The following is a 60948-nucleotide window of genomic DNA, read 5'->3' as shown; positions in this document are numbered from 1 at the left end:
CCTCAGTTCCAAGCATTCTTTAGGGGCAGCCTTGTTAATGAGACCTGTGAACTATTAAAATACTCTTCCCATCCACTGCCTACATTGTAAAGCACTGAGGTTCTTGCCTAATACCACTGATAAGAGGCATTAAGTGAACCATGGTTAGGCTGTATTTGTATAACCGTTTAAATGGGGAAAAAATACATCCATTACTTTAAATTATGAAACAAAACATGCAGTAAAGAACTGTAGGGATGCGGGTGGGTAGGGACGCGGGTGGCGCTGTGGGTAAAACCTCACTGCCTAGGACTTGCCGATCATATGGTCGGTGGTTCGAATCCCCGCGGCGGGGTGAGCTCCCATCGTTCGGTCCCAGCTCCTGCCCACCTAGCAGTTCGAAAGCACTCTTAAGTGCAAGTAGATAAATAGGTACCGCTTTATAGTGGGAAGGTAAACGGCGTTTCCGTGTGCTGCGCTGGTGCTGGCTCGCCAGCTGCAGCTTTGTCACGCTGACCACGTGACCCGGAAGTGTCTTCGGACGGCGCCGGCTCACGGCCTCTAGAGCGAGATGAGCACGCAACCCTAGAGTCGGACACGACTGGCCCGTACGGGCAGGGGTACCTTTACCTTTACCTAAAGAACTGCATGCATTTTTTCATGTTGTCAGCCACCTTGAGCATGGTTTGAACTGTGGAAAGGTGGAATACAAATATTTGTATGTTTGTCTGTTTTGGGGAATCTATTCTACCACTTTTTTTCAAAAGCACTCTCTTCATCCATGAGATCCTTCATATACCCTAGAAAGAGAAGAAATAGATACAGTGGTATAAAATATACAACCCTCCCCATAAATTCTCTTATTTATTACAGTTGCCCATGCCAATTTGATTTTAAACCATTGCCCCCAGCAGTACATAAACTCAGCACTGAGATTACCCAACATTCCAATACCCCAAATTAATATTATAGGTTTTATTTATCCCGTTGGCATTAAATACTGCTTATAAGAACCATCAAATGTCTTTTTAAAAGCTATAATAATGATAAGCAGAAATAAAACTGATTCTGTAAGGCTGTTTTAGTAGAACCATATCTTACATTCCCAGTTTTTGCCATGTGAATTTCTCCATGTGGTTTAAGATTGAAAAAAGGCCATTCAGATAATCAATTCTGGCTACCTGTAAACTTTCTAAAATCTTCTGCCCTCCTCCTTTCATTACTACTCTATGAGGATCACTAACGTTGTGATGGATTGTTATCAGTGAGCCATTCACAAGATGGTAAACAGACTGATGTTTTAGAAACTGCCCTAGCTACAGCAGAATCTTTGTTCGATTTGTCACTTCTCCATGATAAGGAAGAAATTGAGCAATGAGATTGAAGTAGGCTAGGAGAAAGATATCTCAGTTTGATCATGGATGGCCACATTCAAAGAAAGACTCAGGACATGCTGTGCTTTTGCCTCCTTCTTTTGTTAGGAGAAATATATGGTAAGGACATGATTTTATTCATAGATTAAATATGGAACACTATTTTGATTGTTCTCAGTAAATCTTTAATATTCTGGTAATCAGTAGACCAAAGCCCAGTCTTTCAGGGTCTCTCTTTGATGTTCTTCTATGAAAGGGAATGTACTAAATATCTTTTTAACAGTTAAGGCTTAATTGGTAATTGATGGGGTTCACTCTCTCTTCCCTAACTGTGACCCCTCCCTCAATTGGGAGGCTGTTTTCAAGTCTAATTGCTTTCCCTGGGACAGGCAAGGAAGTGAAGCCACAGACTGAATCGCTAGGTCTTGCAGACCACTTCTTGAATTAAGCTATAACTAATCAGCGTAAAAAATATTTTTACTTCATATTCTTGCTTAAGGACATAAGACAGTGCCTTTTTGAATCAGGTCAAGGCCCACCACAGCCAGTGTTCTCTGAAAGCACATCAGCAGGTGTTAGGTGATTTACCATAAATTGGTCGGTGGCACACTAAGGACCGCAATCCAGCTTCTGGCCATCCTGAACTGGACAGTGACTTCCTAGTGGTTTTGCTATGGACTTATAGTGCACAATTGCAAACATGGGAAGTAAAGACGGATGCATTGCTTACTGGGAATGAGCTTGTTATAGGATGTGGGGTGTGAGATCAATGCAGCTCAGTGTTGACTGTAGACTAGAGGGAAATGAATGTGATAAGTACTTCATACCTACCTCCCTCTCTCTCTCTCTCTCTCTCTCTCTCTCTCTCTCTCGTGTGTGTGTGTGTGTATGTGTGTGTGTTTTAAATGTTAGTAAATGAATTTCTTTTTTTAAAAAAAATTTGGGGATGACTAACTGACTTGCTTTTACATGGGGATTGATTGCATGATTTCCCCTCTATTTGCTGTTGTTATTGATTTTATTGTTGCTATAATTATATTAGCTGTTTGATATAGATTATTTAGAAAGGCCATTTGACTAGATGCAGCATTTAGGTTACACACAACAACATTTTATTCTAGAATCAATGGAGGCTGAGTATTTTTACTGCCCTATGTAGTACACATATAATTTAGATCTATTGTATATTTTTTGCCCCTGAAAAGCACTTATTGATAAACTGGTTTCACTGATTCCAAAAAAATAAAAGCTCATTGTAGATTGATTCTGTATTACCCAACAATGTGTGCATTTGAAAATAGATGCAGGCAGTCCCAGCAATGTGTGTGTGTGTGTGTGTGTGTGTGTCCACACCTGCACAGTGATATTGTAGGTGGGCATATACCAAGATCACAAGCACCACTTCACTCACCTGGGACATCTCCAGGGAGGAAAATATGTGGGTAACCTAATCAAGGGAATGGTTTTCAAAGGCACATCAAATAACCATGTCCACTTTTGTGGACAGCAGGATCTAGAATCTATATGGACTGAAAGCAGCATATTGAACATAAGCATGAATGATTCTGGATTGAGAAAAACTACATTTTTGTGCTATGAATGGGTTAATGTTTTTGCAGCCATAAAGCTTAAGGTAGACAGATGGATATAGTTAGAAAGCAAAGTGGTTTCTATTTCATGGGAAGATCCTGTTAAGACAAAGTGTACGTTGTTGACCAATCTGCACTTAAAAATAATATTTCTGAACAATATATGCTTTGATTCTCTGTAATCTGCAGGGGGAAGAACACTGAGTTTTTCTGGCTTACCTGATACAGCCAATGTAACAGAAAATTCTCCAGCTGGTATTGTGGTGTATACTTTCAGTGTTGATTTAACCCCAAATGTTTCATTGGCAAGCGGATATCCTAAAATAATAAACTCAAACCCACTCACACAAGCTTTTGAGATCAACTCTAGATCTACAATTCTGTACCAGGTAAATGTTTGCTTAGTCTCAAAATCTTGCCCGTCAGATTCTGGTGGTGGAGGATACTGTTATAACATCAATAACTTTCCCCCCCTTTAATAATAGAATGTTGAATCTAATATCTCAGTGAAACCAGTGCAAAGTAGAGTGTTGTTTAAATATATTTCCCTATAAACATAAAAATGTAAGGCTGTCATCCCACAGCCCTCATTAGAGGATTTGTAATGCCACATCACCATCCTGATTTTGCATGAAGTCGGTGTGGAGGATGTTATGTACTGGGCCAGCAGGGGGATACTGTAGATAGTTATGCAAATAAGGGATAGAAAGTGATGTTCAGTGATTGGATAGTTTTAGAAAAGTGTTACAGTTACGTTGTACTGGAGCTCTATATAAGCAGGCTGACTGAACCCTTCAGTTCAGTTCTGTTCTGGCCTGTGAATAAACAAGAGCTGTTTGAAGAATCACTGTGTCGTCTGATATGTTCACCCACAACTTAACAGAGGAGGAGAGAAAAAGAGAAGGCAGGTTGCACAACACCAGTGGCCCTGGCAGAGGTGGGTTTAGGGCAGTGGAACCAGTTCCCCCACAAGGGGCACCTGCTGCCTTCTTCTCAAAGCCTAGTAAGCGTTGGGTTTTGGGCGGAATGTGTGAGGGCTCTGACAGGGTTCTAGGGTCTTCCTGCCTCCTTCCCAAAGCTTGACACCTTCCTTACCCAGCTTTGGGAAAGGCGTCTCAAGGGCTGTGGGGGTGGGGCGTCAATTTCTGGCCTTACATAGGGCGCCATGTTACCAAGGTCTGCTGCTGATAGGAGCAAGAAGGGAGACACACTGACAGGGTGAAATTGGTGATTTAAAACAATGGCATAAGTTTGTAGAGCAGGGATGACGGGAGCAGAGGGGGAAATGGTGGTTTTAAAAGGTGGCAGAAATTTTAGTAAACCAAGTACTTATTCCATAAAAGAAAACCCTCATGAAAGCGGAAACATTGTGGAGTTGGATAAAAGGCAACATTATTTTTATATGCTCTAATTTTGTACTATAAGGGGGATTTAAACACATAACTGTAGATCTGGGTCAAGTTAGATTCAATCAGTGCCCAATGAAATAAGTGTAAAAAGTTCGTAATGACTTGACTTGAGGCCCAGTGTGGTCTAGCGGTTAGACAGTGTCAATCACTCGGTTGTGAAGCTCACTAGTCACCACCTCTCAGCCTAAGCTATCCCACATAGATGAAGTGAGGGAGGACTATATAAGTTATCTCGAGCTTTTTGGAGGAAAGAAGGGATATAAATGTATCAAATAATCTTCTTCTTTGGCGATCACTCATAGCTGAGTAAGATTGTCTTCCATAAAGATGGTTTTAACAGTGGAGGCCAATTCTGGATCCACATGTCCTTCCACAATGGGGACATAGGTTTCTGGGCGGGAGTTTATCATGGTGAGGGTTTGCCAAGCATGCCTTCCTCTTAGCATGTTTCTCCCTTTTGCCCTGAGTTTGAGTGTCTTCAAAGCCCATGACACCTTTGGTAAAGGCTGTTCTCCAATTGGAGCGCTCGCAGGCCAGTGTTTCCCAGTTGTCGGTGTTTATACTACATTTTTTTTAGATTTGCCTTGAGAGAGTCTTTAAACCTCTTTTGTTGACCACCAGCATTACACTTTCCATTTTTATATCAAATAATAATTAACATGAGCACCATCAATTTCATTAGGAACTAATTGCAACTCACTTATTCTGGGTCTAACCCAATGTTTGCTAATAATTACTCATTTTAATTTTAGGTTGTTACCACTGGAAACCCTGTTCCAGATTATGAAGCTATGCCACATCGATTTGAATTACAGATCCTTGCTTATGACGAAGCTGGGGCAAATGACCTACAAATACTGACAATCCAAGTGCTGGATATACCTGAACCTCCAATGTTTCTAGGCAATCTGAAATATCAAAGTAAGTCATTTGCTTGAAATAAAAAGAGTGTTTACTACACTACTGATAGCTCACGTCCACTGGAAGAAGACTTCACCTACACCTGAAACACGTTACTATTAGACTTGTAATAGTAAAAATCTCCCCTGCCTTCACCCCCATAATGTTTCCACTGATCTGGTGGCCCCCCTCTTCATTCTGTTGAATGGGGCCTTGGACATCTGCCCCAAAGTCCCAGTCTGAAGGCACCACTAGGTTTGCATCTGCCTTGTGATTGGAAGGGAGCACACTCACAGGCAGTGATTCATGCGCATTGCTGACTCAAGGCATTTTGCTGCCTGAGACGATGGACGCCACCTTGAGTTCCTGGAGGATAGATGATATATAAATGAAATAATGAACAATAATGATTTTAAAACACCAGCTCTCCATTCTATGTGCAGAAGCTGATTGGATTGGCAATTGAATGCTATTTCAATGCTGATAGTAACAGGATAGCACACCTGATGGCAGCAGGCCAGGTTTCAGAGGCCATGCGTCTCACACAGCTCCAGGGGCACCGACTTATAAAAAATATTGGGGGGGCCCATACCGGGACGCGTCGTCGTCCAACTTTTGGGATGCACCTCGGCGGGGGCTGTTTCTTCTTCTTCTTCTTCAGAGGCAGAGTCGGGAAGAGCCCCCGGGAAGCTGCCGCTGGTTCGCTCGGGTAGCCGGGAGAACGCAGTTCGAGGTGGCGGTGTTGGAGAGAGACCCTCGCTCAGGGCGCCACGAGACTTGGCGGCCGGCGGCCTATCTGGGGGGTTTTGGAGCGTATTTCGGCGGAGCGATTGGGGAGGAGGGGGCTTGTTGCCGGATTCTTCAGCTGGGCCGGAGATCCGCTGCTGGGGGGTCCCTGGGCCGAGTTGTGAGCACGGCCTGCTGAAGGGAGATCCAGCCGATTGCGCGACGGGGACGGCCGGGGCTCTCCGGCTAGGGCGTGCGGCTGGCTGGCTGGCTGGCTGGCGAGGGAGCAGGTGGGGAGGAGGCGGGGGCCGGCGGCGGCGCTCTGCTGGAGGGGCGCCCGAGATTATTGGGGGGGCAGAGCCCACCCAAACAAATTTTTGAGGGGGCTCGGGCCCCCTCAGGCCCCATGGAGTCGGCGCCTATGCACAGCTCTATCCTCCTAAAGAAGGGGTGGTCAGAGGGGGACCTGCAAGAGGGTTCACAGTGCTGGCCTCCCAGCATTGCCTGCTGGATGTGGTCAGGGCCAGCTCACACATGGAGTGGGCTGAAGCAGCCACCTTGATTGGCAGAATCCTACGGGGCGCCCGTCCCCCGCCATCACTGGGGTCGCACGCCAGTGACTTCTTCCAGTGAGATCTCACAAGTTCTCATGAGATCTCACCAGAAGCCACCTGCAAAACGCTGCAAAATAATTGCCAAAGCTTGGCACTGGTTTGGAGTTAATTGGACAACGTTGGGTTCTTGGGTGCTACCAATGACCCCTGTTTTGAATATTATTTACTTAGGTTTTTTGGGGAGGTGCTTCAAAATGTGGGATTTTCACTGCAAAACTTTGGCACAGGTTTTTTTTTTGGGGGGGGGTTCCAAATGTTGCGGTTTGTGGTTAATGAAGGGCAGCACCTTCCTGTTTTGCCTCAGGCAGTGAAACAGTACGGGCCACCGCTGGAGGTGGTCATTTCATTCTGCCTAATGGTAGTGCTGGTCCTGTTCATGGAAATACACACTGTGCACTTCTCTCTGAAGGCAAGCAAGGCTTCTCCACATTGGGAGTTTTTCACCCGCTTTCATACAGTCCAAAACCATGTGGTTTGAACATTTAGAGCAGGTGAGGTGTCATGCCAACTGTACCCACAGATTAGCTCCGTATGTACGGAACCTGTGTACAGGGGCATCGCGGGGGGGGGGGGGGGTGCAGTCCGCTCCAGGTGTCATGCCTTGGGGGGTGACTAAATCCCCCCGGGCGGATCGGTGTGGCAGCGCTCACACCCTCGGCAAGCAGATTTTCCCGATTGTCGTGAAAATCCACCTGCTGATCACGCAAATACACCCAGCGGGCGGCACTGGCCACCGGGGATGCACCCCCAGTGGGCAGTGTTCACATCCCCAGCAGCCAGTGCCACACACAGGGTGTATTCACATGATCGATGGGCTGCACTGGCACCCCCAGGAGGATCGGTGTGCCCTCATGGGCAGATCGCCCCACCCCTGGGTGCACATCATGTTTGCCACTCCAGGTGCCCAAGCGGCTTCCTCCGCCACTGCCTGTGTACATTTGCATGTATGGTCTTACTCTGAATTAATCATTGGGTAGAGACAGCATACAATATATGCATACAGTACAAACTTAAGGAATGCTCTCCCTGCTTAAATATGGGAAGCCCCATCTGGCACTCCCTTGATGTCTGTCCTGAGTCTTCTGTTTTAATTGCTGTGCTGTTTTAATGGGATTCTTTTAGTGCATATTTTAATTATGGAAGTTTATATTTTAGTGTTTTAAGGGAAATGTTTTATTTTGTATTTTAATTATGGAGATTTATATTTTAGTCTTTGTGTAATTGGTTTTTATGCTTCCAAACTGCTTAGAAGCCTATTTTTTGCATTAAGCAGTAAATAAATTAATTATTTTGCATTGCTAATGACCATGTAAAAAATGAAAGAGAGCGCAAGTAAGATCTCCCTCTTCCTCGTCCTCCTCCTCCACGCATCCAGCCTACATGGTTTTGCCCAGCATGCAGGCATTAAGCCAACAGTTTGATTGGAAGTTAGGTAAGGTCTGAACAGTGAATCAAGCAGATGCATCAGACCACATCCTTTCAGTGAGCACTTCAGGCACACAAGAATAGTCTATTGTGATTTGCTCAGCTGGTTAGAGCATGGAGCTGATAATGCCAAGGCTGCAGGTTTGATTCCCGCTGCATATTCCCGCATTGCAGGGAGTCAGACTAGATGATCCTCGAGGGTCCCTTCCGACTCTACAAACCTAGACTCTAGGACCTAATGTTAGACTCTAATGTTATGTTCTTGTTAGAACCTCCCTCCAGTTCTGCTGATGCTTACTAGAGACTGGTGGCATTTATGTAACATTTGAACACTGGAAAATATCAGAACGAGCACATAGTACAACAGTTTCTATGCATCTGTTTTCTCTCTCAGCTGGAGGTGCAATAAACCAATGCTTACTTCTGAGTAAACATGCATGGGCTTCAGGGCCAGCATAAAAGCACATTGGTGGACCCTCAAGCATGGCACTCCTCAGTGCATTGCTGCCACTCACCAGTGTGCCGCTGCCATTGTACTGTGCTGCTACCTCCACAAATCGCCCCCCTCCATTTCTCAGTAGGCATTGGGCAGCGGCAGCTCATGAAGATGGGAGCCAGTCTGACGCTTGGCATCACCTGCCATCTTTCTCATCAGGCAGTGCATTTTGAGCAATCTATGTAGACCATTGTATTTTAGGCTATCTAAGGTTGCAGCTGGTCACCATAGATCAGAGAGGTGTGTCGGATCAGAGTGCTGCTACCAGCCAGGGATATGTCCAAGGAAGATGGGTGACTACTGGTCCCAGTATGCAGCAGCACCAAGTAGGAGGTCCCAGTGTGGCAGTCGGTGGCTGCAATACTGAACAGGAGCCTTGGTCAGGTGGAAAGGGTAGTGATGATGGGCCCTTCTAAGCCCCAGGTGCCCAACCATGATGGCCCTTGAAATCTGGGCCCTGATAGGATGGTTCTGTTAGTGATCCTTCACATGAAAGAACTCTGCAAGGAGGGTGCAATTTCTGAGTATAGCTTCACATCCAGTGTCCTTTACACTGCATCTTAAAGCTGCATTTCCAGAAACACTTAACAGACTTCTTAAACAAAGCAGCAAGCTTTGTAAGCATTTTAAAATCCCTTTATTGTGTTACATCTGAAAGATACACAGGGTTTATATAGGCATTAAGTCATAATGTGTTCAGGCCTACTTACCGTATCTTTTGCCCTATAGGACGCACTTTTTCCCCTCCAAAAATGAAGGGGAAATCTGGGTGCGTCCTATGGGGCGAATGCAGGCTTTTGCTGAAGCTTGGAGAGCGAGAGGGGTCGGTGCGCACCGACCCCTCTCGCTCTCCAGGCTTCAGGTAGACATCTGCAGCCTAGGAAGCCCTGCGGGAGGTCCGGCAGGGATGTCTAGGCTGCGGATGGCAGCCTGCTTCCTGGAGCGCCGGGCGCCCTGAAAGCAGAGCGCCCGGCACTTCGGGAACACATCCGCAGCCTAGGTAGCCCTGCGGGAGTTCCCCACAGGGCTCCCCACGCTGCGGATAGCAGCCTGCTGCCCGGCGGGCGGGGCGCCCTGAAGCAGAGCGCCCCTCGCGCCGGGCAGACATCGGCCAGCCCCACAAGCTCGGGGGACAGCAAGGAGGCGCAGCGCTGCCATCCCGCTGTTCCTCGACGTGGTTCGGTTTCCCTGACCTGCTTTTGGGGGGGAAATAAAGGGATTTTTTCCCCCTTTATTTCCCCCCCAAAAAACTAGGTGTGTCCTATGGGACGGAGCGTCCTATGGGACGAAAAATACGGTGCCTATATGCTTGCATAATATCTTCATAACCTCTTTAATTTAATGCACATTATACTTTCATCTCCACAGCTGTTATGATCTACCAATTTGAAGGATCACCAAGTGGAAACATATACCAAATTAATGTAACCACTCCTGTTAAGGTAAGTCAATGTGAGTTTCATTTTAGAAAATAATGTTCTAGGAAATACAACACAGCGGAAAGTGAGGCCGCGTGGCTGGTGCAGCAGCAAGTTAAGCTGCAGTCCACGCCCCCTCCAAGCCGCCTGGTTGGGCGCTTGCCCGTGGGCGTGGTGCACCAGCCAGGTGAGTGGGTGGCAGAGATCGGATCCCACCCACAACCCCTCCTCTCTTGAGAGTCTTTTCTTTCTCAACTGAATTTGGTAATCAGAAGTGATCAAAAGCCACACAGCATATCTGAAACTTATTGCACTCAAGCACTGAAGTCTTTGACATTGATTGACTGAGTTACTGTGATGACAAGCTGGGTGGAGGAACAATATTACAAGCGACAGTGTTCACAGTCCAGCTTTGGTGAGTAGGGATAGTTTTCAGTTTGGCGGGGATTAAGATATCACACAGAAAACTAGACTGAGTAAAAAAAAAAAAAGTTCATGTTTTCAGATGTGTCTACATTACCTTATAATTTTTCCTCTTGATAGTAGCTGGAAGATTTCCAGGTGTTGGGACGTAACAACTTCTTCTTTTTAAAAAAGATTGTTAAATTCATCTTATAAGGTGTATTTTATAATGAGAAAAATTATAACAACAGATGAAAATTAAAAGAGGAAAAGCAAACAGTAAAATAGATGCGTAGAACAAGTAAGGAAAATAACTTACGAGCTGGTGTGCTTGGGTATAGTCTATAGTGCATTACTCTGACTGGGGGGAAAATGACCCATAATAATAGGCTTTTAAGGAGATAAACTACTCTGATACACTTAAGTCTATCTGGTTTCCATTTTTGTAAACACCTGCAGAAGAACCTCCAGAAGAAATTTCAGAACTGATTTATGGGGCATGCAATGGAAGGTGAGAGTGGGAATTTCTGTTGCACAAATGGAAATCCTTGCATTGATGAAACAAATTGGTTGGATCCTGCCCATTGTCTTAGTTCAGCCAAGACGTTGTCAGCGTTTTCTGACTTCCCAGAATCCAGACAGAGAGACATTATTGCCCTTAAGAATACCACCAAGGCCTGCTTAAACTATAATAGGGGTGCCATATTTCAAACAGTGACAGAAAAGTTATTAAGCTTTTTTTGGCAAAGTTGTTGAGCTATTTTTATGAAAAATTGGCAAAAACAGCACAGCCGACATGGGCTCCCATACACCCGGATTTTCCCCAGACATTTTTCCGATTTCCGCCCAGACACTGGATTCCGGATACATTCGGGAAATACCGGTCGTATGGCAACCCTAAACTATTAGTCAGTTTGTTTCCACTCCATACCCAAACATTACTTAAGTAACACAACTAAGAATGAGTTTTTGCAGGTCACACAACTATATATTAGGACCACATGCTTCTTTGCTTACCTTTTTACAAAGGATGATGTGTTTTGGTGCTCCTTGGAATTCTTAGCGCATTAGCTTCTTTCCCTACCCATCTCATAAGGGTTTGATGTTATTGTTTCTGTCTTGGAAGAAGGAGTTATCCCACGTGGGATTGTGTGAAGTTGATATTGGTTGTGGGGTTTTTTTTACTATACAGTTCTGAGTATTTATTTTAATAATTTATATATTGCTTAATACAACAGTTTTTATGTGATGTACAGTATGTGTGAAGATAAGATGTTGCGCATGTGAAAAATCATCAGGGTTAAAATAGAATGAAGGTGATGACATAACGCAGTAGGACAAAGGCAGAGATTGGGTATAACCTGGGGAGACTGTCCAGGCTAATCGCTGGAGGAATGACCGCTCCCCGCATAAAACAGGGGGCCACCTTTGCGTGGACGCCGCAGCCCCTGGATCTGGAGCGGCTCCATTCTGCATAGGCTTGGCTTTGCCTTCCCTCAGGTGGGATACCTGGAGGTCTCCGCCTACCCCAGTCAGTTGTCCAATCCCACCTGGGGGAAGCGTTGCCAAGGAGATCAGGCCAGGTGGGGGAGGGATTACCTGCCCACACAATAGAGGGAGGATCTTACCTGGGAATCCTCACTTGGCTCCAGAGCTAATCGCTGGAGGAATTATGGCTCTGCAGCATTTCCTGTAAAGAAAACAGGGAGTGAGTTACCAAATGGAGCACAATTCACTAGCCATTTGCATCTCTCGGATTCATACTGCACAACAAAGCAGTACTGTGATCTCCCAATTTGTGTCATTTATTTCAGTATTCCATGACCCCAGCATCACCACTGTTCTCTGTTTCTGGAACTGGAACCATTTCTTCCTTGAAGGTATTTGATTATGAGAAAGATCCACATAGGTGAGTACGTATTATGTAGGTAGTCCCTAAATGAGCACTCAACTTGGCTTTTTTAATCGATTATTGCTAGCAGAGAAGAGATCTGTCGTATGGAACCCACAATGTGACCTTTTGGGTGTTTTGGTTTTACAGCTATATGTTAAACATTACGGCAACAGACCACCTTGGTCGGAATACCAGTGGGACTCTGATAGTCACTATCATAAACAAGAATGACGAACAACCTTATTTTACCATGTAAGTGAAAAATTCTAGGTGTATCAAAACAGTGTATTTGGCTTTATAAGTGGATGGCAGCTCACACAAACCACTTCACGCATAGCTGGGATGGATGAGTCTAAGCCCTGTCCTGCCTGTGATCACCTCATTACCACCACCACCACCACATTCAACCACCATCAGAAGGAGCTCTACCTATGTACATCTGTACACACATAGAACTCCTTTTGATATCCACTGAAAGTGTGAACGGTTGGAGTGAGGTGGTGGGTGGATGTGACTAGACGCCCTCTGCTCCTTCTGTGAATTCTTTCAATACGGAGGAGGCATCTGGAACTGTCCTCTTTCAGTGTTAATGATCCATGTGTTTTGGATGGTTCCAACACAGTGATCAACAAATTTGAGTTTTCTGCTCAATATTTGGCAGGTTATTTCAGTTCAGCATGTCAGGGTCAAACAGATTCAAGGCTGAATCTTCTAGATATTATTATTATTATTCATTTGTTGTTGTTTTTACTTTAAAGCAGCTGTGAGGCATTCTTATTTTTATCAGAAAAGTGACACCCAGTTCTATGCAGTGGTACCTCCGGTTACATACGCTTCAGGTTACATATGCTTCAGGTTACAGACTCTGCTAACCCAGAAATATTACCTCGGGTTAAGAACTTTGCTTCAGGATGAGAACAGAAATCATGCAGCAGCAGCGCAGCGGCAGCAGGGGGCCCCATTAGCTAACGTGGTGCTTCAGGTTAAAAACAGTTTCAGGTTAAGAACGGACCTCCGGAACGAATTAAGTATGTAACCAGAGGTACCACTGTATTTCTGTTTACATATATTGACAATGATTAGCATGTGGGACACATGCTAGACAGTGATTTTCACCAAACAATTTTTTTTGTCTGGTCACGATGCTAGGACATACCATATGGGATAGTTCTGTGGGTGTGTCATTTAGTGTGCCACAAAAGTTACTTTGTGTTGTAAAACCACTTCATAAATGGAGCTTGGGAGTGGGCTTCTCATGTTAAAGTGTTCCATGGCACCCTGGGGTGCCTTGAATGATGGCCAAAGGTGCCGCAGGCAACACTGGCCTCTGTCCCTCTTTCCTTCGCTGCTTCCTCTGATGCCCTCTTGCGTCTCTGCCTCCCAAAGGCTTGCACAGCCTTTTGTTGCAGCAGCCCTGGGATCCACCTGTCTCTGGAAAGATCAAGGTCAGCTTATTATCATACTTTTTGTCTAAGGCACTCAAGGAAGTGGTCATGAATCTTCACAACAACTCTGTGAGGTAGGTTAGGCTGAGAAATAGTGACTGGCTCAACGTCACCTAATGAAATTCACACTGGTCACACTAAAGAGACAATAATCTAGAGTCTAGATATTTTTAACCCAAGATGCCGGTTCTCTTTTATACAAGGAAGAGCTGCTCAAACATTCACATCTGTGGCTTCATTTTCTACAACAGGAAACAAAGAGCTTTCAATATTCTAGAAGAAAGTCTACCAGGAGACATGGTTGCCAATGTAACAGCTAAGGATCCGGATGATGAGGACGGTGTTAGTAGTCTTCGCTTCAGGATCATTCCTGAAGGGATTCCTTATTTCTCCATAGATACAGGTCAGCATTTCATTTTTCGGATTTCTGAAGGATTTGGAATGTGTCAGGGAACTGACATCGGAGCCAGAGGCGGAGGCAAGGCTCCCAAGTGATGCTGGAGAAGGGCCCAGCAGGGAGAGAGGCAGCTCATCAGCTGGGGAAGGAAATCAGCGTAACACCAGGGATAAAGGGGGGGCAGATGGGGGAATCGTCGAGAGGGCTGCAGGACTCCTCGCCGGAGACCAGCGGGGAGAGAACGGGTCCTCTGCTACCCACACCCTCCCTGCGCAGAAGACTTCCGCGCAGGGAGAGTAGGAGGAGACTTGGCGTCAAACAGCTTTTATGCTGGAAAAGGTTTAAGAAACGCCCACTGACGGATTCTGCTAGCGACTGAAACAGCCACGAAGTGAAGGGCTACCCAGACAGAAAAGGTTTAACCAGGCAACCTAGCCAGGAGTGGCGGCAACTTACGCACGAGCAACCCCTATTATTACAGAATGGCAAGAAACATTGTGGGCTACAGAAAGCAAGTTCACTGAGTAAATGTTGAAGGAACTGAGCTTGCTTGGCCCGGAGAAGAGAAGGCAAGAGGAGGGTCATGATATCACCTTTCAAATATCTGAAGGGCTGTGTTATGCCTATCAGTGTGGTTGCTCGAGAGCGATCAGGCAAGGTCCCTCACTGGTCTTTTCAAAGGCTTTATTATTGGTGCAAAACATTTACAATGCAGAACGCCTCTATTCCTTGTTTTGCTCACTCACTAGCAGAATCTGAGAGTGGGCGGTCCTTAAACCTTCCCCAGCAGAGTAGTCTCTTGACCCCCAGCAGACGCCTCCCCTCTCTGCATGAAAGCCTACTGCGCAGGGAAGGCTTGGGGAAAGGGGGACTTCCCTCCTCCCTGCTTTGCTCAGGCTCTTGGCTCTTTCTTGCATCCTCTGAGCCCTGCAGCTCTTCTCCACTAGAGGCAGGGCTTCCTTCCTCCGATGAGGAATTGCTGCTTCCCATGATTTTTGGAGGCTCTCTGTAATCCAGCTGCCCTTCCCCCTCTCACCTCTGAGCTGATGGCAGTTCCCTGACAGGCTGGCACAGAAGGGGGCAAAGACATGCTCTCTCTGCTGCATCAAGGGGCAGGAAAAGATCTAATGGAAAAGATCATTAGAGGTCATCATAGAGCTCTATGATTTTGTTCTACTTGCTTCTCTACAGTTTGGAGATAACAAAAAAAAACCCCTGTGGTTTATCATTAAGGGAACAAGTCACAGTGAACTTTGGCTTCACATGGTCAGTGCCCTGTTCCTCCTTTGCTGCAATTAGGCTTCTTTTTTAAAAAATTTAAAAAATCCCAACCTTCTATTGGAAGCAATAGAAATTTTTCCCCCCAAGTCAATTTGCCATTCATTGGGTATTTTTCGGTGTGGGGACGGAGATAATCATAGCCGTGGGGTGGAGGGAACTCTCCCTTCCCTGTGTTCGTTGACCTCCTGCACCGAAACCCTAAATGCAATTAATTTAAGGGAAAAAGCTGCTATTTAGTTTCTATTGATCTCTCCCACCGACTGAAGCAAGTGCTGCTGATTCTAGAATGTCTCACAGATCAGAAAAACTGGGAGTGCATAACTCTATATTTAGAGTGAGAGAGTAGAGTGGGGTAATTGGTGTTTGGAAACAAATGTATGTAGGATGTGGAACACCCTTTCAAAATAAAATTCCTAAGTCACAGAAGATATTTGTGCTGCACGCAATTGGAAATGCTTACAGTATATTTTTTTCTCAGTAACTGGTGTGCTTCTGGTGGCTAGAAGAATAGACCGAGACTCGGACCCATTGCGAGAACATCCCAACATTACATTGATCATTCGCGTTGACGATAGGCCTAGCGGTGGACAATATGCTGAAACAGAAATTGTTGTAACTATTGAAGATATTAACGACAAACCACCAGAATGTGACAAATACAATTACAGGTATTTGTATTTTTGCACTTTTATCAAATTCCACAACATTTGAGCAAGTTTTCAGAACAGATTATATCTCCTGAATCTTTTTTAGCACAGGGTTTGAGCTAAAAGTTATGAAGTTGTAGTGGTTATTGTAATTTATTGTTAGAATAAAAACCAAGCCCCACCAAAACATTAGGATTAAATTATTTTCTTAATAAAGGCCACTCTCCAGTACTAGCAACACTATCCACTGAAATATATAAATTCAATAAATGATAGTAGTAATAATAATAAAATGGCAAAATAAAATCCTTATAAGAAAATGTAGTAGGATAGTTGTTATGTATGTATATATTTAAAAATCTTGTCCTAAGTCACTGTCAAAACTTCTTAGCAAATTGTCAAAACTTGTTAGCAAATTTTGCCCTCTTGAGCTCTCCTGCCTTTTTGGCTATCTTCTCTTATGTTTTCCAGCCCCATAATGCTCCTTTCTAAATGCGAGCAGCTCATATTTCATCCCCGGACCTATTTTAGATTTTTCATAATCAGAGCAACTTTCTGCTTTTCCCAAAGAAGCTGTGCTTTGTCATTTTTTAAATAGCCAAGCTCCCCCACCAGAATGTTTATAGACATTCTGTGACATCACAGCCGCTCCGCCAAAGGCTAGAGTGGACTCGCTGGCAAACAACAAAAGATAATGGAATTTTTATCCCATGTACAATATTAATTTGGCCTGGAATAAGGATTATCAGTTATTTGTGCCTTTCTTTAAAAGGATAGAGATAAAAGAAACAGACCGCCCTGGAGAAATAATTTGTGATTTGAAAGATTTCTGTCGTGACTATGATGCTGAGTTACAAAACCAGCTGTTTAACTTCACTGGATTGTCTGGCGTTGGAAGTAGCAAGTTCACACAGGATCCACCTGGCTCTGGAAGGATCAAGGTCAGCTTATTATTGATTTATTCTCAAAATATTTATTTACTAAATTAAGAAAATTTAGATCCCCCAGAGCTTATTGCTCTGTACAAAGAGGAAACTATTTTTTTTTAAAAAAACACCACAAAATGAATGGCAACAGATATGTAATGGAAGTAACAATTGCCAGAACAGCAGAGGCAACCTTAAATTACTAGAAAGTAAAAACGCATTTAGAACTACTGGTTCTCAAAGCAACCTGCATAGAATTATCAACACAGCAATTAAAATGAAAGTATAACTAACATAGGCATCACTAAAACTGGCAAGCCAAGCCCAAACACTGTACAGAAAATAAAGCAACAATACAGTTTCTAGAGTCTCTTTCTAGGTACTCAAATGCCTTTTTTAAAACAGGAAAACCTGTAAGTCAGGTGGACCCTGATGATTGTACAGTTCTAGTACACATAGTTTGGCTTACCGTGTCACGTGCAATAGTTCCTCAACTGGAATTGTTGTTCTTCCAAAACAGGAAGTATGCATATGGGTTTTTTTGCTACAGTTTTTTTGCATAAATGAATTACAGGAAACAGATCTAAATCACAAAAGAAAGCTCTGCTAGTGGAGGAAAATTTCTGTGTTACTCTTCAATAAAATCTTTGTGGGCAGCATGTTTAGTCGTTTAGTCGTGTCCGACTCTTTGTGACCCCATGGACCAGAGCACGCCAGGCACTCCTGTCTTCCACTGCCTCCCACAGTTTGGTCAGACTCATGTTTGTAGCTTCGAGAACACTGTCCAACCATCTTGTCCTCTGTCGTCCCCTTCTTCTTGTGCCCTCCATCTTTCCCAACATCAGGGTCTTTTCTAGGGAGTCTTCTCTTCTCATGAGGTGGCCAAAGTATTGGAGCCTCAGCTTCAGGATCTGTCCTTCCAGTGAGCACTCAGGGCTGATTTCCTTAAGAATGGATAGGTTTGATCTTCTTGCAGTCCATGGGACTCTCAAGAGTCTCCTCCAGCACCATAATTCAAAAGCATCAATTCTTCGGCGATCAGCCTTCTTGATGGTCCAGCTCTCACTTCCATACATCACTACTGGGAAAACCATGGCTTTAACTATACAGACCTTTGTCGGCAAGGTGATGTATCTGCTTTTTAAGATGCTGTCCAGGTTTGCCATCACCTTTCTCCCAAGGAACAGGCGTCTTTTAATTTTGTGACTGCTGTCACCATCGCGGGCAGCATACAATAACATAATAGAAACTATAAAACTGCTACCGGATAACACTTAGAAGCAGCATTAAAACTGGATACCACTATAATCAACATCCACCTTATGCTACATGCTGGAACATCCAAGCTAACAAATAGGTCTTCACCTGGTGCCAAAATAACATCAAGGTTGAGGTTTGTTGAGCCACCCCAAGGAGGGGTGCCACAACTGAAAAGGCCTTCTTTCTGGTTGCTTCCCAACTAACTTCAGATGGTGGTGAACATGGAAGACGGGTTTGAATATGATCACAAAGTTTAGGCAGGTTTGTGTAGTAGAAGATGGTCCTTAAGGTAGCCAGGTTCCAAGGGCTTTCTAGAGACAGTGGTACCTCGGTTTAAGAACACTCAAGTTTAATAACGGTTTGGTTTACAAACTCCACAAAACCGGAAATAATGTTTTGGTTTGAGAACTTTACCTTGGTCTACGAACGGAATCTGAACAGTAGAAGGGCACTGGCGGCGGGAGGCCTCATTAGGGAAAGCGCACCTTCGTTTAAGAACGGTTTGGGTTTAAGAATGGACTTCCGGAACGGATTAAGTTCATAAACCGAGGTACCACTAGCAATTGCTAGTATTTTGAATTGTGCCTGGAAATGGATTGCCAGCTGCTGTAGCTGTTGGGAGACCTGGCCAAGTACGATTCATATAGCCAATCCCAGTTAGTAACCAGCTGCATGTTGCACTGACTGATGTTTCCAGGAAGTATTTAAGGTTAGTCCCATATACATTGCAATAGTCAAATTTTGAAGTTACCAGGGCCACACTACTTCTGTCCAGGAGGGGTCACAACCTAAGCTGGTGGGAAGAGGTTGCTCAGGATCGATAGAGGCAAACTTTCATGAGTAACTGGTGTTCCTGAAATTGAATAATACTAACCTTTAAGAAGCAATCCTAAGCTGCTGGGAAGGGTAGTTGAGGAGGCTTCCCATACTGCAGATCTCCATCTCCAAGCACCATGGGTGGAGAAGGAGCTTCACCTCTGGCGGCGTCTTGTTTTGATGGCGGAAAACTTCTCACCATGACTCCATTGCCTGTGTTCTGAAAAGGAATGTGTTGGGGTGGATCAGGGAAGCCTTTAAAAACAGTTCCAGGGAGCAATTTTTGAAAAGAATAACCAAGTACAAAAAGTGGAGCAGTTGCTCCCCATCTACTTCCTTGTCTGGTGTACATTCAGCAGGGCTTAGGAGGTAGTGGTCCTTCTGCCATGAATTGTCCTCCCCCTCCCCTTTCCATTGGATTACAGTCAGACCTCAGGTTGAATGTGCTTCTGGTTGAGTGCTTTTGGGTTGCGCTCCACAGCAACCTAGAAGTAACAGAATGCCTTATTCCAGGTTTCGCTGCTCACGCATGCGCAGATGCTCAGAATGACGTCACGCGCATGTGCGGAAGCAGCAAAACATGACCCATGCACGTGCAGACGCGCCATCGCATCTTACGTTCCATTCAGGATGCGAACAGGGCTCCGGAACGGATCCCGTTCACATCCCGAGGTACCACTGTACTCTGTTAAGGAAATAAACCTTTCCTATGCAGCTTATCACTAAACTCACAATACAATAGTAAAATCACAATAAGCCACCAGCAAATAAAATTCTCCCAATTTTTATCCAGCTGATAGGAAATGTGGATCTTGAAAACACAACTGATGGAGCAGAGAAGGAAGAATATACTCTGACCACTGAGGTGCAGAATATTGCTTTCCCATACTATGCTAGCAAGTATCTCCTTTATTCTTCTTATTTTTTATTTTATTTTTTTATTTTTCTACATTCTTCTTCTTCTGAAGGAACCGGTCTCTTTAAAATAGGATTTGCAACTTTAAAACAGGATTTGTTTCATCCTTCATCCTTCCCTTAATTGCTATATTTACAGATATTATCTACATTTATGTCAAAATACAACCGGTCAACGAGTTTAAGCCAGTATTCAGTGATGCTTCGTATGTTTTTAATGTGTCAGAAATAGCAGCAGGTAAGTAACAACACTGCTTTCAGAAATGTACAAGGCTGTAGAATGTAAGTATACTCCAAAATAATGTCCGATTGTATGGGGCCATCAGCCACTCATCCTTTCAAGCAAGTAGTCGTGCTGTGCTTAATGCTGCATTCATTCATTTTAGTTAGTAAGTTACACACACACACACACACACACACACACACACACACACACACACACCAGTCAAGTGCTTGCCCCTCTCTCTGCCAAGCAGTGGCAAGAGCCCATAGGGTCCCAGGCACTCAGACAGGATCTGTGATGCTTTGGAGAATTGAAGGCATGTTGTGGCTTTAAGAAAAAAATGGTTTATTCACCTATTTATGCCTTCAGTCTGCATGAAGGGAGTCCAGATCTTACTGCGTGGTCATTTCAAGAGGGGTTTGTACCCCACAGCTATGCAGCCCTGGAGCCCAAGGCATCTCTGCAGCCAGCCTGGATCTCAGCTCTTCTTCCTGCTTCTTATTCCCAACACACCTTGGCAACCTGTTCACATCTCAGGGTGGTGGTGGTGGTGGGGAGAGTTCTCTTGTATTGCTAATAGCCCTATATTGTTCTTTTGATAGCCATAGCTCAGCCAGGTTGGTTTGTATAAGCCAGCCCAGGAATTCCCTGCTGGCACAGCTCTGCAGCTTGTACTTTAATTCATATCCCAATTGATCAAAATCCTAGCATTTAGCATATAAATAAATAAACAATAGTGGGTGGTATTCAACTAAGTTTTACTCTGAATGGGACCCATTGAAATGAATGAATATGACTAAGTTAGGTCTGCTAATTTCTGTGGGTCTACTTTGAGTAAAATGTGGTTGAAGATTTATCTATTTACCTGTCAAATTTATAAAGCTTTCCATCACCAAACATTCCCTAGGCAGCTTACAGCAGAATATTAAGAATGCAGTTATAATAATAATGAAAACCATCAATAAGAAAAGCAGTTATGGAAACTGCTGAGGCAATCTGCAAAGTCCTTCGCCTTTAATATTGGAAATATATTTCCTTCCAAGATGTGTGCGTTTCAAATGTTGCTTCATTTCAGTTTATTCCAGAATCGGACAAGTGATTGCTACAGACAAAGATGTACCACCCACCGGAATATCATATTTGATTTCAGTTGGAAAAGGCAACCCTAACTTCTCAGAAATTTTCTGGATTGATCCTACAGGGGGCTTCTTGACAATTATAGCTAGATTAGACTACGAAACATGGCAGAGTGCCATTCTCACGGTGCAGGCCTCTGACAACAATGGCGAGTCTGCAACTGTGCCAGTGAGTAAGATGCTGGCTTTTAGGCCAATATGTCTACTTCTAATATGTGCACTTTTCTTCCAAGTGTCTAATAAAAACAATAGGGCTTGCAAGGCATTCCAGGAGTGCAGAGACATGGGGGTTTTCTGAACTGGATGAGTTTCATGTTTCAATTTCCGCTATTCCATTCCAAAACTCAGAGCCATCCTTCATCCAGACCTGACAGCTTCTGGACCCTGAGTCAAATGGGACCTCCTTAGAAAAGGAAGTTGCTTCCACCTAGCGAGGACTCTGAGGCAGCCTCTATAAAGGGCACGCCATCCTTGCACTCAAGGGCTCCAACATATACGCTTTGCCACATGCCTGCCTTCCCCTTATGCCACAGCAGCTCCAAAAACAAACAAAGACAATAGCAAACCTGAAGAGAAATGGTCAGCTGAAGAACGGAGTGGTCACTTGGCAGCCTGACATCTTCACTAAGGTCTGCTGCTGAGGGATGAGACTTGACTTAAGTGCTAGCAGGATTGAGTACCCCACATGAAAAGTAGGCTTTACATAAGGAGAATCCCTCATCAACCTCTGCTTGGCTGGAGCTGGTATAACACCTATCCTTTCTTTGTGGGCAGCTCTCCTGCTATTTCAGCAAATGCCCATGACCCTTGTTCCCCCATCTCCCTTGTAGGCCTGTGACTCCATCCCACCTGCTCCTGTTTGCAGAAATGGGACACTCCTTGTTCACACTGGTTTGCTCATTGGAATGGATAAACAATTATGAAAGAAACCCTCTCTTGACATCTTTTAGACCCACTGAAATTAATGAGCCTAAGTTAGCCATGTCTATTCTGAGTAGGACTAGTGTTGAATACCACGCAATATCCCTAAAAGGTGGGTGGGAGAGGATCAGTTCTTGCCAGTGAGTATAAAAAAGTAACCCAGCTTAATTACAGGAAAGGTGGTTTCATACACACACCCTGCTCCCTTCTTTTAGGTAACAGTGAATGTTCTTGAAGCAAATGATGAGCCACCAATCTGCAGTCCTAATTCCTATTTGCTGAACATCCCAGTAGACCAAACTTCTGGCAACATTGCTGGATTCCATATTACATGTGTGGATCGCGATTCAAGTCCTAGATCATTCCGTTATTCTTTTGATTCAGGTAATTTACTTTTGAATTTCCCTTTGTGATTGTTTGCTAGCAGTCTTTAATAGAATCAAGTGTAGCTCTGGAGCCAAGTGAGGATTCCCAGGTAAGATCCTCCCTCTATTGTGTGGGCAGGTAATCCCTCCCCTACCTGGCCTGGTCTCCTTGGCAATGCTTCCCCCAGGTGGGATTGGACAACTGACTGAGGTAGGCGGAGACCTCCAGGTATCCCACCTGAGGGAAGGCAAACCAAGCCTATGCTGTTGGAGCCGCTCCAGATCTAGGGGCTGCGCGCGTCCACGCAAAGGGCGCCCCCCGTTTTAAGCGTGGAGCGGTCATTACAACCAAACATTTCATGTGTTTTTGATTGTATATGACGTTGGTTCCCAGGGCCAGTCCTACCTTTAGGCAGAATGAAGCAACTGCCTCGGTCAGTGGATGCTGGAGGGTGGGGCAAGGAGTAGTGCAAGAGGTTGGAGGACAGAATTGTGTGGGCTATGCAGCCTCCCTAAACTAGGCGGCTGCTCTCAGGTATAGCTCTCAGGTACAGTGGAGGATGCTGTTCCATCATCAGTATGTGCTCTGGTCCATGATGATGTTTGTAGTCAAGGGAAGATAATGGCCCAGGCAACATGGAAATCATTGGCTCCAGGTGCAGATGAGAAGGTCAGGACACCTTGGATAGGGATCAAGGTGGTGGTTCATGACCACAGTTCCTGATCTTGCAGCTGAGCTAGAAATTACAAATTTTATCAGCATAGCAGCTGGCAGAGCTTTATAGTCCGCTAGCATGATGACTTGGTTGTCTGAAACGTACATCAGCTGTAAGGGACAGAGCAACGTAAGTCAATGGGGAGCAAAACTTGTGCATTGAGATTTCTATGCAGTAACCACCAGGTTAATTGGAAATGTCACAAATCCATCCATGCTAGAGAATCAAAATCAGAAGCTTCCTTCCTGTAATTTGCTACTCGTTTTAATCTGCAATTTTACCTTGGCTTTGTTTTAGGTAATGTGAATAACCACTTCGCTTTCTCACCATATGCTGGCTCCAATGTCTCACGGCTCATCCTAGCATCCCCTTTTGACTTCGAAAGCGGCTTGGATAAAATTTGGAACTACAGGCTGAAAGTCTTCATAACAGACGATAACCTACTGTCAGTGGGAGACAGAGCTACAGTCCGCATTGAAACTGGCACAGTGACTCTAACCATCAACGTCATCCCAAAGCCAACTACAGAGGCCCCGACAACAGTAAGTGCTCTTGCGTGCTGAAGAATGCAAGTCCCTGTCTGTGTGGCATTAAGAGGCATCAGTAAATATGCTTCTTAATAAGTGGAACCTCTGGATTCCCCTAGGGGGGATGTGAAAATCCTGGGCCCACCTCTTCACAGCTTCTCCACAAAGTAGTTTTCCAGTGAAACGATTTGTTGACTAGGAGTGTGTCCTTAACGCTACCATTTTGCATTCGGGTTGGGAACCTTTGTCCGTGTGTGTGTGTGTGTGTGTTTGAATCTGGCCCTCAGGACTCTCCCTCAGTCATGCCTCCACCCTAGCCACGCACCACTCTGAGTATTTTTGCATGTCTGGGGTGTGTCCTTGAACTGTGATAATGTCTCTTTCTATCCTCAATTCAGGGAAACGAGGTGGGGAGGGCTGTGCTTGGGTGGGTGTAAAAATGAAAAAAATATATTTCTCCACCCACTTTTGCCCCTGGCCCCCAGAAGGTTGCCCACAAAGCAATATGGCCTACAGGTTGCAAAAGGCTCCCCCCTCACTTCTTTAGAAGTCTCTCTATCTATGACAATCGCTGAGCTAAAATAAACCATAGTTTCTAAACACATCCACAAAGGCTGCAATCCTATATTCATTTGCTTGGGAATAAGTCCCATTGACCCAAGGGGTTTACTTATAGAAACTAACCCCCTGCAATTCAGGAATCTTTTGCTCAATCCCACGGTCCTGAGATTTAAGAGTCTCATGCTCTACTGACTGAGCTGGACAGAGAGACATGCATACAATTGCACTCCAACAGTCTCAAAAGTACCTGCAGTATATAGTTACTACTGAAAGGCTAACCTTCCATTATGAATGTGTTTCTTTTGACATTTTTAAATTTTGTTTTGCAAGCCTCGTGTTATCATTTTGACTAGCAGAGAAAATGTGTATTCTGCCTTGGCTTGGTACGTGCCATTCATCATTTCCCTTGGCAGCGTGATCCTCCTTGGGCTTCTTGCATATCTCACCTTTTGGCTGGCAAAATACATCCGCGCCCACTGCCCACCAAAGCCTAGAGCTCCAAAACCTAGAGCTGATAAACAGCCACTGTAAGTAATTGACAGAATCAATGCACCTTGTATCATTTCTTTCTACACTAATACAGTGGTGCCTCGCAAGACGAAAATAATCCGTTCCGCGAGTCTCTTCGTCTAGCGGTTTTTTCGTCTTGCGAAGCAACCCTATCAGCGGCTTAGCGGATTAGCGCTATTAGCGGTTTAGCGGATTAGCGGCTATTAAAGGCTTAGCGGCTAAAAGGCTATTAGCGGCTTAGCGGCTTAGAAAAAGGGGGGGAAGCGGAGGAAAATCAGAACACTCGCAAGACGTTTTCATCTTGCGAAGCAAGCCCATAGGGAAATTCGTCTTGCGAAGCAGCTCAAAAACGGAAAACCCTTTCATCTAGCGGGTTTTCCGTCTTGCGAGGCATTCGTCTTGCAGGGCACCACTGTATATTACTGCCTCCACTAAGAATCCATGCAGGTCAACAAGATCACATACCCTCAATTGTTTCCGCTACACTTAAGTTTCAATGTAAAATACGCACTTTACCTAGAATCTCACATGGTACATGGACTATGTTTTACAGCAGCTTGTCTTTTTTTGCACAAAAGAAAACTGAAAGCAAAACGCAAAATACTAATACTGAATATAATAGAGTAGCCTTTGTTCAAGCAGGACAAAGTAAAATTACTTTAAAAACATGCAACGTTTTGCCATTCACGTGAATTGCATTAGACAAAATTTAGTAGCAGAAATTAATAACTGTATTATATGAACACCCAGTTGCTCTTATCTGTCTGCAGCAAGGCAACTGGAGGAAGATGGGTGGGTATGAGATAACAACAGGAATGAACCCTCAGTAGGAGCAGCACCTAACACAGGGGTCTGCAACCTTTAAGACAAAAAGAGCCACTTGGACCCGTTTCCGAAGAAAAAAAAGCTGGGAGCCGCAAAACCCGTCATTATAAAAATAACCTTTTTGTCACTTTTTTATTATTTCTTCGTTTGACCCCTCAGAATTACTCCTCCTCATAGAAATAAATGTTCAATTAACAAGTTTCCTTTTTTGTGTGTGCGTGTGTTCTTCACTCCCCTTCAAAACAGTGACCAGCGTACATGCCCCTTACAATGTAGCGAGTGGGTGGGCGGGAAGGTGACGTCGGGACGGTGCGTGACTAATGCACGCACTGCCCCCATGCGACGTCACAGCCAGTACAGCGCCCGCCACAGTGGGGAGTGTCAGGGCGCACAATGCGCCTCCTCCCCTCGCTAGTATTCGCTCCAGAGCTGCAGCAAATGTGTAAAAGAGCCACATGCGGCTCCGGAGCCGCGGCTTGCAGACCCCTGACCTAACAGAACATCATAGTCCCTGGTATGTTGCTTTCTTCCCCTAGCATAAAAGCACTAAAATGTTATGCCATGCATATTGTGTTTAGGGGCAGACTTCATTCACACTGCCATCAGTACTAAATTGCATTGTTATGATATCTGCCACTTAAACCTGGATCATGAGCAAATGCCCGTCACCCAAAATCTGGAGTCTCCATTGTGTTTGATATGTATTATAGGATTAAATGCTCATTTGTGCATTGTGTTGCCAAATGACTGCTCAAATAGATTAACATTTATCTATTTATTTATTATTTTACGACAGGATGAAACCACCAGGTATGCGTTTCCCCTTTTTTTTCAAATTGTGTGCGTATTTCTCAGATAACTCTTCAGTCCAGATTTGCATGTTCTAAAGTCCTGTTGAGGTCAAATAACAAGGTTAGATCGAAATCTAGACCAGAATGTAATGTTTCAAATATTAGCAGAGCTGGGCAGGGTTTTGTTCTATGGTTTCTAGCCAACAAGGCTGGTACTCTCCACCACATTTGTTTGAAGCTGCAGTGCCTGCTTCCTTCCCCGTATGTATCACTTGCTAGGTCAGTAACTGAAGGGACAAACTGGATTCAGCTGTGCATTTGAATTCAATCTGAGTGTGGAAACCACCCACCACTAATTCATCCATCCATCTGCACTACATTGCTTTCAATGGGGTGCATATTATTTATTTAGTGTGTTTTTTTAAAATTTAAACTATGCCCATAATTACAGGTCTAGTTTAAATCTGGTGTATTGTTAAAAGTTAGCATAAGCAAGACCATATTTTCCTTTTTTTCCAATAGAAAAGAAGAAAGCTAAGAAAGAAGTGGTTTGGGTATGTATGCTATCAAACAGAAACTAAAAAGAAGTGTCGCTAGCATAAGACTCTCCCTTTCTTCTTTCTTCTTTCTTCCCATCCTAATGTTATACAGTGGTGCCTCGCAAGACGAAATTAATTCGTTCCGCAAGTTTTTTCTTCTTGCGAGTTTTTCGTCTTGCGAAGCACGGTTTCCCATAGGAATGCATTGAAAATCAATTAATGTGTTCCTATGGAAACCGCTTGCCAGGCTGGCGGTGTGGAGAAGGGCTTTTCTCCCCACTGCAAGCCTTCAGGACAGGTACGGGAACAGAGGGGAAGGGGCGCAGCGCTTCTCCTCTGTTCCCGGGGCTTGCGGTGGGAGGAGGGTTTTTCCTCCCCACCGCCAACATTCAGAACAGCATTCTGAATGTTGGCGGTGGGAAGTAAAACCCTTCTTCCACCGCAAGTCTTCAGGACAGCCATCCAAAGGTTGGCTCGGGGAGAAGGGCTTTTCTCCCCACCGCCAGCCTTCGGAGGAGCCTTCCGAAGGTTGGCTCGGGGAGAAGGGCTTTTCTCCCCACCGCCAGCCTTCGGAGGAGCCTTCCGAAGGCTGGCGCGGGGAGAAGGGCTTTCCGCCCCACCGCCAGCCTTCGGAGGAGGTCCGAGGACAGTGGGGAAGACGCGCTGTGCTTCCCCGCTGTCCCGGAGATTTCCCTATGGGCTTTCGTCTTGCGAAGGAAGCCCATAGGGAAATTCGTTTTGCGAAGCGCCTCCAAAATGGAAAACCCTTTCGTCTAGCGGGTTTTCCGTCTTGCGAGGCGTTCGTCTTGCGGGGCACCACTGTAGAAGCTTTTCCTTTCTGTTCAGAACCTACATTCAAAATACAAAGCACCCAAGCATTTGAGTCACTGCTTTTCTTGCTGTAATGCACAGAAGCAAAAGCCCAGCCACTCCCTAGTTGCTGTTTCCTTGTAATGCTTTGTTTATGAGGAATAGCCAACATGGCATCCTCCAGACTACAGCTCCCATCATCCTTGACCATCAACCATGCTGGCCAACAGCATATGGAAGGTACCACATTGCTTACCTCTGCTTCACACCATTACTGTCATTCACAAGTGAATCAAGAATGTAACGTGCTTTGAATAAAGTTGCCCTAATTTGCATATAGGCAGTTAAGATACATTTATGAGCCATGAATAAATCATCTTGTCATCAGGTTTTGAAACCTGTAAAAGTACCATTTCTTGCATTCTAAGTTACATTTCCCATAAAATATGGATAAAGCATGGATAATCTTTAAGATTTGTTTGGAAAACCTTGTGCAGAAAAGCCTGAGAACAGCATCTTTAACCAACCAATTTACCTGGCACAATGATTAGATTCCCAGCAACCTACCTTTCATAGGTCTCTGAAATCTGTTTCATTCTATATAGGTCAATATTTCTGCTCTTCTCACCATTTAAAAAATAATAAATGACACTGATTTCTTGATTTCTTTTTCTGGCTAGGAGATGACCAACATAAACCCTGTTTTTGATGGTGAAGCAAAAGACCCAGGTATCACTACTTCTAATGGGAGGGGAAATGAGAAGAAGAAATAAGTTTGAAATGAAAGAGCTTAACTTTAATTGCAAGGAAACACTGACATTTCCAAGGCAAATATCAGTGGCGTACAGTTTAAATAGGAAAGTCAAACTGCAATCTTTGGAAGTGTACTAAAGTAATAACACATATTTGCCGCTATTGAATAATTGGTTTGCCTACCAGTTAATACTGCATGTGTGGAATAACTTTTCCATGTGCAAAACTCACCTTCTGCTTGTCTAAGGAAAGCCGCAGCAAATCCACCCAAATGCACAAGCACATGATGATGGTTTTGTTGCTTTTTTCACATAAGTGACCCAAAGCAATTTAAAACATTTAACCAAGCATAAGAACAAGAATAAAATAAGCACCTAAGTACATGAATATATTCAGTGCAATGCAAGCTGTAACATCTCTCCAGAAGACATATGGATATGCATTGCTCCTCTTTCTTTCTTTCTTTCTTTCTTTCTTTCTTTCTTTCTTTCTTTCTTTCTTTCTTGATGAGGATGAGAGACAATGTGCATCCTTGCTGTCCTTTTCCCAAGGTCAGGCAGGCTGGAGCTTGGATGAGAGATGTTACTTCACCAATGAAGCAGGGAGCTTATGTAAGAGCCAGGCCCTGATCAGAGAAGGTGATTCTGTGCCATTTCCCGTCCTCCCAACTAGCCTTCCAAGCAGCTCTTTCTGGCAGTTTGGTGCCAGCATACAGCTCCTGCCAGGCTCACTATCTCCTCTGGTCCTGGGGGAGATGTCAGAGCAGGGGTCAGCAAACTTTTTCAGCAGGGGGCTGGTCCGCTGTCCCTCAGACCTTGTGGGGGGCCGGACTATATTTTGAAAAATATATATGAACGAATTCCTATGCCCCACAAATAACCCAGAGATGCATTTTAAATAAAAGGACACATTCCACTCATGTAAAAACATGCTGATTCCCAGACCGTCCGCAGGCCGGATTTAGAAGGCGACTGGGCCGGATCTGGCCCCCGGGCCTTAGTTTGCCTACCCATGTGTCACGAGGGTCTGAGAGCTGGCCAGGAACCCAGGCAGATGGTGTGGTGGTCTTTAGTCTTGGGGCAAGGATGTCCAGATCCGACAGCTCCTTGCATTGTAACGGTGTGAAGATCTGTTGGGGTGCTCTGCTTCCCCCCTGTGTACTGTGGTTTAAGGTCTGGGTATGGCTGAACCCTGACAGTGACCTCATCATCACCATCATACAGATGTTAGCTACTTGTTACCTGAAGGTCTCCAAGTGACAAACAACACAGTTTAAAACACCGAGTACATTTACCGGTATACAATACAAACCGAAACCCCTTAATAACAGCTACAGGAAGCTTTGCCAGTACAGTAGTAACAAAACATCATCTCTATGTATTCAAAGATCTTGGGGGAAAGGTAAGTCTTTACCTGGCACCAAAAAGATGGCAGCAAAGGCACCAGGTGAAAATGACTGAGAGGAGTATTCCACAATCAGGCAGTCACTGTGATTCTTTGGCTTCACTGTCAATATAAACTAAATATAATCTTACCCCTTAATCTGTGATGTGAAATAGCTAGATTATTGTTTTTCCCCTCTCCATAGTCACTGGCAAATGGTATGAATATAATTCCAAGTCTGGGGCTCGAAGATGGAAAGATTCCAACATGCCTTCTAAGTTGGAAGCAAAGGACCCAACTGCAGAGGTGATGACTACGAAGAGAGTCCAACGGGATCTAAGCCAACAGGAAACTCAGCCCAGTGGCCCAAAGCTGGGAGGACAAAACAAGGTGGCACAAAAGTCCACAGAAAGGAAGACAGAGACTTCTGACCCAAATAGCAAGCTAAAGTTGCAGAAGCCAAAAGAAGAGCTTTTGGGCAAGGGGTCTTTGTCACCTGCTCCCCCTCAAAAGTCCCCGGTCCCTTCTCCCAAAATATATCCCAAGTACGAGAATCAGTCTATACAAAAATGAAGGCGGTTGTATTTGTAACCCAGAAAAAACCACCTGTAATCTTAATCAAAATAGCAAGAGGTAATGCAGACAAATTGTAATAATTTTCAGTTTCACCCCTACACAAGAGGGAGGATACCAAATGATCTCTTCTGGCTGCCTAGCAATTCTTATTGCGAAGGCCTGTTTAGAGCACAATCCATTCCAGTGACTTAATACAATGGGATGGCGAGCGAGCTGTATAATTTACAAGCAACTTTGGCTATTGTAATCTCAACAAATCAGATCTGAAACAGGGGGGTGGGGCAGGAACTGAACTTGATTTTGAGAAAACAGAGTGAAGTGCATGTACGGTATATTTCATTAGAGTTCTTGTGACAAGATCGTTTGCCTGTGGGAAAGTTGCAATAGAAGGTGGCTGCAGGCTGCTATGGGATTTTTGATATATGTGTAATCAGAAACATACTAGTAGCATAATTTGGGCACAATGGCTTTTGACAAAAGTGGCTCTATTTTGGCTCATCCTATGTATCTTAATTTTTGAAGCAAAACGGCCATGCAAGTTTCTCCAGAAATATATTACAATAAACCAGCTACTGTGGCAAAGGCGGGGAGCCTCTTTTGTAACCCTTGGGTCAGCACCGATACTTGGGTTCCATGCCCCTTGTATTCAATTCTGGCTTGAGCTGTGGCTCACAAATCTCCCATACTATTAGTAATTTCAGGCAAGAGTCCAGAGTCCCTAACTACCCAAAGAAAGTGAGTTAGCACAGTGCTAAAAGGAAGAATAGGGGAGTGGGTGTATCTGATCTTGGAGCAGGGGTGGTGTCACAAGTCAAGGAATTTTGATCTGTGCCTTCTGCAAGAGTTAAGCTCTCCACTTCAAAATCCCATTTCAGCAAGACAATAGTGTCTCAAATGTTCCTGTGGTCCAGTGGAGTGTAAGGTTGATCCTTCAAGATCACTAAGAGACAAGGATGGGTCTTGTTGGAACTGTGAGCTAACCAACCATTGAAAACTTGAGGATTAAGCATATTTTGATTCCAATGTCTATAGAGAAGGCTTCCTTAGTGAGTGACTAACATGACACCAAATTCTTTGAACTGTTTTTCCTTCTAGTGCACTATTGTGTTTTGTGATGCAAGAATGAAGTGAAGAAAACACAACCTTAATTTTTGTGAATACCACATCTTTAGCTTTTACCATTGCTGAAGCATACATTTACATCAGGCATTTTTTTCACAGCCTGTGTGATGTCTTGTTTCCACCAACAGAGGAGACTGATAACTAGATCTTTATGGCAAATACAAGGGTTCATGTTCTGATCTTTTCTGCAAAGGTTAGCTGTTCTTTCCAGGTCATGTTTATGTTAGGAATTTGCACCATAGTCTCAGATAGTTCCGGGAGGATATATTTTATATTAAACATGCCACCTACACTGATTCCTTCATCCATAGAAGTATATTCTCCTATTGTCAGGGTAGAGATTAGTGCATGATTTATTTTATTTGGCAATGCCAACAAATTAAGGAGACAAATGCCATTCTACTGCAATTCATTTCCCCCCTTATCTGAAAATCACACAATAAAGAGTGTGATTGAAAACCGGTGGGTAGCCCTGACATGTCCAAAGTTTACTGTGGCTCTGTGGTTGCGATGGCGACAACGGGTCGGGTAACAATGATGCAAGTTCACCGTTCAGATCTCTACAATGCCATTGTTGCCACTGATTTCATGTAAATAAAATGCATCCAGTTTTGTCATGGGTGACCACCTAATGAAGCAAAAGGTGCTGTTGCTAGAAGAACCTATCGTTGCGCTCATGTTCCCATCCTCATAGCTTTGAAAGGACTAAGGCTACATACACCAAACCTGTATAACGAGGCTGTACACGTCTTAGTAAAAACAAAAAAATTCCTTCCAGTAGCACCTTAAAGACCAACTAAGTTAGTTCTTGGTATGAGCTTTCGTGTGCATGCACACTTCTTCAGATACACTGAAACAGAAGTTGCCAGACCCTTCTATATAGTGAGAAGGTGGGGAGGGGTATTACTCAGAAGGGTGGTGGGAATGGGAGATTGGCAGATAGCTGAGATGAGCCTGTTGACGACTCTTAACGACTGTAATAGGTCTTACAGGAAAAGGCAAGGGGTGAGGTGGTGAGAAATGGCTTAGTCATGTATAATGAGATAAGAATCCAATGTCTTTGTTCAGACCAGGTCTCTCCATGGTTTTAAGTTTGGTAATGAGTTGCAATTCAGCAGCTTCTCTTTCCAGTCTTAGTAGTCACACATTCAAAGTGACTTTAAAAGAATGCACGTATTTTTGCTTGCATTTCAGTTGACAACCCTCCTGATCTTCTGCCATGCAAATGATCACACTGCAACTCAAGACACCGCTACAAAATTAAGCCCTTTTTGAGTTCAGTGGGACTCAAAAGCAAGTGTGTCTAAGACTGCAGCCTTAGCCTGAGTACCTTACTCCAGTTTCCTGGCATTTTCAGGAGGTAAAATTAACACTCTTTGGTTTCCCAAAAGCAATTTGTACTTCATCAAATGTACACTTAACAAGTTAAATGTTTCTCAATAACAAAAGAGCAAATTTGAATTTTTCGTACCCAAAAACATATTTAAGGCACCTTACTAAAGAAATTTGCCAAAATTAAGTTTCTCTCCCCCCCCCCACCACCCGCCCAAAAAAGTGACACACTGTACAGTCAGAAGAGGAAACCAATAACCCTGGGGCAAGCATTGCAATACTCTAACAATGCTGACAAGGAGGTTAAGGGGTAATAGGATAGCCATGTTCAAATATATAAAAGGATGTCACATAGAGGAGGGAGAAAGGTTGTTTTCTGCTGATCCAGAGAAGCGGACACGGAGCAATGGATCCAAACTACAAGAAAGAAGATTCCACCTAAACATTAGGAAGAACTTCCTGACAGTAAGAGCTGTTCGACAGTGGAATTTGCTGCCAAGGAGTGTGGTGGAGTCTCCTTCTTTGGAGGTCTTTAAGCAGAGGCTTGACAACCATATGTCAGGAGTGCTCTGATGGTGTTTCCTGCTTGGCAGGGGGTTGGACTCGATGGCCCTTGTGGTCTCTTCCAACTCTATGATTCTATGATTCTATGACAAGAAATCAGAAGGAAGAATATTCCCAACAAAATTCCTAGAAACTTCCATTTATTTAACTGAAGTCAAAATACAGGCATGTCACAGGTGTTTCCTCAAAACGAAGTAGCAATGTTTATACATCCAAACTTAAGAATTAGGAGCAATCTTCCTAAAGGGAAAACTGTCTGCGTAACTAGTATACTCCAGAACAGAATCTCTCTCATTTTAGCACATGTCAACAGCTTTTCAATTTTAAACATGTTGTCACTGTTTAAACTTTGGTTTTAAATGGGCATGGGTGACTAACAAGTGGTTAGAGCAATCTTTGCCAACCTGGTGCCCTCCAGGAGTTTCGGATTACCACTCCCGCCACCCCAAGCCAGTTGTAGGCTAAAACATCTGGAGAGAACCAGAATGGCAAAGGCCGATTTAGAGCACTTGGCTCAGTATTTTTGTCATCCAAGATTTACTCTCTCTTCTAAATCAAGAATTAAACTATTATACCAAAAGCTGGAATGCAAGTGTGCCAAATATGGAGGGGAAAGGCTTTTAAACCAAGCAACTGAAACCTGTTTAAGCTTGAGAAGTACTGTTTCAGAGCATGAAAATAGGCAACGTTATTTATAGCTCCTTAGATTGTATGTTAAACGGAAATTCAGCACAGGCTTGGAAGAGTACTAGTTACACTGGCAAGCTTTTGTAGAAATCAAATGCCGCTAACAAAATATTACTTCCAGAGAGATTGCCCAAATTTTTATCAAGAGTGTCTGTGAGTTAGACTGAATGAATACTCAATCAAGTATAGGCAACCCTTCCAAAACTTACTGATTTTTCTATCCAGAGTATGTACTTTGAAGTGAATTTCCATTTTTAAAAAACAGCTAAAGTACATTGAACTTCAAGGTTTTTAAACTATTGTCAACAGAATGCAGCTTTTTGTTGTTGTTATAGTTAAATTCCTGATGCAGGTGGATAAAGTCCGGAGTCTGGAGAAGCATTGTTAGGTTTATGCAGAATCGTCTCCTTGTATACAAACCAAGCATTTCCTGCCCACAGAACCATATTTAACAAGCCAAAAACCTGCAAATTAAGACATGTGTGTTATCAGATAGTTACATTACTATTGAATACAACCAGCTAAAAGCCTTCTCCTCTTAACAATTCAAAAACTTTTATCATGCAGCCCAATAGTTACCAGTTTGATTTGTTACCCACCCTCCACCCCAACGTCTCAAAGTGCGTCAAAACCATTCAAAATGCAACATTAAAAACAGTTTAAACCAAATGACAGTCACAAGAATAGGGTCCTAGAGGATACATCTGCAGAGTTAAAGTCTAGGGCAGGAAGTTTCCAAGAGACTGCAATCTCCCCCACTAAAAAAACCTGAAAACTGGGGAGTTCCACAACTTAGGGGTTGCCACTGAGAATCCCGTATCCTCAGTCACCAGCACGCCTGAGGATGCTGAAACTATCAAGAAGGCACCCTCTGATCTTACCACCTGAGAAAGTCTGTAGGGAAGGAGTTGGTCTTTCAGACTGTTGGAGCCGACATTGTTTAAGACCTTAAATACCAATGTGAGTACCTTGAGTTTAGTTTGGAAACAAACTTACAACCAGTGCAGCTGTTATAAAACGAGTTATACAATTTCTAAATGGAACCCTAGCTAGTATTCTGGGCATTGTATTTTGGACCATAGTTTAGAGATGAGGCAGCAATTACTACATTATTATATTCCCATTTGTGTGGGCATATGCAAGGACACTGAGAAATATCAGTTAAACATTAATATTAAATACTACAATACTGGACCCAGCGGGGAACAATCTCTAGCTGCATTTAGACTGGAAGGTTATTAGTTCCCTGATCTCTTGCATTATGCCTAGTTTGGATCCAAGTTTACAGACTCGGGTGGTTATTGACGTTTGATCTGCAGACGCTACTTAGATTCAGCTCGTAACACTAGCACTTGAATGCTCAAAAGCTGACATACATACCACAGACACATTCAGACTTCCCATGCTGGTTACCGAATCAAACAAACAGGAGGTTCCTGGTATTTTGCAAGCAGATATTTCTTCAATAATGCGTGGACCAGTTGATACTTTGATATCAACAAGTGCCTTTGCCCACGCAGCACTGCCGACCAGCCACAGAAAGACGGCACTAAGAGTGAAGACATAATCCTGTAATGAGACAGTCCAAAGTTACCAATTGCTTCAGTCTAAAATGCATTCAGGGGTTGGGAGGGGGTAGTCAATATTTACTATCACGTGACATAAAACCATTTTCATTTTAGCAGCTGTGTTCATTTTACTGCAAAGTATCTAACCATCCAACCACACTCCCAGCAAGCGTGCTACTATTTTCTGGAAGACACTTTCCTTATGTAGCAGTGACTATTTGGCCAAAATACAGACTGCTTGAGAAATCCACAACTCCAGCTTTTTATCTAAAAAGTCACTTGGGTGTAGCACTGATGATGCCTTTACAGTTTGCAAAGAAGAAACCATAGAGCCTAAAAGCAATGCAGAACTGGTAGCTAAACACAGCTCAAAAGATGCTGGTTGTGTCCTCTATTTCAAGAAGTTGAAAATGCAAGTTTACCGTCTTCATCAGCAGCCTTTCTCAACCTTATTCCCTCCAGATGTTTTAATGATGGCTGGGTTGATGGGAGTTGTAGTTAAAAACATCTGAAGGACACCTGATAGAAGACTACTTTTCAGGTTCATGCAGGCATGCTCCATTCACAGAACTTGAGGGAAAATCTCTGCACCAACAAATAGATACTATGCAAAGTAGGAATTGTGGGACACGGGTGGCGCTGTAGGTTAAACCACAGAGCCTAGGACTTGCCGATCAGGTCGGGTGAGCTCCCGTTTCTCAGTCCCTGCTCCTGCCAAACTAGCAGTTCGAAAGCACGTCAAAGTGCAAGTAGATAAATAGGTACTGCTCCAGCGGGAAGGTAAACGCCATTTCCGTGCGCTGCTCTGGTTTGCCAGAAGCGGCTTAGTCATGCTGGCCACATGACCCGGAAGCTGTCTGCGGACAAACGCTGGCTCCCTCGGCCAATAAAGCGAGATGAGTGCGGCAACCCCAGGGTCTGTTACAACTGGACCTAATGGTCAGGGGTCCCTTTACCTTTAAAGTAGGAATTACATCTCCTAAACACACTGACTTGTTCTTCAATTCTTGCATTTATAGCCTGCCCTTCCTTTAAGTAGCCTAGGGTGATGTACACTGTTCTTTGCATGTCCCATTTTATCCCCACAGCACGCTCCTGAGACAGATGTCCCCTCCAGGTGTCCTGTTTATTGCACATTCGTGATGACTTGTGCTCATGATGCTGTTAGTTAGGGTGTTAATAGGCCACACAGCTTTCAATACAGTTTGTGCCTGCAAGGGTTTCGGGGTAGTCATACAACTTAATTAATTAATCAAAACAATAGAACCCCCACATATTTTGAATGATGAGTTTACACATCAAACAAGTAAAAAAAACCCCAGAGTTCTGAGTTACAGAATTAAACTTCTGGTAACTTAAATTCAAGGGTTTTTTTTAGATTTGTCCTTAGTATCAACCTACCATCATTGGTAAAATGCCACCGCTTTGGTACAGGTGCATATAACCAAGGTACAGTACAAGGGCAGCCATGCAATACAAGAAGATCAAGATTCCAAAAGTTACGAAGAACTGTGCAGTGGTGGAGAAGTTGCCCACGAGGTGGGTTTCACCCCAAGTGCCATTGCATCGGGTTGGATCTGGCGAACCAAATATCACTTTGTTCAGCCTAAAAGAGAAGTAGGCAGAAATTATCAAGGGAAGCATGTCTTAGCTATACTACAGTCATCACAGAGCACAGGCAACTGGGCTGTTCAGCTTCACTTTCTGTACAACCGTCAGCTAGCATATCAATTTCCATTCCACTGGTATGTATATTGGGAAATAATGAACTGCATAGTGTTAATCCCCTAGGCCTGCATTCCTATCATCCCCAGCAGTTAAGGCTAGTTTAATGCACACAGCAGAACAGCTTAAGGTAGATTATCATTATTATATATGCATACCCCACCTTGCCCCCCTCCCATAGAGGCTCAAGGCAGCTTACCGATAAAATAAAGACAGCTTAAAACATAGCAGGAGTGGAGTCATTAAAAAACAAATAAAGACCAGTAGAATCATTTGACTTTTTGTGTAAGCTGCTTTTTGCTGCTGTGGGTGCAATGCCTTGACACTGTGATAAGAGTAGCAGCCACGAAGTCAAACAAAGATGGCAGCATAACACGTTTTGACAAACAGGTATTTCATAGTCTACATCTTATGCAAGTCTGCCCAAATGAGAAATGACATTAATGGAAAATTAATGGAAATTTCCATCCCCAAGCCTTTTGTTGATCCAGGTCAGCTACAGATTAAGCAGGAAAGTAACAGGTTAACTATAGAATCTATCTAGAACCGAGCATTGAACTATATGTTACATTAAGCATGTTTTAAAATATATATTCATGTTTGGCTTTTTCCTTCGAGAAAAAGCAGCCACACAGGAAGGAAAGCATAGACAGAGGAGGCTGCAGGTGTATTTCACTAGATAAAGCAAAATGGTCTCTTAGCAGTGAACAAATTTAATAGGACATGAAAGGAAGTAGTAGTCAATCCAATACACTGAGAGTTCTCCCTGGCCAGGATGATACATATCTGAGAAGACACTTTTCTTCTGACAACATTTCTGCTATTACTGGAGAGAATGCGCATTGGACACAACTGTCATGCAAGGTACATCAAACTTTTGTTAGAAAACAAACTTTTTCCACTGATGGCACTATAATAGAGGATTCATTCTCCTTTCAGATTTTTTTTAAAATAATAATCTGTAGAACAGGCACATGTTGTGCCAGGTCACATGAGAAATGTGATTCCCCCTGCCCCAATTTTAGAAAGACAAGATTGTTGTTTGTCCTGTACATTTGTATAGTTCATGTTCTATCATTAATTACTGATGTAGCCTCTGCTAGAAGACCTTATCAGAGCAGTATTAAGTAGTTCATTAAAGCTGGAAAGATTTATCAACTATAAATTGCTGGACTGACCTAGTGCTAATCAGGTAATGGTGACCAACGATCAAGCACTGGCAGGAAACTTTACATACAGAAATATACTAGACACTTGCCATTTAAGAGGCTCACCTGAAAGGATAAGCAAAACTTGCTCTTACTGTTCCATTTACAAGTCCATTACAGGATACTAAAAGCGTCGTTACACCTCTATAGCCTCCACATGTAGCAAATGCAAACATGGAGAAGAACTGTATAAAGAGATAATACACCACATGCATTATTATACGCATTTATGTACATTTGGAAAATTTAACAAAATGTAAGGAACACTTTACATCCATTCTTAATTTGACTCATTAATTCCATCCAAATTTACAGCTTTAGTGGGTGTAGCTACAGTCGAAACACTATGTGCACTTATCTGATGAAAGTCTCAGCCAAATCAATGGTGATTACTTCTGAGCAGTTTATATACAGGACTGCACTGAAAAATGCTGCAAGTTTGTTCCTTTTATCAGAGTTCCTAAGCAATATAAATGTATAGTGCACTGAAGCATACAAGTTTTTTGATATTAGTATTTTATTGAAAAGTTTTCAATTATAAAGAAAATGAAAACAAGGCACAAAAATGTATAGAGAAAAAATGTGTATATGAAAAATACCCTAACCCATACATTTTCTAAGTTTGATATTATCCTAATATATTTGTAAATATTAACAGCCTACATTTTGTATAAACTCATTCCAAATATTGCCCTATTTATCCAAACAAAGTCTATGTCTGTAAGCAAACTTAAGCATGCAAGTTTATCAAAAGGGGGAAAAAGAAATTCAATTTTATATTGGCATAATCTGTTGAGCGTTCATATGGAAGGTGTTTGATAGACAGTTATGAATGTTTCTTTACTCTTTATAGGGCTGCTGGCATCGTTATTAATGGCATGGCACCTAGAATGTTTTGTTACTTGAAATTAAAAATCAATTTAAAAATAGTTATGGGGAAAACGTTTTAAAACCTGCTTCTGTCAGAAGCGGTTCCTTTATCAGCTGCGCGACAAGCAGTTTAGTAACAAGCAAAAGATGTTCAAGTTGCTTTCATTATAAAGGAGTTGGAGGCAGTCAAATTATTATCAGATGCACACCTTACTGCTTAGGAAACTAGGCATTTGTCTTCTACCAGAAAGCTTACTTGTTTTCCCCTATGCCCTAAAGCAAAGGCAAGCCCTACCCTTAAAGCATAACTAGGTAGCTGCCTAAGGCAAGGCTAGGAAACCTGTGGCCCTCCAGATGTTGGATTACAACTCCCATCAGGCCCCCAATCAGCAGGGGGCCAATGGTCATGGTTGATGGAGTTGTGGTCCCCAACTTCTGAAGGGCACCCTGTTGGCTACCCTGGTATAGAGTATCACTCTACAAAGGGAAACAAGTGGGTGAGTCCATCATGGCATAAAATTGTTAAGGCTAGATATAGGAAATTGGTCAGGGTCGGGAGGGGGGGAAGGCAGGCATATTGGGGTGTTATAGCAGGGCCAACCTTAAGGGTTTGCAAGACCTTACACTAACCTAGTGAAACAAGCACTAGGGTCTTTAATAACGTTTTTTACAAGCTGCCTGACAAACTACAAAAACGAATTCCCATCAAATTCGCGTCTTTTTCAGGCTATTGCCATGTGTCCTATACAAAAATGAGACCACTGCTTTATTTGAGGCATCATTGCCGTGTACAACAAATATAGCTTGTGTGTATGCATACACACAGAGACAAATAGAAAAGAAATGTGCAACAGTTCAATTTCAAAATTCTGTATCTGTGACAAAAAATTATCCAAACACCCTGTCCCGAACTAGAGCAGAAGGTTACCGGCAAGAAAGCAGAAAGTGCAAAATAGCTGTTGGACTTTTCAATACACAACTTTTAGAAGACATCTGAACTATTAGGAAGCTTTTAATGTTTGACATTTATTATATATTTTTTATTTTGCTGGAAGCTGCCCAGAGTGGCTGGGAAAACCCAGCCAGATGGGCGGGGTATAAATAATAAAATTATTGTTGTTATTATTGATGGTAGGACCTGGGAGCAGTGGGACTTCTTATACTGCTAGGCTTTGCATTCCTGCATAAGCCACGCAAACTTGGCACCACTACAAAGCTGGCTGGGTGTGCTAGATGCAGCAGAAAAATCATAATTGGGTCTAGAATGCTTTAGGGTGTTAACATTAGTATTTGTAAAACAGAAGGAACGACATCACTTTGTAACAGGATGCAGAAAATCTGACTCGCTGTTTATCTTGCATTGTATATATCTATTATATTTAAACCCCTTACTGGATCACTGCCTTGTTGTGGGGAAGGGGCTTGAATAACTCCAAGAAGCAATGAGCTATGCCGTGCAGGATCAGGTCATAGCCGAGAGTTTAGACTAATTGTGATCCACCTGGAGAAGGAACTGGCAAACCACTCCAGTATTTTGCCAAGAAAACTCCATGGACATAAAAAGGAGAAGCTTTGAGAAGAAAGAGTTTCCAAGGCATGCTCTGGTTCATGGGGTCAGGGAGAATCGAACTCAACTAAGACGACTAAACAACAACAGCATTATATTTAAAACAGCCCCCTCAAATTCAAATGGATTTCCCATTTGAATGCAGAAGTCCAACTTTAATTTATAGAAGGAAACAAAACATGGAGTTTTCACCGAAAAAAGTTATTTGGTAGTACATACGGTAATAATTTTGCTCAACAGACCTGTGCAACGTGACTGTTGGGAGATTACACAGAGACCCCAACACTTTAAAAGACATTTTACTCCTTACAAATTAAGCGTGCAAAGTCATCGGCTTTCAGGGTTTTCACCAGTGCACACAGGCATTACTGCAGCAGAATTATTATTTTTTAATGGAAATTATTTCCAGTAATTTAGTGTTTTGCATTAAAGGAACGTACTGGGAGATTACAGCCAACATCAGGATTCGTAGAGACCAGGTTTTAAGGGAACAGAGGCTTAGAAACAGCTGGGATTCAGGCCACGCCAGGCCTAACAAGACAAGGCAACTATTTTAAAAGGTCAATTCCAAAGCATGCGCAAGTCTAGGCCTCACCATTTCGGAGGCAAGCCTAACCCCACATTTTTTTGGGGGGGCAAGCCTCCTTGAACCCAACAGGCCTTGCTTCCAAACAGGATGGCACTAAAACTTTTTATTCCACCGTCCCTCAAGGCCTTTTAGGAGAACACAACACAGCCCCCCACCCCATATCAAAGGAAAGAGCCCTGCAAGACAGTCTAGGAAGGGGGGGGTGACCCATATGACCTGAACCCCCTAACCCAGCAGACTCACCCACTCAAGAAGCTTGATGAACCCCAGGGGCTCCTTGAGCGGGCTGAGATCCAGGTGAAAATCGCTCATTTTCTGCAAGAGAAAGAAAAAGGAGGAGGAAGGGGAACACATTAGGACAGAGACATGCGTGGAAGGGGAGCCCAGAGGCACAAACAGAACCGTGCGAGGCGTAAGACCAGACCTGGCGTCCTTCCCCTGGCCTGGCCACCACTCCTCCTTCCCTCTCTAGGGCTTCACTGCAGCCGCTGCCCGGCCTGCGTCCCCTTATATAGGCTGCCTCTTCAAGCTCCGCCCACATCTCCCAGGCAATGGAACCGCCTTCTCCTCCTTCCCCAACTGCCATCTTGCAATGGGCCTAGGAGGCTCTCAGGTGTGTTTGCATCCTGCACTCTTCTCTATGCAACGCAAGGATGCGCCACTTAAAACCATGTGGGGTGTTTTTCCCCTTCTGTTTTAGTACCTAGTCCGAGTCTTCCCTGCCATAAAGAAGTCTTCTTGTTCAGTGACAGCCTCCTTCCAAGCCTTCGCTAAAAAGCCGGGCTTTTTTTTTTAAAAAAAATTTTTTTTTATTGCAAATTTCGAACAGAAAAAAATCACCAAACATATACCATCCCTTCACCAGACAAAAACAAACAAGAAAAAACATACAAAAACAAAGACATCAATCTATAATTAAAAAACACCATAACAATTCATAACACATTTTTACATAACTAACTGGACTTCCTCACATCTCCCTTCCCTGCATTCTCAATATTAAAGTTAAAAACAGCAATTTATTACCTTGTTTCAGCTCTTAATTTGTACTTCTCAAGTATTATGTCTCAAAGTTCAAATAATTTTTGTCCAATACTTATCACTATAATTCAAACATAATATTACTTCAGATTTCATCTTTTTCTAAAACATTACATAGTCTCAAATATCAGCTAAATTGCTGGTACCGTGTTCTTTTCAATTGTGCTATTTCTTAACATTCATACAATTTGTACTGTTTTGGAAGTAGTCCTTAATTTTTTTCCAATCCTCTTCCATTGTCTCTTCTCCCAGATCTCGAATTCTGCCAGTCATTTCGGCCAGCTAAAAAGCCGGGTTTTGAGGGAATCACAGTCGTCAAGATGGTCTGAAGCCTTGAGAAAAGCCTGGCATGCTCGTTTCTGCCTTAATCTTCTAGAACAGCCAGTATTTTTTAAACAGAGACAGGGAGGGTTAGTGGCCTTCATAAAAACATTCAAAGAAGTCCATTTTAAATGTTAATATTTTAAGCGATAATTAAAGTCAATGTCTGCCTGCAAATTGGCAATGGCCATTTCCCCTCCCCCTTTGAAAGAGGTGGTCACTCCAAGAAGGACCCGTCTTGCTCCTTCCTTGAAGAATGCCTTCCTTCCTTTCTTTCTTTCTTTCTTTCTTTCTTTCTTTCTTTCTTTCTTTCTTTCTTTCTTTCTTTCTTTTTGGGGAGTAGTTTCTGATTTAACTGTCTGCAAGGTTAAAGATGACCATGCTATGAGAAAAAAATCAACTATTTCAGAAATTAAAGAGAGAACAGTTGTGGTCTTCCAACAGTTGGTGCTTTTGTTCTGGAAAGGAATAGATATAAAGAGAGAGAAGGAAGATTAGGGCCCCTGCAACTTTATTTTCAGCAGAGTTTCTTTCAAATGCTCGTAGCACAATGAGACATCAGGCTACACCTGCTGAGATTCCCACTGCAGCAGTTAAAGGTAGAGGAACGCTCATGCCGAAAGGTTGGTCATCCTTAAGCTAAACCATGGGTAGGCAAACTAAGGCCTGGGGGCTGATCCGGTCCGTGGACAGTCCGGAAATCAGCGTGTTTTTACATGAGTAGAATGTTTCTTTTATTTAGAATGCAACTCTGGGTTATTTGTGGGGCATAGGAATTCGTTCATTATTTTCTTTCCAAAATATAGTCCAGCCCCCTACAAGGTCTGAGGGACAGTGGACCAGCCCCCTGCTGAACAAGTTTGCTGACCCCTGACTGCTAAACCAATTCCACAGTCCTTGCCAGTGTAATTTCTACCAGTTTGCTTTCAGAGCCAGTTAGCCAGACCTTCTATAGATATATGTAGGAGGCATAGCTGCAGCAATAGGACAATTCAAGAAAAGTCTTCTAACCTTTCCCCTTGGAGCAACATACTTTTGACTGCCTGATGCTATGGCTTAATAATAAGCTATAGGTAACTTCTCTGAGGCCAATGTTAGCAGAGGATGGTTATCATTTAGATGGCCTATTGGATTAACCAGGAAGGATTTTATAAGTTTGGATAGAATGGAAAGAGTTTATATTGACTCCAGAGTATTCCTATCTACTGTTGCAGACCTAATCCACAGTAATGGTTTTGGGCCTGTTTGGACATAAAGGTAAAAAAGGGTAAAGGGACCCTGAATGGTTAAGTCCAGTCAAAGGCAACTATAGGGTGCGGCGCTCATCTTGCTTTTCAGGCCGAGGGAGCCAGCATTTGTCCGCATGACTAAACTGCTTCTGGTGCAACAGAACACCATGACGGAAGTCAGAGCGCATGGAAATGCTGTTTACCTTCCCGTCGCAGCGGTACCTATTTATCTACTTGCACTGGGATGCTTTTGAACTTCTAGCTTGGAAGAAGCTGGGACAGAGCAATGGGAGCTCACCCCGCCACACAGATTTCAGCATATTCATAACTGGGGCATAAGTCTTCTTAGAACTTCTGCAATTCCATTGTAAAAGATAAATTGGGAGGGTCTAGAAGTATGGTGGCCCGTGACTGTCAACAGTCCTTCCTCCTGGCAGTGCTATGCTGTTTTCTGCTAGCCCTGTCCTTCTTGATGCAACTGGGCAATCTGCTTTAAATTATTATTATCCCATATCCTGGCACATGGTCTGCAGGTCTGAACAGTGCTTGGAAGGAAGACTTCCTCACAGGAATGCCAGCTTGGCCCTGCGACAGTGGGTGCCCGGGGCCGTGGGTGCCATGAAGCGTACATGGCCCTGGTGGCAAAATTTGTGGGTGCCTGGCCCCTTCATGGGGGATTTTGTGGGTGGTCAGGGCCCCAGGGAGTTGGCACCTATACTTCCTCAGAACTCTGAATTCTTTGGCATGCTTTGATATAAGTGATTTGTGGATATTCATGCCACAAGCTTTGTGTAGGCCCACATCGGTCGAATGGGCTTGCTTTACTGCTTACAAAGTAGGATTAGGAGGCCTGAGAGTTCGCTCATATTTTATGTTCTGGTCTGTTTGAATGGGAATATATTATCTGGCTTGAGAGCAGTACATGTGAAAAGGATCTAGGAGTCTTGGTTGACCACAAACTTGACATGAGCCAACAGCGTGACGCGGCAGCTAAAAAAGCCAATGCAATTCTGGGCTGCATCAATAGGAGTATAGCATCTAGATCAAGGGAAGTAATAGTTCCACTGTATTCTGCTCTGATCAGACCTCACCTGGAGTACTGTGTCCAGTTCTGGGCACCACAGTTCAAGAAGGACACTGACAAACTGGAACGTGTCCAGAGGAGGGCAACCAAAATGGTCAAAGGCCTGGAAACGATGCCTTATGAGGAACGGCTAAGGGAGCTGGGCATGTTTAGCCTGGAGAAGAGGAGGTTAAGGGGTGATATGATAGCCATGTTCAAATATATAAAAGGATGTCACATAGAGGAGGGAGAAAGGTTGTTTTCTGCTGCTCCAGAGAAGCGGACACGGAGCAATGGATCCAAACTACAAGAAAGAAGATTCCACCTAAACATTAGGAAGAACCTCCTGACAGTAAGAGCTGTTCGACAGTGGAATTTGCTGCCAAGGAGTGTGGTGGAGTCTCCTACTTTGGAGGTCTTTAAGCAGAGGCTTGACAACCATATGTCAGGAGTGCTCTGATGGCGTTTCCTGCTTGGCAGGGGGTTGGACTCGATGGCCCTTGTGGTCTCTTCCAACTCTATGATTCTAGGATCTGCCAACTTATTTTGGAGTCGTGTTGTAATTTAACCTTTGTAGGCTGCAAGGATTCCCATTAAATTAATGCAAAGTCTGCCCCTTTTAATTTTTATTTAAAATTATTACAGACATAACCATCAGCTGCACTGTAATCTGTTTTAAATTGTTGTGGAAATCTCAGGCCCATAGGATCAAACCTGATCTATAGTTCCAGGCAAAATAACAAGCTTCTGGGTTGGAAGTCTGTTAGCAATATTTCTTGGGAAGATAAAATGTATGCTGGTCCATAAGAAGAAAACTAAAATTTTTTTGACAGTTTGGCAATACTTTTATTGGGACCAACCCAAATACTGTACCATTAAATTATGGGAAGCTTTCACAGCGGGGAGGGGAATTTAACAGTAAAAAACATAGAAGTACAAAAATTAGGCTAGATATTTGTAGCCATGAGGTCAATATGTAGACTTAGTTCCAAGATGTTGATTGTAGGTTGTTCAATCCCTGTTTTGTGTAACCTCTTGCCTGATGAAGAGCACCGGAGAACTTGAAAGCTTGCCACAAATTTGGTTGGACATTTTGGCTGGTCCTAACAAACGTATTGCCAAACCGTCGATTGTGGAGTTTTGGGTAAGGGTAGACATGCCCTCTAGTGGCTAAATAACACCAGAAATGGACCAGCTCAGTTGAAAAGTTGCAAATGGGGGCAAATGGGGACAGCAGATGGCACAATCTCCATTCCGATGCCAGTGGCAAAGTGAAAAGATAATTCTCCCCTTCCATGCACTGCCTTTACAGTAAGACTCTGGCTCCCCCGCCCTTGTAGTTAGTTGAGGAAAGACAAGATACGTTGCTGCCAGAGGTGTTAGTGGTGCAGGGCGCCAGGGTGCCAAGTTCTGGAGGGTGCCAGGGAAGAGGCGGAGGCTGGACACGGTGCCTCCCGGCATCAGCTCACCGCCCTTGCCCAACTCTGCCATGCTGCGCCTAAGCAGCGCCGTGCCTGGAGCCTCCGCCTACTGTGGCCACTATGGCACGAAGCGTCCAGCTGAACTGGGAGTTGCCGCGTCCAGCCTCTGCCTCTTCCCCGGCAGAGGTGCTGCCCTCCAGCTGCTGCCTGTCTCCTCCAGCCCCTCAAAGCTGGGCACATCACTGGCAGCGCTGTTGTGATGGCCTGGGATTCCGAGTCTGAGAGTGAACCAGAGGAATCCCAGCCGGCACAGGAGTCCCCGCCTCCAGGGCCGGCTGAACTGGGGCAAGGCCTAGATTCTGAGGAGCCTGCACCTGTGCCAGATCCGGTGTTACTGCAGCTATCAGCAGGATGACTGGGTCGACCACCTAGCATTGGCGGAGTTCGCTTACAACAACGCGGTGAATGCGTCCACCCAGCAGACCCCGTTCCAGGCCAGTTACGGTTTTCATCCACGGCTGTTTCCGGATGTTCTGCCGGCATCTGCGGTCCCTGCGGTGACAGAGTGGCTTCAGGAGCTAAAGTCCCAGCAACAGCTATTGATGGAGCAGCTGCACCAGGCCAAGGAGGCGTACAAGGTCCAGGCCGACCGCCACCGCCAGGTGGGGCCGGAACTCCACGTCAGTGACCTGGTATGGCTCTCCACTCGCCACCTCCACCCTTCTCGACCTTCACGGAAGCTGGACGCCTGTTTCACCGGCCCGTTCCCTATCGTGAACCAGGTCTCGCCTGTGGCGTTCCGTCTCCGGTTGCCCGCAACTCTGAAGGTTCACCTGGTATTCCACAGGTCTCTTTTGAGTCCGGTGGCCCCACCCGACGAGTTCCACCCGAACCGTCCCCGACCGCAGCCAGTTTTGGTTCAGGGAGAGCCTGAGTACGAGGTGGAACGCATTCTGGACTCCCGATACCGCAGGGGAAAGCTGCAGTATCTCATAGACTGGAAGGGGTATGGGCCGGAGGACCGTTCCTGGGAACCAGCGGCCAACGTCCACGCGCCTGCCTGCCTCCGAGAGTTTCATGCGGCGTACCCCAGCAAGCCGGGTCCGGACCCTCGATTGAGGGGGGGGGCCTGGGAGGGGGGATGGTGTGATGGCCTGGGATTCCGAGTCTGAGAGTGAACCAGAGGAATCCCAGCCGGCACAGGAGTCCCCGCCTCCAGGGCCGGCTGAACTGGGGCAAGGCCTAGATTCTGAGGAGCCTGCACCTGTGCCAGATCCTCAGGAGCAGGCACCAGGTGAAACCATTCTGGCCCCAGAGGTGCTTGAGGACTCAGTGTCTACAGGTGAGCCTCCCCCGGGGCCCAGTAACCCTTCGGCCTCTCCTGAACTGCAGAGGCTTAGGGCAGAGAGGCAAAGGGAACTGGTTTCTCCCAGGAGGAGTGCTCGCCTTAAGGCCAGGAGAGGCAGGGCTCCTGGGGGCCGGGACCGCCCCTGGCCTTAGAAGAAGATAAAGGTCAGTCAGCCCGGTCCCAGGTTGCGGGAGCAACGTCGTTGTGGAGTACTTGTTCTGACCTGGACCTAGATCTGCAGTTCCAGCGTTCCTGTTCCCGCCCGGCTCCCTGTTTCGGACCTCGCGTCTCATCTTGTGAACTTCTACCCGGCTAGTGACTTAGGACTGAACTTTGGCTACGGTATTAGTACCTCCCCCCCCCCCGGGACCAGCACAGCTGTCCTCCCTAAAAATGGTGTGCAATTCTGGGAAACGGGGGGGGGGGCGGGCGGGAGGAGGGATCTTTGCATCACAGTGCCCAATATACTTAAGACGGCCCAGGTTGCTGCCTACCCCGTATTAAGTGCACTTTGGGTGGCCCTTACAAATGGTGGCATGCCTCACTAATCATTTCCATGGGGAAATGTAAGTTTGGGGAGAGAGAGGAGGAAGATTTCCTCCTTAATTTTATGAGTTCTTCACCAGATAGGGGAGGGGATGGCAAGCTGTCCCTGGACCCCTCAATATGCACCACTGTCTGTCAGGAAAAAGCAGCAATGCAAAAGCCAGCTGCAGGTGGCTGGAATGCAAAACAGGATGTTGCTGTCTGGAACTGTACTGCTGGGAAAAGGGGGCAGTCTATTCTCTGTACTGAGCACCGGATGTTAGCTCAGAGTGTCATCTGACCTGTACTGGAAGTACAGGGGTGGAGCTGTGACTCTACTGCCGGAGTCTGGAGAGTACAGACACGTTTCTCTGTACTGCTGAATGACAGGAATAAAAGACATGTAAATAGGACTCCTGTCTGTCTCTTTTCCCCTCCCTGGGGGAATGCAGGGAGGGAGAGGAGGAGGGTGTGTTCTCTTCACGTTTGAGGAGGATCGCCGAGTTGTGACCTTGCCTGTGCCCTGCCGGGTGGCGCAGATGGGAAGGTCAACAAGGATCTCAGCCGATTGCCTGGAGTGTGAGGCCAGTTACCTCTGACTGCGGCTGAGAATTCTGACACGGTCAACTTTCTCCGAGTCCCTTTATCTAGCCCTTGTGATGATTTCAGGGTGAAATAGTGCAGAATGTGTTTTCTCACTCTCTTCTTCAGCCTCTGTGCCATTGAGAAAGCTTGTCATGGATTTAGGACAAGCCACTTTCATCTCCTGCGTCCAACTCCCTGTAGCCAAGCACCCACAGTGGTTTCAGGGTCAAAGTGACACCAAAGTCCCAACAGTGATGTTTATACAAGGCTGGAGGGAAATGAGTGACAGGCTTCTTGCTTCCTTTCAGCCACCTGCCATTTGATCCTCACCCGCCAAGAATCAAAAAAATCTTTTTCTGCCGGTTAAGTTGTCGAGGGATGATTTCTTTTCCTGAGATAAAAAGCCTTTGGTTTCGACCGCCAAACCTCTCAGGGGAGCATTTGCAACTGTTTGGCACCATTTTTGAGTGAAATGCCGAAAGTCAAAATTTTGATGAAATTGGGACCCCGGGGCTTAGGGATTATTTCAAAAAAATCTTTTTATACTGGTTAAGTTGTCAAGGGCTGATTTCTTTTCCTGAGATAAAAAGCCTTTTGTTTCGACCGCCAAACCTCTCAGGGGAGCATTTGCAACCGTTTGGCACGATTTTTGAGTGAATGGCCAAAAGTCAGATTTTTCATCAAATTGTGACCCCGGGGCTTAGGGATTATTTTTTTTAAAAAATAATTCTGCAGGTTAAGTTGTTGAGGGCTGATTTCTTCTGAGATAAAAAGCCTTCTGTTTCGACCGCCAAACCTCTCAGGGGAGCATTTGCAACCGTTTGGCACGATTTTTGAGTGAATGGCCAAAAGTCAGATTTTTCATCAAATTGTGACCCCGGGGTTTAGGGATTTTTTTTTTTTAAAAAAAATCTTTTTCTGCCGGTTACGTTGTCGAGTGCTGATTTCTTTTCCTGAGATAAAAAGCCTTCTGTTTCGACCGCCAAACCTCTCAGGGGAGCATTTGCAACCATTAGGCAGCATTTTTGAGTGAATGGCCGAAAGTCAGATTTTTGATGAAATTGTGACCCCGGGGCTTAGGGATTTAAAAAAAAAATAAAAAAATTCTGCAGGTTAAGTTGTCGAGGGCTGATTCCTTTTCCTGAGGTAAAAAGCATTCTGTTTCGACCGCCAAACCTCTCAGGGGAGCATTTGCAACCGTTTGGCAACATTTTTGAGTGAATGCCCGAAAGTCAGATTTTTGATGAAATTGTGACCCCGGGACTTAGGGATTTTTTAAAAAAAACCTTTTTCTGCCGTTTAAGTTGTCGAGGGCAGATTTCTTTTCCTGAGACAAAAAGCCTTCTGTTTCGACCGCCAAACCTCTCAGGTTTGCAACCGTTTGGCACGATTTTTGAGTGAATGGCCGAAAGTCAGATTTTTCATCAAATTGTGACCCCGGGGCTTAGGGATTTTTTTTTTAAAAAATAAAATTCTGCAGGTTAAGTTGTCGAGGGCTGATTTCTTTTGCTGAGATAAAAAGCCTTCTGTTTCGACCACCAAACCTCTCAGGGGAGCATTTGCAACCGTTTGGCAACATTTTGCCAAACGGCTGAACTGGGGCAAGGCCTAGATTCTGAGGAGCCTGCACCTGTGCCAGATCCGGTGTTACTGCAGCTATCAGCAGGATGACTGGGTCGACCACCTAGCATTGGCAGAGTTCGCTTATAACAACGCGGTGAATGCGTCCACCCAGCAGACCCCGTTCCAGGCCAGTTACGGTTTTCATCCACGGCTGTTTCCGGATGTTCTGCCGGCATCTGCGGTCCCTGCGGTGACAGAGTGGCTTCAGGAGCTAAAGTCCCAGCAACAGCTATTGATGGAGCAGCTGCGCCAGGCCAAGGAGGCGTACAAGGTCCAGGCCGACCGCCACTGCCAGGTGGGGCCGGAACTCCATGTCAGTGACCTGGTATGGCTCTCCACTCGCCACCTCCACCCTTCTCGACCTTCACGGAAGCTGGACGCCTGTTTCACCGGCCCGTTCCCTATTGTGAACCAGGTCTCGCCTGTGGCGTTCCGTCTCCGGTTGCCCGCAACTCTGAAGGTTCACCCGGTATTCCACAGGTCTCTTTTGAGTCCGGTGGCCCCACCCGACGAGTTCCACCTGAACCGTCCCCGACCGCAGCCAGTTTTGGTTCAGGGAGAGCCTGAGTACGAGGTGGAACGCATTCTGGACTCCCGATAACGCAGGGGAAAGCTGCAGTATCTCATAGACTGGAAGGGGTATGGGCCAGAGGACCGTTCCTGGGAACCAGCGGCCAACGTCCACGCGCCTGCCTGCCTCCGAGAGTTTCATGCGGCGTACCCCAGCAAGCCGGGTCCGGACCCTCGATTGAGGGGGGGGGCTGGGAGGGGGGATGGTGTGATGGCCTGGGATTCCGAGTCTGAGAGTGAACCAGAGGAATCCCAGCCAGCACAGGAGTCCCCGCCTCCAGGGCCGGCTGAACTGGGGCAAGGCCTAGATTCTGAGGAGCCTGCACCTGTGCCAGATCCTCAGGAGCAGGCACCAGGTGAAACCATTCTGGCCCCAGAGGTGCTTGAGGACTCAGTGTCTACAGGTGAGCCTCCCCCGGGGCCCAGTAACCCTTCGGCCTCTCCTGAACTGCAGAGGCTTAGGGCAGAGAGGCGAAGGGAACTGGTTTCTCCCAGGAGGAGTGCTCGCCTTAAGGCCAGGAGAGGCGGGGCTCCTGGGGGCTGGGACCGCCACTGGCCTTAGAAGAAGATAAAGGTCAGTCAGCCCGGTCCCAGGTTGCGGGAGCAACGTCGTTGTGGAGTACTTGTTCTGACCTGGACCTAGATCTGCATTTCCAGCGTTCCTGTTCCCGCCCGGCTCCCTGTTTCGGACCTTCCAGTGTTCCTGTTTCCTGCCCAGCTTCCTGCCTCTGATCTTCAAGTGTTCCTGACCCCGCCCGGCTCCCTGTTTCGGACCTTGCATCTCATCTTGTGAACTTCTACCCGGCTAGTGACTTAGGACTGAACTTTGGCTACGGTATTAGTACCTTCCCCCCCCCCCCCGGGACCAGCACAGCTGTCCTCCCTAAAAATGGTGTGCAATTCTGGGAAACGGGGGGGGGGGGCGGGAGGAGGGATCTTTGCACCACAGTGCCCAATATACTTATGACGGCCCAGGTTGCTGCCTACCCCATATTAAGTGCACTTTGGGTGGCCCTTACAAATGGTGGCATGCCTCACTAATCATTTCCATGGGGAAATGTAAGTTTGGGGAGAGAGAGGAGGAAGATTTCCTCCTTAATTTTATGAGTTCTTCACCAGATAGGGGAGGGGATGGCAAGCTGTCCCTGGACCCCTCAATATGCACCACTGTCTGTCAGGAAAAAGCAGCAATGCAAAAGCCAGCTGCAGGTGGCTGGAATGCAAAACAGGATGTTGCTGTCTGGAACTGTACTGCTGGGAAAAGGGGGCAGTCTATTCTCTGTACTGAGCACCGGATGTTAGCTCAGAGTGTCATCTGACCTGTACTGGAAGTACAGGGGTGGAGCTGTGACTCTACTGCCGGAGTCTGGAGAGTACAGACACGTTTCTCTGTACTGCTGAATGACAGGAATAAAAGACATGTAAATAGGACTCCTGTCTGTCTCTTTTCCCCTCCCTGGGGGAATGCAGGGAGGGAGAGGAGGAGGGTGTGTTCTCTTCACGTTTGAGGAGGATCGCCGAGTTGTGACCTTGCCTGTGCCCTGCCGGGTGGCGCAGATGGGAAGGTCAACAAGGATCTCAGCCGATTGCCTGGAGTGTGAGGCCAGTTAGCTCTGACTGCGGCTGAGAATTCTGACACTGTCAACTTTCTCCGAGTCCCTTTATCTAGCCCTTGTGATGAATTCAGGGTGAAATAGTGCAGAATGTGTTTTCTCACTCTCTTCTTCAGCCTCTTTGCCATTGAGAAAGCTTGTCATGGATTTAGGACAAGCCACTTTCATCTCCTGCGTCCAACTCCCTGTAGCCAAGCACCCACAGTGGTTTCAGGGTCAAAGTGACACCAAAGTCACAACAGTGATGTTTATACAAGGCTGGAGGGAAATGAGTGACAGGCTTCTTGCTTCCTTTCAGCCACCTGCCATTTGATCCTCACCCGCCAGGAATAAAAAAAATCTTTTTCTGCCGGTTAAGTTGTCGAGGGATGATTTCTTTTCCTGTGATAAAAAGCCTTCTGTTTCGACCACCAAACCTCTCAGGGGAGCATTTGCAACCGTTAGGCAGCATTTTTGAGTGAATGGCCGAAAGTCAGATTTTTGATGAAATTGTGACCCCGGGGCTTAGGAATTTTTTCAAAAAAAAATATTCTTCAGGTTAAGTTGTCGAGAGCTGATTTCATTTCCTGTGATAAAAAGCCTTCTGTTTCGACTGCCAAACCTCTCAGGGGAGCATTTGCAACGGTTTGGAAACATTTTTCAGTGAATGGCCGAAAGTCAGATTTTTGATGAAATTGTGACCCCGGGACTTAGGGATTTTTTCAAAAAAATCTTTTTATACCGGTTAAGTTGTCGAGGGCTGATTTCTTTTCCTGAGATAAAAAGCCTTCTGTTTCGACCGCCAAACCTCTCAGGGGAGCATTTGCAACCATTTGGCACAATTTTTGAGTGAATGGCCAAAGTCAGATTTTTCATCAAATTGTGACCCCGGGGCTTAGGGATTATTTTTTTTAAAAAAATAATTCTGCAGGTTAAGTTGTTGAGGGCTGATTTCTTCTCCTGAGATAAAAAGCCTTCTGTTTCGACCGCCAAACCTCTCAGGGGAGCATTTGCAACCGTTTGGCAACATTTTTTTTAAAATAAATATTCTTTTTATTATATTTCACACACATAACCAAAAAAAAAAAAAAAAACTTAAAACATACAATCACAAAACCCCACTCCAAGTCAATCGTTACAACCAGAAAAAAATAAACAAAAGAATTACAAACAAAATAAACAGTTTCCGTTTCAATTATTTATCTCCATCTTTGTTTCTCTATATTTTTAACAATTTTTCGTCTTTTCATCCCCCTACTGACCTCCATCCCTCCTGCTTTCAGGCTTCTTAATATCCATGATTTATCTCTCTTGCAGCTTATGTTTGTAAATGGTTTGCTCATCGCGAGATTTATATCAAACCAGCTATAGTCTTTAAACTTCTATGGTTTCCTTCTATATAAGTCATAAATTTATTCCAATCGTTCATGAACTTTGTGTTCTTTTGGTTCCTAATTTTTTGTGTCATTTTTGCTAGGCTAACAAATTCGAATAGTTTGGTTTGCCAATCTCCAATTGACGGGGTGTTTTGATTTTTCCAATTCTGGGCAATTAACAATCTGGCAGCGGCCATGGCGTACTGGAATAGTACTTTATCCTCTTTTTTGATTTCGTCCCCGACTATTCCTAGTAGGAATGCTTCCGGTCTTTTAGGGAATGTATATTTGAATATCTTTTTCAGTTCATTATAAATAAGTTCCCAATATTTCTTCATTTCGTCACAAGTCCACCACATGTGGAAGAAATCACCTTCTTTGGTCTTACACTTCCAGCAGTTCTTATTCCCTGTTTTATACATTTTCCCCAACTTTGCTGGTGTGATGTACCACCTGTACATCATCTTTTCTAAGTTCTCCCTGAGTGTTACACATGCGGTGAACTTCATTCCACTAGTCCATAATTTAAACCATTTATCGTACTCTATATTGTACCCCAGGTCCATTGTCCATCTTGTCATTACCCCCTTTATTTCTTCATCTTTGGTGTCCCACTCCAATAATATGTCATACATTTTGGATAGTAATATATTTTTGCCCTCAATTATCTCTGTCTGAAACCTAGATTTCTTTTCATTCATTCCTAATTTCTTATCGGCTGTCCATATCGCATTTATTTGATGGAATTGTAGCCAGCCGGATAATTTGTTTTCAGTTCTTCAAACGTTTTCATTTTCCATCCACTTTCCGATCTTATCAATAAGTCCTCGTATGTTAGCCTTTCTCCCTCCATATTGATCTTTTTTATTGTTAGTATTTCCAATGGGGATAACCACCAAGGTGTTTTCCATTCTAAAAGTTTTTTATTTCTCTCCCATACTTCCAAAAGAGGCCCCCTAATGATATGGTTTGAAAATCCTTTATGTATTCTTTCTTTATTTTGCCATAAATAAGAGTGCCAACCGAACCGATTGTCGAACCCTTCCAGGTCCAACAAATCGGTATTTTTTAAGATGATCCAGTCCCTAATCCAGCAAAGACTGGCAGCTTCATAATAAAGTTTTAAATTGGGTACTGAAAAACCTCCCCTCTCTTTCCTGTCTGTAAGAATTTTAAAGTTAATTCTGGGTCTTTTACCCTGCCATATAAATTTCGAAATGGTTCTTTGCCACTCCTTTAATAATTTGGTACCTCTAATTACAGGAATATTTTGAAATAAAAATAACATTCTCGGGAGTAGGTTCATTTTTATCGCTGCCATTCTTCCCCTCCACGAAAGCTTCACTCTATTCCATGTTTCTAGGACTTTCTTGATTTCCTTCCATGTTGTGAGATAATTATCTTGGATCAAATTTATATTTTTTACGGTTAACCAAATTCCCAAATATCTTATTTTTTTGCAACCTTAATTCCATATTCCATTTCCAATTTTTCATTTTCCTCTTTTCTTATATTCTTAGTCAACATTTTTGTCTTTATTTTATTTAATTTGAAACCGGATACCTCACCAAATTTCTCTAGCATTTCCAGCGCTGCCCCGACACTTCTTTGCGGGTTTTCCAAGGAAAGCATTAGGTCGTCCGCATATGCTTTTAATTTAAATTCTTTTGTTCCTATTTTGATCCCTCGGATCTCTGGTGTTGCTCTTATCTTATTTAGAATTACCTCTAAAGCCATGATAAATAAAAGTGGTGACAGGGGGCATCCCTGTCTTGTTCCTTTCTCAATCCTAAAAGAATTTGTCAAGTTATTGTTTATAATCAATTTTGCAGATTGGTTTGTATATATTGCTTTTATTCCATCCATGAACTCACCTTTTATCCCTATTCTCTCCATACTTTTCAATAGGAACCACCACGAGACATTATCAAATGCCTTTTCGGCGTCTATAAAAATTAATGCCGCGGGTATTTCATTTTTGCTCTCCAGATATTCAATAATATTAACCGTGTGTCTTATGTTATCTTTCAAGAACCTATTTGGAAGAAATCCTGCCTGATCTTCCTGTATTATATTTACTAGACATTTTTTAAGCCTGTTTGCCATCACTTCCGCGAATATTTTATAATAATTGTTTAAGAGTGATATTGGCCTGTAATTTTTAATATCCAATTTATCCGTGTCTGGTTTAGGGATCATTGTAATATGGGCCTCTTTCCATGTTTCGGGAACCTTTCCTCCTCTTAAGATGTTATTCATGACATCCCCTAGCACTGGTGTTAATTGACTTTCTAATACTTTGTAATATTTAGCCGACAATCCGTCAGGCCCTGGGGCTTTCCCTATTTTCATTTTCCTTATTGCACCTTGGATCTCTTCTATTCTAATGGGGTTGTTTAATCGGGTTCTTTCCTCCTCTGTTATGTTTCTCCCACTATAGTTTTCCAAGTATTTTTCTATTTGAGTTATATCTTCCTTCTCTTTTTTATATAGCTTCTCATAGAATTTGAGGAAGTTTTCCTTTATTTCTTTTGGGTCTTCTATCAGCTGCTCCTTTATCTTTATTTTATTTATCACATTTTGTTTTTGCCTTTTTCGGAGTTGCCAGGCCAATAGTTTGCCCGTTTTATTAGCTGACTCAAAATATTTTTGTTTCATTAATTTGATCTTCCATTCAATTTCTTGGCTTGTCAGCAATGAGTACTGAGATTGTAACATTTTTATTTTTTGTGTGTTTTGTTCATCTTTTGGATTTCTTATCAATTTTTTCTCACACTCTCCAATCTGTGTTACAATTTCTTCTTTCTTTTGTTCTCTTACCTTCCTCCTATAACTATTTTGTTGGATAAAGAACCCTCTTAACACCGCCTTGCTGGCATCCCACACCATATCTATACCTGTTTCAGTATTGAGGTTTAGGTCGAAATAGTCTTTTAAAGCGGATTTAGCTTTCTCCACTACTTCATCATTATCCAATAAGTATTCATTCAATCTCCACCTAAACCCGCCCTGTGGCTTACCTTTTATTACCAGAACTATTGAATTGTGATCTGAAAATGTTCTGGGTTGGATTTCACATTTTAAGGTTCTCACTGAAAGCTCCCTTGATATCCAGATTTGATCAATTCTGCCCCAGCTTTTATGTAGCTCCGAAGAAAAGGTGAATTGTTTCTCTAGAGCATGTTTGTGTCTCCAGATGTCTATTAAATCCAAACATTCCTCTAGTTTGTTAAATGAGCTTGGCAGTTTTCCTTGGCTTATTTTCTTCCCTTCTGAGTGTCTGTCTAGTTCTGGTTTCCTTACCCCGTTAAAATCCCCTAGTAATATCATCTTATTACATTCTAATTCTAATAGTATTTGTTCTAGTTTCTTAAAGAATTCCAGTTTATTCGAGTTCGGGGCATATACATTTATCACATTAAGTTTTTCTCCCTGGAAATTAATTTGTATTCCCAGGATCCTTCCTTCCTCGTCCTTACAGATCAATTTGGGTTCCCATTTTTCTTTCACATATATCACTACCCCTTTTTTCTTTTCGTTTATACAATTCGCAAATTCAACCCCTAATTTGTTTTGTACCAAAATATGTTTGTGTTTTTTAGTTATATGCGTCTCCTGTAAACAAATTAGGTCTAGGTCCTTTCTTTTCAACACATTTACTATTTTATTCCTTTTGGATTTTTCGTTCAAACCATTTACATTCCACGATAAAACTTTCAAGTTCATTGTATTAGCTAGTCCCGTTTATCAGCAGTTAATAATTTAGATTTGAGTAGTTTTATTTTCTTCGTACCCTTCCCCCTCTTCTTCTTCCTCTTCCTCTACTATCTCTTCCTCTTCTTCTTCATCTACCTCCTCTTCTCTGACCCTATCCTCTTTCATTTTCCCTGGATCGTTCTTCTTTCTTTTCTCTTCTGCACTTTCATATCTCTCTTCTACTTTACCTAGCTCTTTTTCATATCTACGCAAGAACTTCCTCATTTCTTGGATCTCGACAATCCTAAATCTTTTGTCCTTATAATAAAAGGAGACCCCTTAAGGGAACTCCCACCTGTATTGTATATTATTCTTTTTTAGTGTACTTGCCAACTGTAACTTTCCCTCTTGCGTAAAAATCTAGTTGGAATTTCTTTAAAGATGATAATTGGCTTACCATCAATAATTAGTCTTTTCTGGTAACTGGTTTTTAATATCACATTTTTCATCTCTATCGAATTAAATATAACTAAACAATCTCCTGCGACCTTCTTTATTCTTAGTTGTTTGTTCTTTGTTTTTATTCTAAAGGCATTGTCCATCGTGTATACAACCTCTTCTTCTTTCAAATTTAGCCATCTCGCAATTTCTATTATCATCTTTTCTTTAATGTTTTCATTTATTTCTTCCCCCACTCCTCTAAACTTGAGATTTAGCTGTTTTTGTTTCATTTCAATCATCGCTATATTGTCCAGGACTTGGTCTTGGTTTCTGTTCATTTCACCTATCTCATCTTTTATCCTATCTGTCTCTTTTCTATGGTCTTTCATTTCTTTCTGCATTCTTTTATTTGCTTTTTCCAAGGTTTTCGACCGCGCTGAGAGATCTTTGATCTTATTTGACAATTCTCCTACAACTCCTTCTATTTTTTTATCTATTGATTGAGTTATCTCTTCTAATTTTCTCTCCATATGCATCTCCCTTTATTTAAATTCTTCTTTTATTTTCAACCATAGGATGTCTAAATCTTTAATCTCTTCTTGTCGGGAAACTTTCCTTTCTGAAGGTGTTCCACCTATTTCCCCCCCGTCTTTCCCCGACATTATGTCTTTCTATAATAGTAAATTAGAACTTTCACTATATTTTCCTCTCCCCTAGGGGGCGCACAATCTGGGCCTTATCTTGGTTATTTTCACTTGTTCAGCCAAGCTATTTTTGCCCTGCTTCTTATTTTCCGTTGCGAGTCAAATTCTATATTCAAAATTCTAAGTCACCTCACTTATCAGACATTATTATCAAACAATGTTTAAGCCAGGCATAGGACCTATAAAATAAATCTTAACAAATGGTATAGCCAACAGACAGCAGAGTAGTTAAATTAGTTAACTTGATTAACTTAATTCAATCTTAATGTCTCTCCAAGGAAATAAGCCAAAATTAAACCGTTGTAGTTCAAAGATAAATACTCACTAGGTATAAGTGGGCGTATTGTCCTAATAAGTAATATTAGTTGGGCAAAGGTAAGCCCCAACTCTAATGTATAGTTTATTATATTCCACTGTAATCACAACTCCCACATAGAAGAGGCGTTTGGCAACATTTTTGAGTGAAAGTCCGAAAGTCAGATTTTTGATGAAATTGTGATCCCTAAGCCCCGGGGTCACAATTTCAGTAAAAATCTGACTTTTGGCAATTCACTCAAAAATGGTGCCAAAAGCTTGAAAATGCTCTCCTGAAAGGTTTGGCACTCGAAACGGAAGGCTTTTTATCACAGGACAAGAAATCAGCCCTCAACAACTTAACAGCGGGAAAGATTTTTTTGAAAAAATCCCTACGCACAATTTGCCCTGAAAGCTTTGGCGATGGAAACAGAAGGCTTTTTATCACAGGACAACAATTTAACCGGCAGAAAATATTTTTTTGAAAAATATTTCAGCAAAAATCTGACTTTTTTCAATTCACTCAAAAATGGTGCCAGCCGGTTGAAAATGCTCCCCTGAAAGCTTCGGCAGTCAAAACAGAAGGCTTTTTATCACAGGACAAGAAATCAGCCCTCAACAACTTAACGGGCGGAAAAAGATTTTTTTCAACAAAAATCTGACTTTTGGCAATTCACTCAAAAATGGTGCCAGAAGCTTGAAAATGTTCCCCTGAAAGCTTTGGTGATGGAAACAGAAGGCTTTTTATCACAGGACAAGAAATCAGCCCTCAACAACTTTACCGGCGGAAAATATTTTTTTGAAAAAATTCCTCAGCCCCGAGGTCACAATTTCAGCAAAAATCTGACGTTTCTCAATTCACTCAAAAATGGTGCCATCCGGTTGAAAATGCTCCCCTGAAAGCTTTGGCAGTCGAAACAGAAGGCTTTTTATCACAGGACAAGAAATCAGCCCTCAACAACATAACGGGCGGAAAAAGATTTTTTTCAACAAAAATCTGACTTTTGGCAATTCACACAAAAATGGTGCCATCTAGTTGCAAATGCTCCCCTGAAAGCTTTGGCGATGGAAACAGAAGGATTTTTAAGACAGGAAAAGAAATCAGCCATCAACAACTTAACCGGCGGAAAAGATTTTTTTGAAAAAATTCCTAAGCCCCGGGGTCACAATTTCAGCAAAAATCTGACTTTTGGCAATTAACTTAAAAATGGTGCCAAACGGTTTCAAATGGTACCCTCAAAGATTTGGCGATGGAAACAGAAGGCTTTTTATCAGAGGACAGGAAATCAGCCCTCAATAACTTAACTGGCGGAAAAATATTTTTTTCAGCAAAAATCTG

At 43.8% G+C, this 60948-nt stretch overlaps 2 protein-coding genes and 1 long non-coding RNA gene across 6 annotated transcripts; 1 reads left to right on the top strand and 2 right to left on the bottom strand.

Annotated features, from left to right (window-relative positions):
- The first annotated feature begins 718 nt into the window (after window positions 1-718).
- Window positions 719-31130, top strand: CDHR3 (cadherin related family member 3). Of its 3 annotated transcripts, none has more exons than XR_014516735.1 (19): window positions 719-1472; window positions 3131-3330; window positions 5103-5271; window positions 9880-9953; window positions 12146-12240; window positions 12373-12477; window positions 13922-14073; window positions 15827-16016; window positions 16768-16936; window positions 19791-19893; window positions 20052-20150; window positions 21211-21440; window positions 22408-22576; window positions 23571-23815; window positions 24692-24888; window positions 25642-25721; window positions 26984-27041; window positions 28517-28565; window positions 30178-31130. XR_014516735.1 is itself a non-coding variant. In XM_083464013.1 (19 exons), the coding sequence occupies exons 1-19, from the start codon at window positions 1397-1399 to the stop codon at window positions 30543-30545; spliced, it is 2736 nt and encodes a 911-aa protein (XP_083320139.1). In that variant the 5' UTR covers window positions 1005-1396; the 3' UTR covers window positions 30546-31130. The 3 variants fall into 3 exon arrangements, 1 of the variants encoding a protein (XP_083320139.1); XM_083464013.1 differs by lacking the exon at window positions 25642-25721 and adding an exon at window positions 26493-26506 and having other exon boundaries at window positions 1005-1472; window positions 27010-27041; XR_014516736.1 differs by lacking the exon at window positions 25642-25721 and having other exon boundaries at window positions 24692-24892; window positions 27010-27041.
- Window positions 25511-26486, bottom strand: LOC310688063. The gene is made up of 2 exons (XR_014516757.1): window positions 26188-26486; window positions 25511-25710 (listed from the first exon to the last, which is right to left on the bottom strand). It is a non-coding gene; the product is annotated as an uncharacterized lncRNA (long non-coding RNA).
- Window positions 31131-33689: 2559 nt separating the features above from the next.
- Window positions 33690-42545, bottom strand: SYPL1 (synaptophysin like 1). Of its 2 annotated transcripts, none has more exons than XM_083464118.1 (6): window positions 42484-42545; window positions 42024-42095; window positions 38821-38939; window positions 37223-37427; window positions 35634-35822; window positions 33690-34717 (listed from the first exon to the last, which is right to left on the bottom strand). In XM_083464118.1, exons 2-6 carry the CDS (start codon window positions 42090-42092, stop codon window positions 34589-34591), a joined length of 711 nt encoding a protein of 236 aa, XP_083320244.1. In that variant the 5' UTR covers window positions 42093-42095; window positions 42484-42545; the 3' UTR covers window positions 33690-34588. The 2 variants fall into 2 exon arrangements, with proteins under 2 accessions (XP_083320244.1, XP_083320243.1); XM_083464117.1 differs by lacking the exon at window positions 42484-42545 and adding an exon at window positions 42205-42381.
- Window positions 42546-60948: the final 18403 nt, after the last annotated feature.

This window comes from Podarcis liolepis (genome assembly GCF_965112155.1).
Source record: "Podarcis liolepis genome assembly, chromosome: 10".
Lineage (NCBI taxonomy): Eukaryota > Metazoa > Chordata > Lepidosauria > Squamata > Lacertidae > Podarcis > Podarcis liolepis.
The sequence above is the reverse complement of the archived record's forward strand: the minus strand, read 5'-3'. Positions and strand labels throughout refer to the sequence as shown.

What these genes read in the sequence shown, in the direction of transcription:
- CDHR3 (XM_083464013.1), top strand. Translation starts at nt 1,397, where the DNA reads ATGGATGGCCACATTCAAAGAAAGACTCAGGACATGCTGTGCTTTTGC. An exon ending in CCGTTATTCTTTTGATTCAG is followed by an intron (nt 22,577 to 23,570) that starts GTAATTTACTTT and finishes GCTTTGTTTTAG; the next exon opens with GTAATGTGAATAACCACTTC. An exon ending in CTAAGAAAGAAGTGGTTTGG is followed by an intron (nt 27,042 to 28,516) that starts GTATGTATGCTA and finishes TTTTCTGGCTAG; the next exon opens with GAGATGACCAACATAAACCC.
- SYPL1 (XM_083464117.1), bottom strand. Translation starts at nt 42,366, where the DNA reads ATGGCAGTTGGGGAAGGAGGAGAAGGCGGTTCCATTGCCTGGGAGATG. An exon ending in GGCCAGGGGAAGGACGCCAG is followed by an intron (nt 42,096 to 42,204) that starts GTCTGGTCTTAC and finishes TTTCTCTTGCAG; the next exon opens with AAAATGAGCGATTTTCACCT. An exon ending in GAAGTCTGAATGTGTCTGTG is followed by an intron (nt 34,718 to 35,633) that starts GTATGTATGTCA and finishes CTTAATTTGCAG; the next exon opens with GTTTTTGGCTTGTTAAATAT.